The 72,089-nt window shown below is 44.9% G+C and overlaps 1 protein-coding gene across 2 annotated transcripts; it reads right to left on the bottom strand.

The window, feature by feature from the left end:
• Window positions 1-25,092: 25,092 nt before the first annotated feature.
• On the bottom strand, window positions 25,093-71,779 carry LOC139272627 (calcium/manganese antiporter SLC30A10-like). 2 transcript variants are annotated; one of them, XM_070888705.1, is made up of 4 exons: window positions 71,326-71,779; window positions 70,832-70,906; window positions 53,674-53,913; window positions 25,093-25,838 (listed from the first exon to the last, which is right to left on the bottom strand). In XM_070888705.1, exons 1-4 carry the CDS (start codon window positions 71,753-71,755, stop codon window positions 25,345-25,347), a joined length of 1,239 nt encoding a protein of 412 aa, XP_070744806.1. In that variant the 5' UTR covers window positions 71,756-71,779; the 3' UTR covers window positions 25,093-25,344. The 2 variants fall into 2 exon arrangements, with proteins under 2 accessions (XP_070744806.1, XP_070744807.1); XM_070888706.1 differs by lacking the exon at window positions 53,674-53,913.
• Window positions 71,780-72,089: the final 310 nt, after the last annotated feature.

Genomic DNA, 72,089 nt, shown 5'->3' with positions numbered 1-72,089 from the left:
ATTTCAGTTAGGTCCACTGGGCCACCAGGGAGGGTTTCGGCTGGGCCAGTGGCCTGGCACCCAAGAGTGGGTGCCAGACTGCTTGTTGGTGGCCCGGCCAAACCTGGGGGTCATAATTGTCGGGCCAACCTGGCAGTCGGACGACAAAAAAAAATAAAATGTCGGTTGCAGCAGTGGGCCTTTACCTTGAATGGCCGCCACATAGCCATGTCACACACACAGCCAACAAAATGCACCAACAGAAAAAACTGTTGGGAGCACCGCTCAGTGGCCCAAAGATTTTTGTAGCTAAATTTAGATGGAGGTGCGGGAGATCGACGGTGCATGCTTTGATGACGTACTTAGAAGGGTTCGGCTGCAGCGGGGCGGAAGTGGGGACCGCCAGAAAAAGCACCGAGGTGAATTTCGCTGGCGGCAGCCATTCGACTCCAAGTCGGCGGCTCCTCGACTCCGCCGCTTGGCCACCATTTTCCGGCAATAAGACGCCTTTTCGGGAGGTTGAATTTCAGCCCCAATGTTCTTATTTTCTAGTCTTTTGAGTTCTTGCTCAACTTTCTCCTTGAGTACGTATGTTACGGAACGTGGCTTGCAGTAAACTGGTCTAGCGTCCTTCTGCTCTCTGCCACGCGCCTTGAGGTCTTGGATCGAACTGCCTGTTTCGCAGAACACCTTGGGATTCTGCTTGATGACATCTTCGTTCGATGCAAATTTCATTTCCACACGAAAAATATCACTCCAACCAGCTTCAGTGATCCCAATCCATTTCTATCTATTAAGGCAGGCTTGTCTCCTGCCACTACTGTAAGAGACAAGCTCTGAAACTGATCCTTGTATTTCACCGGTATGGTCATACGTCCTACCACAGGGATTTGCTCACCTGAGTAGCCTCGCAGCTCTATCTTCGATTTCTCCAGTGGAAAATCACTCAACTTGTCGCGACATGGCGATCTTGGTACTACACTCACGGATGCACCAGTGTTGATTTCCATGAGTATCCTGGTTCTTGCAATGTCTACTTGGATGACGATACTTCGCGAATCGGTGTTAGGTACCCTCGTGCTCCTGGTGATGTGTTTCTCTAAAACCTCCTCGTCCTGTTGCTTCTCTTCAATGCTATGTAGTATCTGCGATTTCTACTTATAGCTTTGAACATCGGTTTACTCTTCAGTCGGCACGCCTTCGCAAGATGCCCAGTTTTCTTGCAGAAGAAACACTCTGCCTTCATATATGGGCAACTTTGAGCAATGTGTTGTCCCAGACATCGATAGCATGACTTCAATGTGCTGTTACCATGGCCAGTTGCTGAGGCTTTGGGGACCAACTGCCTTTTACTTTTAACCTGCAGGCAATTCACCTCGGTTGTCTGATGACTGAAAGTGGCACAAAATTCTCAGGAGTATTGGTCAGCCATATCCATCGACATAGCTGTCTGACAAGCTAAATCAAAAGTCAAGTTAGGAGCTGTCAACAACTTTCTTCTAATTGCTTCATTTTTCATCCCACAAACAAAGTGGTCACGCAATGTTCGGTCTTGAAAGTTTCCGAAATGACAGTGAATGGATAGTATTTTTAAAGCTATATTGTACTCACTGATACCCTCGTCATTCAATTAATCCCGTATTCCAAAACAATAACTTTCAGCAATTTCCAGGGGCTGAGGACTGTAGTGATGTCTCCGTCAGTGGCGTGTCCTTCGGCTTGACAGGAACAATCACATTTTTCAAGGTTTCATACACCTCAAGGCCTGCTTCAGTCAAGAAAATTGCCCGTTTTTTTTCTAAAACCACCCGGTAACTGTTTTCATTGTCGGGGACTTCGACAATACTAGTTGCAATGAACAACATTTCTAGCCACTCCACATATGATCCGAAAGTCTCGTGGTCACGATGGAACTCACCAAACACCCTATTATTCCCATAGGTGCGGCCATCTGGACTCTGACAGTTCAGCTAATTTACCTTGGATTTTTAGCTGTTCTGCAAAACCAAAGAAGCTCTCAAAGTCTCTCAGTTGGTTGGCAGTAACATCCACCAACAACAATTTCAGCTAGGGAATCCAATTATCCTATTTGAATTGCCAATGTGATATATTCTTTACAACAACACTAACACACACATTACACAAGATGGCTTACTAGAAATTGTCATCGTGTGACCTTGTCACATGACCCTTTTATTATCATACATCAGGAGTTGAATTACCACAGTAGTCCACTGGGTGGAGCAGCAGTCCACTAGAGGGAGCTCTATTACAGTAGTCACTGCAGTAATGTGGGGAAACCCAACAGCCAATTCGGACACAGCAAGTCCCCACACAGCAATGAGATAATTTATTTTTTAGTGTTGATGATTGGGGGATAAATATTGACCAGGACACTGGGAGAACACCCCTGCTCCTCCTGGAACGATGCCATGGGATCTTTTACGTGCACCCGAGAGGGCAGACAGTTTAACGACTTATCTAAAAGAAAAACTCCTGGCAGGAGAGTCTATTACAGCTGATTTCAGATAACACGGTCCAGGCATAATTCTGACTAAGAAAATTCATCTATAGTTTATAAAATTCTTGATCCATATGTAATGGGGCAAATTCAGTGAGGCTGTGCTCCGAACTTGTGTGGGATGGAGAATCAGGGTTGTAGTATAACAGTCCTACAACCAAACCATGTTAGCATTGCTCTGTGCAGTGGGAGTGCAGCCTCATTTAATATGTTCCAATATTTTGACGTGTTACTTGTAGCCACAATCCATAATTTATTTCCCAATAGAATTCATACTTTTATTAGAGCACTGTTATGCTACACTTTCAGGTCAATGTAAAACAATTTCACATGTGCATCGATGCACAAGTGGCCATTTCGCTGAGATGCCACGTCGGCAACCTGACTCCCAAGTGTACTAAAGGAAACTGAGACCATCTTGAACAGAGAGACTCACACCTGTTGGAGTTTGCATTGGTTGCAGTTTTTAACCCTAGCAGGTGCAGAGCTATATTTTAAATATGCATGGCACATGGGAGCTCATGGGAAATTTACACATTTATTTTTCTCTTTTTTTAATGTTAGAATATAGTAAATGGTCCTGTCAGAATGTTCTGCCATTAGAAATTATCCATCCGGGGCAGGGCTCTGTGAATGCTTACAAGGGAAGAGTGAAGTCACGAAGGCAACAACCACAACTGCTGCAACATATATAATTAGACATTGTACTATATAACCAATTTGGAAATTGCAGCTTCAATTTTCTGATCCCTGGTTTCAGCAGCAACAAAAGGACCCCTGCCCCTTACACATATATATCTTAAACTGCTCTATGATCACTGCACAATCATTGCTAATGATCTGCAGTAGTTCTATAAATCACAGTGATTTCATCTGCAGTAGAAAATATGATAGATATGTGACTAAAGAGTTCTCTTACAGAGGGAAGGTATTAGGCCTTAGTTCAAGTGGGACTTAATTGCCCACAAAAATACATTTCCAAAACGTAATGCAAAATCATTACTTTAGCTTAATTTAGTCTATCCTTTCCCTTAAATCAGCTTAATTGCTAATTTTCTACTTAGATGGTAATGCTTAACATCTGTTGTTAATTTACAGAACAAAAATGCAGCTGAGTATAATAATGCCCAGTGTAGATTTATTTATGAAACTATTCTCCATTGAGTGAAATATTACACAAACACTGCTGAAATAATTCAGCTACACAGAACAACGCCACAGACTATTGTTTCTTGTGCAACTCAAGATTTTTTGTCACCTTTCCTCGTTTTCTGAAGGCTCTGTATTTTTGCTGGGGTACAGTTCTATGATGTTTGCAGCACTCTGGTGTCTGACCCAAGTTACCCCTTTTTTTGGTCAGCCAGATGTCTGACATGCAGTAGCACATCATCACATTTAAGAGTTTATGAACAAAGCTACAGAGAAATCCATATAGGTAGCAGTTCCTGTTTGTCCAATATGGAGTGCATAGGCTTCACATTGGAATACAACCCACTTACCTAAGTCCAAAGTACCTCCTGTTAGTGAGTGAAGGCCTACCTGGCAATCGCAGTGTGGGCAGGCCCGTGCTGCCCCTGGGCTCTTGGCTCTTCTGGGCCCCATACCCTAATTCGTCGCACCTCCGCCATGATTTCTCGCCGCTCCTCCACCGCAAACACGATCCCTCACCGCTCCTCCGCCACGATCTCCCACCACACCGTGAATGCAATACTCAGATGTAGATCCTGAGGCTTTTGTTCCTCATCTAAAGTCATTGTTCATGCATGCAGCAGAGCTGGTCTCCAGTCGTCCTGGTTAACCTTTGCCACTGGATAAAGGTCTAGCTATGTCAAGCCCGTGTGGTGGCTGATGTGTAACAGTCACCATACATTAAAAAAATCCATGCACAGGCATCTTCCACCCCCTAGATTGGAGTTCAGGACAGGAACATTGGGTCCCTCATTGAAACATCCGTAAACTCATGTGGAAACGTCATCCTCGTTCGAGGGACCACCTATGATGATTATGACCTGACAATCCAAGCTTTGTGCTTGAGACCAGAGATTTCTTAACACAATGGGTAAGAGGTGTTTACCGATTGCCAAAACAGGCTAACAAATTGTTTATTGTTTATAATGTTTGTGGAAAACAACTTCCACAGAAAAATTAGATTGGTTTTTGTGTAATTGCATACATGTGATAAAAATGAAGGAGAAGAAACAAGTTCAGTCACAGATACACAAAGTCCCACAATACACACATCAAGCAGAATGTTCCATTCGAGTGATGCAAACTTCCCGGTGTAACCGGAATTGATTTTGGTGGAAAAGTGTTTGGGATCCACTGTGCTAGCTCCCTGCTCATTATCACCACTTCCGGATTTGTTTCTGGAAATTACATTGGGTGTTGCTATGAGTGGCGGGTGTAGAATTTAAACTTTAAATGATTTGCAGAGCCTTCGAGGCCTACCATAGACATTATCTTGCCCCCTTTCAGAGGAATTCCCTGATAGAGGTCAGGGAGCCCACTTCAATTATGGAAAATAGCCTGTCCGAAGAAAACCAGCTGTGGTCAGAGGCAGATCCTTGTGGTTGACAGAATTCCTGTCCCACCAAAGATGTGCTGGGTTTCTGTAATAACAGAAAACTCCAGCCATTATATCTGGTCAGGTATTTGAGGGAGGATCTATTTAAATGCAAGCACTGCATTTTGTTGGTATATAAGTTTGATTAGCAGGTCTTTTTGAGTTGAAGAGACTCCTATGCTATGAGGCTGCAGAGTGACTTGGATAGGTTAGGTGAGTGGGCAAATGCATGGCAGATGAAGTATAATGTGGATAAATGTGAGGTTATCCACTTTGGTGGTAAAAACAGAGAGACAGACTATTATCTGAATGGTGACAGATTAGGAAAAGGGAAGGTGCAACGAAACCTGGGTGTCATGGTACATCAGTCATTGAAGGTTGGCATGCAGGTACAGCAGGCGGTTAAGAAAGCAAATGGCATGTTGGCCTTCATAGCGAGGGGATTTGAGTACAGGGGCAGGGAAGTGTTGCTACAATTGTACAGGGCCTTGGTGAGGCCACACCTGGAGTATTGTGTACAATTTTGGTCTCCTAACTTGAGGAAGGACATTCTTGCTATTGAGGGAGTGCAGCGAAGATTCTCCAGACTGATTCCCGGGATGGTGGGACTGACCTATCAAGAAAGACTGGATCAACTGGGCTTGTATTCACTGGAGTTCAGAAGAATGAGAGGGGACCTCATAGAAACGTTTAAAATTCTGACGGGTTTAGACAGGTTAGATGCAGGAAGAATGTTCCCAATGTTGGGGAAGTCCAGAACCAGGGGTCACAGTCTAAGGATAAGGGGTAAGCCATTTAGGACCGAGATGAGGAGAAACTTCTTCACCCAGAGAGTGGTGAACCTGTGGAATTCTCTGCCACAGAAAGTGGTTGGGGCCAATTCACTAAATATATTCAAAAGGGAGTTAGATGAAGTCCTTACTACTCGGGGGATCAAGGGATATGGCGAGAAAGCAGGAAGGGGGTACTGAAGTTTCATGTTCAGCCATGAACTCATTGAATGGCGGTGCAGGCTAGAAGGGCTGAATGGCCTGCTCCTGCACCTATTTTCTATGTTTCTAATTAAATTCCTTTTGCTGCAATCATTTTTTTTACAGTATTTCTCAGTCTGGCTTTACAAGGGTAGTCCATTTGAAATCGTCAGAGAGAGATAGCTGGGCTAGAAAGACTTTGTGTATAATAAACAAGAAATTGCCATGTAAAGGTTAATAGTCAGGGACCTTGGGTTGGAAATTGATCAAAAACCACCACCACCGATTTGCCGCCCAAAAAACCACTATGACTTCTGCTATTAAGAACGGCGTAAAATTCATGAAAAATGGGAAAAAATCCGCCCAGCGGGAAAAATCAACGTTATATGAGGATTCGCGGCAGAAAATGCGATCTTCGTCAACTTTGGTCCGAGGCTGCGAGTTGGGCCTCGGGAGGGGGAAAAACACAAAAAATATTTTTACAAAAATAAAAAAAAAATCGCAAAACATTCACAAGACCCCTTTCTACTGAATCGCTGCAAAATCATTTTTTTTTAAACTTTAACTTATCTTTTTGCAGGGTTTCATACCTACCACCATTCCAAGGGCTGCTCCGACAGGTTTTTCCCCCGGTGTTTTTTTTTCCTTCCATCTACGGGTCACCGCTGTGACCAAACTGGGGCGGAAACAGTTTCTCAAGTATTGCACGCCAGCGGTCCGCTCCCCAGCGGTATTTCCAAACCGGCGGCGGAACACTTTCCATGAATTTCCCACCGGCGGAAGGCTGATGAAATTCCAGCCCATAGTGTCTGAACCACTTTAAATTATAGTTTGGTGCAGCAGATGTGACTATTTATTTTTATATCTGTAACTACTGTAAATCTAGTGTGTCATTGCTTCTGTCCATTTATCCATTTATTGTTTAATAAATCTGTGTGTTAGTTTATAGCCTAAGCCACGGTGCAGTGAAGTATTTATTCAACCGCTTTTACATGAGGACAGGTGATCTAACCACTAAGCCAAAATACAGTGATTTAAGGGCTAGAAATTGGCCAGCCTTGCGTACGTTTTTTTCGGCAATATTTCGCCTTTTTTGACGGTAAAAGGTACTCACCTAAATTGGCCAAAATTGTGCGCGGCGGTTTTGAAATACCGCTGAAAAGCGGACCACCGTTGTGCAAGACGCAGAAAAGCGATATCGCTTTATATTGGCCGTTCGGCGCAGCAGTATTCTGCACGGAAAAAAGACACCGGAGAAAAACCTGTGTTGCAGTCCCAGAAACAGACCTACAAAGAAGGTAAGTTAAAGTTTTTATTTTTAAATTATTTTGCAGTGATCACTTAAGGGCCTTGTAAATGTTTTATGATTTTTAAATTTCAGTTTTTTGCAATTTTTTTTGTGTGTTTTCCCCCCTCCCAGGGCCTGTCTCTTTAGCGGTAATTGGCCTCGAACTAAAGTTGGCGAGGACCATGGTTTCTACCGCGAATCCTCGTGCAATTCTGATTTTTACCATTGGCTGCATTTTGTTGCCAATTTTATGCCTTTAAAAAATAGTGGTATTTTTAACGGTATTTTTGGCGAAAAATGACAAAAAAATACTGCTATCACTAAAAGACCAATTTCTCGCCCTATGTAGAGTTTTCTATTCATTCCCTGGATTCTCTACAAATTATCTAGATACTGGTCAAGTAAAGGTACACTCCCATAGTCTATGACCAGGATGTGCCTTTACCTGTTCAATGTTGACTGAGATCTGAAACTGAGAAAAATATCTGGAATAAAAAAATAAAAATGTAATAGGCCCTTCACTGATAAACACAACCAACTGATCCTGCTCCAAATCCCAAATGGTCCATCAGACTTCACAATTGCTGCTCTAGACTGATCTGAAGAGGTTTTGAGTACCACCTAAGAGCTCTCCTTTGCAGTTATCCTAGCAGGGTTCTGTTTAGTGGATGAGCAGCTAGCAGGCTCCAGCTTCACTTTGTTTATGACTTTAGCTGCTGTGTGGGGATATTATTGGCCATGTTATTTGCTTCAAGTCCACCCTGTTGGCAGTCAAACAAGACATGACCCCCAGCCTTTGATGTGAGCAGTATCCTTCCTGTGACTGTGTGTTTTGGCCCAATCATTCATAGCACAAAGGCAATCAGCCAAATCTGACTTGGCAGTCATTCTTTGTCATGAGGCCAGCATCTTGCCCAAGGCCTCTTGATAAATAAGGTCAGTGATCTGAAGTATCCCTGTGATGTTGAATACTGCAATTGGAAAGCAAAGATACACCATAATTAAATAGTCAATTGCTGTGCCACTTTGATTCCCAAGCCATATCATTGGTGAACCTTGGAAAGGAAGCACAGAATGGACAGCGCAGTGAGGGACTGGAGTGCTTCATCACCCCTGACAATAACATTGTAACTTGATTGATTAAGGTTCCTTTAAAATTTATGTTAATTTACAGTCTTTATTGTGCCTCTTTAAAAAGGTTGACTTTTAATCGGCAATCGGCCAGCATTGAAAGAGTCAGCTCGAATGATTTGCACCACCTTTGAAGCTCCAGCTCTGGCATATTGCAGCCACCTAGAAGAAGCAATTGACACCATTCAGTGAGGTCAGTCGGGAAAGATTTCTTCACTTTATGTCTATAATTAAGACCTCAGCGACCACACTTAAGAAAGCATTTCATTGGCTTTGAAGCGCATTTTTCTTTTTTTCTCAGTGTTCAGAGTAGAGCTTATTTGGCTTACTTTAGGACATGCAATTTTGACACTGGAATATGTACCACAGCTGAATTTCTGGAGTACAAAACATTTTTCTTCTGGTGGTTTTCCAGAACCACTGCTGAAGCCAACTCAAAGATGGATTTCACACCATTCTGAGTAATTAAATAGTTTACTTTTAAATGCTTGGAAACGACTAGAGTCTTACCCCAGCAAAGTGGAATTCTAGCTATTCACATGCACTGGGAACAACCTATATGGCCAGTTCTCAAAAGTCGCTACATTATTGTAGGTGTCAAGTGCTGGTCAGCTACTTTCCCAGATGGAGGAAACCATTATCAGAGAGACAATCACTTTGAACCACTATTGTGGTAGGCATTAGCATTTGAGTGGACCTCAGAGCAGATCTCCTGCCCATGCTGTCCCTCAGGAATTGTCTATATTACAGGGTCATAGATAGCAAGAAACAAAAATCAAAAATCTACTATAACACTGTATATATATTTCTTTACTTATCAAGTGCAGATTATTTCTCAATAAATGTGTAGTAATGAGGAAAGAATTTCCAGTCAATAAAGGTCATGCATGAATGCTCAACGTGCTCGTTCTACTTTCCTGTGTGTGCTGTAAACATGTTAACACCTGCACAATAACGGCACACAGAGGAATGCATTGTGAGTGCGTAATGCATTCATATGTGAACTTTGCCGATTGGAATTTCTACCATATGTTGTTATGGACCGTTAATACCCTCGTGCACATTAAGGACAGTGAGGCACTGACGGACTCTGCTAGCATATAAAACTAAACATACAGGGGGTGAATTTCTGCAGGGTTCTGCCGACTGTCCACCAGTACTTTGGTGCAAGATCCAGTAATTAGCATCATTGGTATTTATGTCATTTCTCCAGGGTTTCGTGACTCATCTGCCAAAGATCTAAGAGCTCTCAAATATTTATTCCCTATGTAGAAATGTTTTGTCTGTGTAGCCCTACTGTTGGGGACCACACTGCACCCTGGTTAGAATGTGGAATTCTCTGCCATAAGCTATTTTTGAAGCAGAAGCCACGGGTCTTTTAACATTACCCAAGGCACAATGACCAGCAATGCAAACCCCAGTCTGCTGAGTGTCTTTTGGGACTAAAGTATATCTCTACCTCGTGGACTTGTATCTTCTTAATCCCCATTTCATCGACAGCTGAACGGGCTGCATGCAAATAGGATCTTTGCTTTTGAATCTAGAGGTACAAAATATAAAAGGAAAGAGGTATTTGTGAACTTGTACAAGATCTTCGGATATAATAAGGGCATTGTGTACAGTTTTGGGCACCAATTATAGGAAGGACACAAAAGTGAAAAGGTGCAACATAGATCAAATCAAATGTTACCAAAGGTGGGTGACAGTAATGAAGAGACTTTGGTAATTCGGATTTTCTCCTTTAGAGCTGAGAAGGTTGAGGGATAATTTGATTGAGGTCTTCAAAATTATGAATGGTTATGATAAGATAAATAGTGATAGATTATTTCCACTTATCAGTAAGATGGTAATGAGAAGTCATAAATTTAAGATAATCGCATCAAGAATTGAAGGGGAGAATTAAATACGTTTATTTATCCAGCAGATAGTTAGAATGTGGAATTCTCTGCCATAAACGGTTGTTGAAGCAGAGTCCATTGATCTTTAACATTACCCAAGGCGTAATGACCTGCATTCAACAGCTCATGGATGCTCTATTCCGCAGGGCATCCGACTATATCAGGTATGACATGTCCCCAGCGTACCAAAGGAAGAAGTCCATCAACTTCTATAGGATTGCTGACTCCCCAGAGTGCAGGGGGCCATTGATAGTCACACGTCCCGCTGAAGGCACCACCCAATGAACCTGTCGCGTTCATTATTGACCATTCATTGAACGTTATAATAGTCTGCGATGCTCAGCTGCGCATTCTACATGTTAATGCAGAGCATCGGGGAAGTGCTCAAGATGCCTTCATTCTTCATCACTCCCAACATCAATGATTTGTTCAGCATAGAGGGAAAAGAGGGTGAATGGATTTTAGGGGACGAGGTGTATCCACTGAAGCCATGGCTGATGTGATGTATTTGGACTTTCAAAAGGCTTTTGACAAGGTCCCACACAAGAGATTGGTGTGCAAAATTAAAGCACATGGTATTGGGGGTAATGTACTGACGTGGATAGAGAACTGGTTGGCAGACAGGAGGAAGCAGAGAGTCGGGATAAACGAGCCCTTTTCAGAATGGCAGGCAGTGACTAGTGGGGTGCCACAGGGCTCAATGCTGGGACCCCAGCTATTTACAATATACATCAATGATTTTGATGAAGGAATTGAGTGTAATATCTCCAAGTTTGCAGATGACACTAAACTGGGTGGCGGTGCGAGCTGTGAGGACGGCACTAAGAGGCTGCAGGGTGACTTGGACAGGTTAGGTGAGTGGGCAAATGCATGGCAGATGCAGTATAATGTGGATAAATGTGAGGTTATCCACTTTGGTGGCAAAAACACGAAGACAGAATATTATCTGAATGGTGGCAGATTAGGAAAAGGGGAGGTGCAACGAGACCTGGGTGTCATGGTACATCAGTCATTGAAAGTTGGCATGCAGGTACAGCAGGCGGTGAAGAAGACAAATGGTATGTTGGCCTTTATAGCTAGGGGATTTGAGTATAGGAGCAGGGAGGTCTTACTGCAGTTGTACAGGGCCTTGGTGAGGCCTCACCTGGAATATTGTGTTCAGTTTTGGTCTCCTAATCTGAGGAAGGACGTTCTTGCTATTGAGGGAGTGCAGCAAAAGTTCACCAGACTGATTCCCGGGATGGCAGGACTGACATATGAGGAGAGACTGGATCGACTGGGCCTGTATTCACTGGAGTTTAGAAGGATGAGAGGGGATCTCATAGAAACATATCAAATTCTGACGCGATTGGACAGGTTAGATGCAGGAAGAATGTTCCCGATGTTGGGGAAGTCCAGAACCAGGGGACACAGTCAGGATAAGGGGTAAGCCATTTAGGACTGAGATGAGGAGAAACTTCTTCACTCAGAGAGTTGTTAACCTGTGGAATTCCCTACCGCAGAGAGTTGTTGATGCCAGTTCATTGGATATATTTAAGAGGGAGTTAGATATGGCCCTCACAGCTAAAGGGATCAAGGGGTATGGAGAGAAAGCAGGAAAGGGGTACTGAGGTGAGTGATCAGCCATGATCTTATTGAATGGTGGTGCATGCTCGAAGGGCCGAATGGCCTACTCCTGCACCTATTTTCTATGTTTCTATGACACCCTCCCACATCACCAACAATGCAGCACAGGAGGTAAGACTGTGCACGTGTGTCCACGTGGCAAGTGGTGGAGAGGACAATCAGGATGTTCAAATCACGCTTCCGGTGCCTGGGCAGGTCAGGGGTGTTTTACAGTATTCACCTAGTAAAATGGCAAAGATTGTGGGTGTTTGCTGCACAATACTGCTCTGCTGACCCTTAACCTGGTAGAAGAGATGCCTGTGGATCTGAAGGATCCCGACCCACATGTTCCTGGGCCAATGGTTGGTGTCACACGCACACCCGGGTAGGGCAGCTACAGAGCAGCTAGTGGCTCAGGTGTTTGTATGATGACAGCCGCCAGAGGAACTGAGCTGGACCAGCAAGTCCTGAATGTGTCCATGGAATCATTCCAGATCATGACGCGAATATAAGGAAGGACAGGTGAGGTTTTTATAAATACTGCAAAAAAGTATGTCACTGGACTTTATTAACAGTGGCAAGCCGTCACTCCACAGTGAACGTGTATGCATCACTGCCTGTGACTGAGCAGCAGTGGTAACACTGGATTGAGATAGTCTATTGAAAAGTAATAGTTTATTTCAAAAGCAGTGCTAGATTTCTCCTGTGACAACAGTTGCAAATGTAGATTTGTTCACGAGGTATAAACTTTTTTGAAGTATCAAAAAGTTTCAAATAACTTCGCATAAGATTATTAACAACACTTGTAAATGTAAACATGTTAAAGATTAGTAAAAATTGTCAAAGTTTCAAAAAAAAAAGACAAGCTTGTCATAGCTGAGGGGAAAATTTTGAAACTCAGGTTTATCTCTCAGCAAAAGTGCCTGAAGTTTTGTGTGCAGCATGATTTTCAGTCCCCTGTCCTCAGCACAGGAAAACTATTCTTTTCATCTTTGTACTCTGTGTGGTGAAGTTGTCAGGTGACAGATCTTAAATTTAATTCTGTACTAGCTCTGTTCTCTTAATAAGATTAACTTGAGTCCAATCCTTTAAGACTAATTTAATGTAGTTCATGCACAATATATACATTATTTAAAAGTTTGAATTCCTGTTGAAATCTTTTCATTACACTTGATGTACTTTGTAATACAATAAACTAGTATATGTACATTCGATGTGCAATAGATATGAAGCATTTGACACTATAGTTTCCATTAACACTCTTCCTTACATCTTTCTTTAAAATTAAAAAAATGCATTAATAAGACAATGAATGAAGTGTAGCATTCTGAAAGATGAAAATACACTGAAAGTGGGTGCTGCATTAGCTCAGGGGATGCATTCACCACCTGGTGTGGCTCAGAGCCATACCGATCATGTAGGCTCCAAGTTAAACCCTTGGGCAGTTACTTGACCTCAGCGAGGCTTGTGGAAGGAGTGTTGAAACTGTACTCAACATTCCAGGGCTTGGAGAGGGTGGGGGCAGGCTAGCAGGGAAAATAACATCAATGAAGGTCCCCATTCCTGGTTGCTCTCCAGTGATCACTGCTGGAACTTTCTGCTGAAAGTGCATGTGTGTGGATGTTCGGTAACAGTACTCATTCTGCAGTGATATTCCCCCACATTTCAGCAACTTGCCAATTTCATTATATTAGTCCACATGAATGACATTTGAACAAGGGACCAGAGAGTAACTGGCAGCTGCAAAACTGTATTCAGGGGAGGAGGAGTGAAGGGAAAGGGAAAGAAATATGTTGAATCATATTAGTCTTCTAACCAAGTTAATAAAGCTGGTTGAGCAGCTACAAGTAAAATGTGAAATTGCAGAACTCAAGTTCCACTGCGTAATTAATTAAACATTGATCAGTAGTGTAAAGTCCAGTCCCCTCAGTACAGATTCACACGAGGCATGTAGTGAAGTCAAGATCACTCTGGACCTGCACCTTTATTTCACAGCTCAGGAATGCTGCACTTGCCTGAGACCTGTCCTTATATACCTGTCTCTTGAAAGTGCACCCCTGGTGGTAAGGTATGCTGGTGGTTACAGGTCATATCTTATTACAGTCATGTATAGCATATTACGATACAGTTATATATAATAATGTAAGATACATGACATCACCCTCCCCCAAGGTCATATTGTCTTTATAGGTTCATTCTCTCAGGTGGTCTACGCTCTCGCGTGGAGCGTCTGAGTTGTGGTTCAGTTGTTTGCCTTGGTTTCTTTGGGTGTGGTTGCTGGTATCTCGCCAGGGCTGTCTGTTTCGATTGGTGTGATTGTTGTTGACTCGCCTGGGCTGTCTGTTGGGATTGCCCTTTCCTCAGGTTGTTCCCTCTGTCTGTCCACCAGGTGTGGTGCAAGTTCCACATTGTAGTCTGCCTCTGGTTCCACACTGTTGTTGGTAAATCTGCTTTTGACTTGGTCTACATGCCTCCGGCAGGTTTTGCCATTGTCCATTTGTACTACCAGTAGCCTGTTTCCTTCCTTGCCCGTTACTGTCCCTGCAAGCCATTTGGGACCCCTGCCATAGTTTAGTACAAACACTTTGTCCCCTATCTCATTTCATCTCCCCCTCGAATTTCTGTCATGGTACTCAGTCAGCTTACGGCACTTTGCCTCAATGATTTCATGCATGTCTGGGAGGATTAATGAGAGCCTTGTTTTTAAAGTCGTTTTCATCAACAGTTGCGCAGGGGGATCCCAGTCAATGAGTGCGGACAAGATCTGTATGCCAGCAGCAGTCGCGACAGGCGACCCTGCAGCGTGGGACCTTGGATTTTAAGCATGCCTTGTTTAATGATTTGCACTGCTCTCTCCGCCTGGCCGTTGGAGGCCGGCTTGAACAGTGCCGTCTTGACGTGATTTATGCCGTGGTCAATTATAAAGTCTTGGAATTCTGCGCTGATGAAGCACAGACCATTGTCACTGACCAATATGTCAGGGATTCCGTGCGTTGCAAACATGGTTGCGAGGCTCTCCACAGTGGTGGAGGTTGTGCTCGAGTTTAAAATGGTAAATTCGATCCACTTTGAAAATGCATCTACAACTACGAGGAACATTTTGCCCATGAATGGGCCCGCATAGTCTACGTGCACCCGCGACCACGGTTTGGTGGGCCAGGGCCAGGGGCTCAGTGGAGCCTCCCTGGCGGCATTGCTGAGTTGGGCACAAATGGTGCACCTTCGGACGCAGAGCTCCAAGTCCGCGTCAATACCAGGCCACCAGATGTGGGATCTGACTATGGCCTTCATGAGAACGATCCCCGGGTGCTCGCGGTGGAGCTCCTGGACAAATGCCTCTCTGCCTCGCAGAGGCATGACTACTCGGCTGCCCCACATCAGGCAGTCTGCTTGTAGTGATAGCTCATGCATGCGCCTGTGAAAGGGTTTTAATTCCTCGGGGCAGGCATCGCGAGCCTCTGCCCAGTCACTGGTTAGGACACATCTTTTTACTAAGGATAACGTGGGGTCGCTGGCCATCCAGGCTCTGATTTGGCGAGCCGTCATGGGTGAATCTGTGGACTCAAAGGCATTGATTGCCATGACTATCTCACAGTCCTGTTCGTCAGACCCTTCCGTGGTTGCCAGGGCTAGCCTGCTGAGCGCGTCGGCATAGTTGTCTGTGCCTGGTCTGTGCCTTATGGTATAGTCGTAGGACGCCAGCATGAGTGCCCACCATTGAGGCGTTGGCGTTTATTGCCTTGCTCTCGGATAGGAGGGACGTGAGGGGCTTGTGGTCGGTTTCTAACGCGAACTTGGCCCCGAAAAGGTATTGATGCATCTTTTTGACACCGTACACGCATGCAATCGCCTCCTTCTCTACCATTCCGTACCCGCGCTCCGCCCGCGAAAGTGACCTGGAGGCATAAGCTATGGGTTGTAATTAGCCCGCACTATTGACAAAATGCACCCAACCCCATACGCTGACGCATCGCATGTGAGAACTAGCTTTTTACCTGGATCAAAGAAAGTCAAAACACTGTTGGAACACAGAAGCGTTCCTGGGCATCCCCCCAAAACCAATCGCACCCCTTCCTGAGTAGCACGTGGAGAGGCTCCAGCAGCGTGCTTAAGTTCTGCATAAAGTTCCCAAAGTAATTGAGTAGCCCGAGAAAGGAGCGCAGTTCTGAGACATTCCGGGGCCTGGGTGCCAGGCGAATTGCTTCGGTTTTGGACTCTGTTGGGTGGATTCCATCAGCGGCAATCCTTCTGCCCAAAAATTCAACCTCGGCTGCGAGAAACAGGCACTTGGATTTCTTGACTCGTAGGCCTACCCGATCCAATTGCTTTAGTACTCCCTCCAAATTACGGAGATGGGAGTCGGTGTCCCTGCCCGTGACAAGTATGTCGTCTTGAAATACCACCATCCCCGGGATGGACTTGAGCAGACTCTCCATGTTGCGCTGGAATATGGCAGCTGCCGACCTGATGCCGAATGGGCATCGATTGTACATGAAAAGGCCTCGATGTGTGTTGATGGTGGTGAGTAGCTTGGATTCCTCGGTCAATTCTTGCATCATATACGCACATGTGAGGTCTAATTTTGAGAAAAGTTTACCTCCAGCCAATGTGGCAAATAAGTCCTCCGCTCTGGGCAGCAGGTACTGCTCCTGTAGGGAGACTCTGTTTATGGTAGATTTGTAGTCCCCACAGATTCGTACGGATCCATCAGGCTTCATGACTGGGACGATGGGACTTGCCCAGTCGCTAAATTCCACAGGTGATATGCCTTCCCGCAGAAGCCTGTCTAGTTCGTGTTCAATCTTTTCCCTCATCACATAGAGTACAGCTCTGGCCTTGTGATGGACCGGTCTAGCATCCTGTGTGATGTAGATTTTGACTTTGGCCCCTTTGAAAGTGCCCACACCTGGCTGAAAGAGATGTTCAAATCGCTTTATAACTGTTGAGCAGGAGGTCCGTTCCTCTAATGACATGGCATGGACATCATCCCATTTCCAGTTTAGTTTTGCCAGCCAGCTTCTCCCCAACAGTGCTAGGGGGTCTCCGGGGACAATACACAGGGGAAGTCGGTTCACTGTCCCTTTGTGTGTGACAGAGAACATGGCGCTGCCGAGGACTGGTACGATTTCTTTGGTATAGGTCCTTAGTTTGGTGTCGACCCTTGTGAGTTTTGGTCTGTCTCTTTTATGTGCCCACAGTTGTTCAAATTGTTGACCGCCCATGAGAGATTGACTCGCTCTCGTATCCAGCTCCATGTTGACAGATATCCCGTTGAGTAGGACCCTCATCATTATAGGAGGCATCCTGTTGTAGGAGCAGCGGCCATTGATCGTGTTGACCCGCTGTACATCGGTGTCCCGGGTACTGTCCCCACCATCTTCTGGTCCGCTTTCCGACCCATCCGATTTGTGTACCAGCCGAGCTGCCGTTTTTTTGCACATGCGGGCCAAATGCCCTGTATTTTCACAATTTCTGCAAACAGCCTGCTGAAATCGACATCCCCTTGACGAGTGCCCACCCCCACACCTCCAGCACAGACCTGTTCCATTGTTCAAAGTGTTCCCAAAGAATGAGCTGCGTCTGGCTGATCTCTCTTGAGCTTCTCTCAGTTTGTAGTTGATTGCTCGCATTGTGGGTTGATGAGGTGTGAACAGCCATTCCTGTGGCGCTTGATGGCGTCTGCCTGCTGCCGAGAGCCTGTACACCCAGTTTTGTCTGTGTGTGGGGGAGCAGCTTGTTTAGTGCTGTGAACTTCTTGTTCCGATATTTCGTTAGTTGTCGTACCTGCATTGTAAATCAACCTCGTTTCTTCTTCCCCTACCAAGAATGACTATGCAACCAGTGCTGCTGCCTCTAAGGTCAGGTTCTTGGTCTCTATGAGCTTTCGGAATATGCCTGCATGGCCTATTCCTTCAATAAAAAAGTCTCTCAGCATTTCTCTCCTCAGTTCATCGGAGAACTCACATAAACTAGCCAACCTCCGAAGTTCTGCCACGAAGTCGGGTATGCTCTGGCCCACACAGCGTCTGTAGTTGTAGAACCTGTGTCTAGCCATGTGTAGGCTGCTCGCTGGCTTCAGGTGGTCTCTTACCAGTGTGCTCAATTCTTCAAACGACTTACTTGCTGGTTTCTCGGGTGCCAACAGATCCTTCATTAAAGCGTATGTTTTCGAGCCACAGCTGGTCAAGAGATGGGCTCTTCTCTTGTCTGCCTTATCGTCACCTAACCAGTCTTTGGTTACAAAGCTTTGCTGGAGCCTTTCTATAAAGTCCTCCCAATTGACTCCCGCATTGTACTTTTCATCTGATCCGTTGTTCGCCATTCTGTGGATTCTGTAATCCCGTAACTCGTCGCCACTGTAAAGTCCTGTCCCCTCAGTACAGATTCACACGAGGCATGTAGTGAAGTCAAGGTCACTCTGGACCTGCACCTTTATTTCACAGCTCTGGAATGCTGCACTTGCCTGAGACCACTCCTTATATACCTCTCTCTTGCAAGTGCACCCCTGGTGGTAAGGTATGCTGGTGGTTACAGGTCATATCTTATTGAATAGCAGAGCAGGCTCGAGGGGCCAAATGGCCTACTCCTGCTCCTATTTCTTATGTTCTTATGAAGCTCACTTTTGCTGTGTAAATGTTAGCATGTTAGGATACAGTTATATATAATGTAAGATACATGACAAGTAGTGTTTAGAATTATTACAGTAATGACCAATGCAAACTTAATGCCTCCAAATAACTTCAGCACTCCTCCAGTTCCAAAAGTTGCTTCATTTTTATCATTGCATTTACACAGCAAAAGTGAGCTTCATAAGAACATAAGAAATAGGAGCAGGAGTCGGCCATTTGGCCCCTCTAGCCTGCTCTGCTATTCAATAAGATCATGGCTGATCTGATCCTGTCCTCAACTCCACTTACCCGCCCGCTTCCCATAACTCTTGACTCCCTTATCATTCAAAATTCTATCTACCTCCACCTTAAATATATTCAGAGACCCAACCTCCACAGCTCTCTGGGGTAGAGAATTCCCAAGATTCATGACCCTCTGAGAGAAGAAATTCCTCATTCTGTTTTAAATGGGCGACCCCTTATTCTGAAACTATGGCTCCTAGTTCTAGATTCCCCCATGAGGGGAAAAAATCCTCTCTGCATCTACCCTGTCAAGCCCCCTCAGAATCTTATATGTTTCGATAAGGTCACTTCTCATTCTTCTAAACTCCAATGAGTATAGGCCCAACCTGCTCAACCTTTCTTCATGTGACAACCCCTTCATCTCAGGAATCAACCTCGTGAACCTTCTCTGAATTGTCTCCAATGTAAGTATATCCTTCCTTAAATGAGAACAAAACTGTACGCACTACTCCAGGTGTGGCCTCACCCAATATCCTGCACAGTTGGAGCAGGACTTCCCTACTTTTATACTCCATCCCCCTTGCAATAAAGGCCAACATTCCATTTGCCTTCCTGATTACTTGCTGCACCTGCATACTAACTTTTTGTGTTTCATGTACAAGAACCTCCAGATCCCTCTGTACTACAGCATTTTGTAATTGCTCCTCACTTAAATAATACTTTGCTTTTTTATTTTTCCTTCCAAAGTGGATAACCTCACATTTTCCCACATTATACTCTGTCTGCAAAATTTTTGCCCACTCACTTAGCCTATCTCTATCACTTTCCAGATTATTTGTGTCCTCTTCACAACTTGCTTTCCCACCTATCAGCAAATTTGGCTACATTACACTCGGTCCCTTCATCCAAATATGTCAAGATCATTTGGGTTGCACAATTGCTTGACTGTGATCATGGAAATACAAGCTACAAAAATGATCCCTGCCTACTTTTACAGGAAATGTTGCTTCCGTTCTTCCTTCCCAGGCCCTCCTCCTCTCCTCTCCCTCCCACTCCACACCCACATTGTTAAATTCTTTCAACAATAACATTGCCTCCAACAAAGGTATATATTTTTTTAATTTTATTGCCTAGGTAAAGAACTCTCAACATTTTACAGCACGAAGCTTTATTCTCCCAGAGCAACATTTCAAAACAAGTACATATGTTTGTAAATATTTATACATTTCAAATATCACTTTTAAACAGACCCAAACTTGTTTATATTCTTGAGGATCGTTTTTCATTAGCAGTGTAGTAACAAACAGTTAAGGCATATCGCTACCATTAGCATTGATGGAGAATAACCATTGTCACAGTGTACAGTACAGCACCATGTTTTATTGCAGCATATTAACTACAAACAGAAGTCACAGAAAACAGAAGGAATACATTGCCATCACAAGAATTGTAAACTAGAATTGACAGAATGATTCATTTTGAGAATAGCTACAAATCACAAGATTTGTTGAAAGGCAGCTCAAAACAGTAATTTGAAATTTGATTAAGTTTTTGCCCCTTAAAAAGGAACTGCATCCCCACGAGCATTTCTAAATCACCAGCAGATTAAGTGACCGTTTTCTGACTGGATACTGTATGTATTATACATGTGTATGTAGGCTGAAACAAATATATTTCTACCACATTCTTTCATGTTTAAAGTTATTGAAAAAACAAAGAACACAATCCCAGGCTCGTTTAATTTCAGGGAGATAAAGTTGTCTTTCCTACATTTGTTTTCCTAACCTTTTTGTATGTTACACTTTGGCAGCAGGTAACAAATGATTTCTGAGCAGTGTAAAACCAAGTACAGTACAATTAACAGAGGAGGTGAAAAAGAAAAACTGCAACAAGATTTTAGGAATTGTTTCCAGAACTTAAAAAAATCATTTTAAGCTAGATTACATATCCAAACAAAACTAAAATATAAAGCAAAGCACAGAATGAGATAAAAATTACATTCAGCCCACCAAACCTGTTCCTTCCATATACCATCATCATATTCCATATACCATTTACCCTAATACAAACTATACCTGACGTTTGTAATCACTTGAGTGAAGATTGTGCAAATATCTCTCTCCATCTCTCTCCCAAAAAGGTAATCAAGCAAAATTTCATAATGTCTATTTAAACTTACAACTCAGCTCTCTTTTGAAGTTTATTGATATAGTAAATGCTTTTGCTGGAGTCTGTTACAAATATGCATTACTTTCAGGAGGAAAAACTAAAATTTCAAGTCTCACTTTAGGCTTGTTCACTTTATAATTGTGTCCTCTAGTTTTGTTTTTGCAGGATTAAAAAAATCTTAGCACAGGAACTAAATCTATGACTCTTATAAGGACAATTTTCCAACCGCGTGCTCCTGGCATGGCATCTTGCCCAGTAGGAGCAGATATTTAGAAATCGCAGACATGATTTCCTGACGTATGTTTCCGGTGCCAAAGCTGTCATATCCAATACATATAAAAAGAATTCACAAGCACTGGAGTAAATGTGACTTCTGTGCTCTTTTCATAATAACAGGTAAAAATAAATCAGAAATTATTAAATAAAATCAATTTTGAAATATTGATGAAACATTTAATGCAAGTATTAGAGCTCCTGCACTTTGTTAAATATTCTTGGCAGGCTTAAATATGGAAGAAATCTCCTTTCAATATTCCCCAACGTGACAGCAATACGCATTATACAGTATATACCACCATCTGCATTAATTACTACCCTTATACAAAAGTAGCTGAATTTGAAGCTGATTGGGATAAATATTACAAATCCAGATGCTGTAGGGGACATAGCTTTGTATCGTAGAACAATAATTTAGACTGGCTAATATTAGTAAGAAATTATTACAAAGCATTGCACTACCAGATAATCTACACCAAATAGCATGGCTATGCTATATAATCATTACTGAGTAAAAAATAATTTGTTTATTAAAGGAGTCCATTACTCATTATAGTGATGTCTAAAATCCTGAATATTACATAGAGATCATTTCTGGGTGGGATAATTAAACACTGAGTCACCTTTGCCCCACTCATCTATTTTATGTACATGCACACACACACAAAAACACACCTTTACAATCTCCCCCTTTGGTCCAAACTCAGACTTAAATAATTGAAATAACTTCACATATCAAAAGTCCTCGATCAATTTTCCACTTTAAAACCACATGGATAAGATATAAGTAAATGACTCTAAAGCCATCAAACCACTTTCCTATATACTACTCCCTATCTGAGAGGGTAGGCAGACAAACTGTGTAGGGCTCTGTTGATAGTACTCTTCAGCTGGCCATGAGCACAAGAATGAGAGCAGCCTATGGTAACCTACTGATTTTCTCCTCCCTTTATATTATAAAACACTTAGGGTTGGATTGTCATTTCGATTGCGCCTCTGTTCGCACCTCGGAAGTCTGGAATCGCCTCCCTTAGCACTCCACTCCACTCTCAGGGTGCAGTACAGGGTATCCGAATTTGTTGGCTGCCATCACAAACCATTTCCTGGCGCAAAATTTACTGTCCTATCGCCATTAGTGCCCTAAGAAGCCTCCAAATGAAAATCCAGCCTTTACTTCCTGAAATTCCGGGGATTCTGTTTTGCCACCACAAATCTGTCAGTATGGAATCCCCATCCACACAAATCCATTGTCGCTGACCCCTACCCAAATCTCTAGGATAAAGTAATTTAAATTGTTGGGGCAGGCCGCAAGCATCTGTAAGGATGCTTCAACAGTGCCTGCCTCGAACCGCTGGCAGGAACATCAGAGTGGCATCCATCAAGGAAGCAGGCCTCTTGCAGAAAATAATCAATCCCTCTGGAGATTTGTAAGCCACTCCGTAGAACTCACATCAGCCCTTAGCTAGCAAGAGTTACCTTCAGGCTATATAAGGATGTACTAGGCAGAATTCCCAGGGTGCCCTCGACTCCCAAGACATGTCCCGTTGACATAGGGGTGGATGAATAACTTGTCTTCTTCCCCTCATTTTCCCCACCCCCACACCACTCCCCCCACTCCCACAAACACCACTGGAATTTAAAGGGATACTTTGGACAGAGCAGAAACCTGGTGGAACTGTGTTCCATGCCTCCAGATGAAAACTCCTTTTCTGCCCTCCCCCAATCTGGGGATTTTGATCCCCCAGGGTCTACTCAGTATCGAATCGATATTACCTCAATGTCAGGAATTCACTGGATAAGAATCATGGTAATGTACGAACCCGAGTCTCACCAGTCAATTACACCACTGTAACATAATGTAAATAATGAAATATATTCTGCAATGAAAAGTGCAATTTCGCACTATATTTCTTTTAAATAATGAAGAACAGAGAAAAGCAATCAGATTGTTGCACTCCAGACAAGCAGGCCAGGTAGATAAGGTGGTTAAGAAGGCATACAGAATGCTTGCCTTTATTAGCCAAGGCACAGAATACAAGAGCGGGGGGGGGGGGGTATGCTTGAACTGTATAAAACACTGGTTAGGCCACAGCTGGAGTACTGTGTGCAGTTCTGGTCACCACATTACAGGAAGGACATGATTGCACTGGAGAGCGTACAGAGGAGATTTACGAGATGGTGCCAGGAGTGGAGAATCTAAGCTATGAGGACAAATTAGATAGGCTGGATTTGTTTCGTTGGAACAGAGGAGGCTGAGGGGAGACCTCATTGAGGTGTATAAAATTATGAGGGGCCTAGATATAGTGAATAGAAAGGGCCTGTTTCCCTTAACAGAGGAGTCAACAACTAGGGGGCATAAATTTAAAGTAATTGGTAGAAGGTTTAGAGGGGATTTCAGGGGAAATTAATCACGCAGAGGGTTAGGGGGGTCTGGAAACATAGAAATATAGAAAATAGGTGCAGGAGTAGGCCACTCGGCCCTTCGAGCCGCACCACCATTCAATATGATCATGGCTGATCATGCAACTTCAGTACCCCATTCCTGTTTTCTCTCCATACCCCTTAATCCCTTTAGCCGTTATGATCACATCTAACTCCCTTTTGAATATATCTAACGAACTCGCCTCAACAACTTTCTGTGGTAGAGAATTCCACAAGTTCACAATTCTCTGAGTGAAGAAGTTTCTCCTCATCTCGGTCCTAAATGGCTTACCCCTTATCTTCAGACTGTGATGCCTGGTTCTGGACTTCCCCAACATCGGGAACATTCTTCCTGCATCTAACCTGTCCAATCCCATCAGAATTTTACATGTTTCTATGAGATCCTCTCTCATTCTTCTAAATTCCAATGAATATAAGCCTAGTCGATCCAGACTTTCTTCATATGTCAGTCCTGCCATCCCGGGAATCAGTCTGGTGAACCTTCGTTGCATTCCATCAATAGCAAGAATGTCCTTCCTCAGATTAGGAGGCCAAAACTGTACACAATATTCAAGGTGTGGCCTCACTAAGGCCCTGTACAACTGCAATAAGACCTCCCTACTCCTATACTCAAATCCTCTCGCTATGAAGGCCAACATGCCATTTGCCTTTTTCACCACCTGCTGTACCTGCATGCCAACTTTCAATGACCGATGTACCATAACACCCAGGTCTCGTTGCACCTCCCCTTTTCCTAATCTGTCACCATTCAGATAATATTCTGCCTTCCTGTTTTTGCCACCAAAGTGGATAACCTCACATTCATCTACATTGGAACTCACCGCCTGAAAGGGTGGTAGAGGCAGAAACCCTCACCACATTTAAAAAGTAAAAAGTACTTGGATGTGCACCTGAAGTGCCATAACTTGCAGGGTTATGGATCTAGAGCTGGAAAGTGGGATTAGGTTGGATAGCCTCTTGTTGGCCGGCATGGACAATGGGCCAAAATGGCCTCCTTCCGTGCTGTAAACTTCGATGATTCTATGATTCTAAATGCATTTGAACGAGCGGCTCGTATACAAATAGCACCGCTGAACAATTGTGTCAAAAAGCAATAACCTTGTACTTGATCATCCCAAGATACAATATTTTGTAAAAAAAAAAGAAATTAAATTACTATGGTTTGTTCAACCTGGAACAATTCAAATGAATTGTTTTTCCTGTTTTGAAAGCAACGGTCAATGCAGGACATTTGACACAAGCAAGAAGTTCAACTTCTTGCAATTCAAATTAAATACAGCTGAGGATTTCCCTCAGGGTTGATGTGCAATTTAGATATTTTGCAAGAGATAAAACTTAGCTCATCATCTTTAGTCAATTTAACAATCAAATGGCAATTTGCCACTTAATCTCAAAGTTTACAAGAACACAAATAAGGTCACTTTCTGTGAACTGTATTTAGTTCTGCAAGCTCATTTCAAACTGGTTATAATGAGGAAGTTGAACTTTAGCTAAGCACATCTCAAACACATTAACAGAATGAGACCTTTTTGATCTGTACTCTTCTGTAGCAGGCTTTTGCTTTTTATAACAAGGATAAACTGAAATCACCAGTCCTAGATTCAACTTCAGTGTGAAATCTGATTTTTTTTTACATATAAAATAAACTTATTATAGTGATGTACTCTGCAAACTCAATAGTCTATTTGAGTGTTCCTTTTCTTCACTCGTGTCATTTGTTGCTGACAAACCGAAAGATGGAAGAGTGGATGCTTCTTCCGCATTATCTTCCTCTGCCCTGTTACTGGTGTGGCCGTTACACGAGGTCCCTGGAGGATTGTTACTCATCTCTATGTAACCCTCAACATCAAGGTCAGAATCTTTCTGTGGGCTGCAGCACATTTTATTCTCACATTCCCTTGAGATACAGGGGTAGTTGCACATTAAAACGAAGTCAGTCACTCTATCAAAAAACTCTGCCTGAATGGTGACAGAGTGAACTCCTGCATGGTGGAAGAGCTCACGTATTTGTAATGCTGCTGTTTTGTAGATGGAAGAATCCAGGCATTTCACATGAAGTGAAGCAATATTCTTCCCTCCGGCCAGCTCCCATATATGGAGTTCATGAATCCCGTGCACGCCATCAATTCTACACAATTTTTCCTCTGTAAAGCATAGGAGATGACACTTTAGAATTTGTTCAATTAATAAAAAATAGCATATAATTCAAAATAAGGTTATTGGAACTTTACACTTCTGAACTTAATGTTTAGAGATATGTTGATTGCCTGGTTATTGGCTCGCCTGGTAGCTATAGAGCCAGAATCCTGGATATCCAGCAGCAGAGGGAGCAACAAACTTCAGGTTAAATATTCATGACACTGATATTTCAATTCACCTGTCTGCATTGCGTGAGTCATCAGGTTTTCACCAGTTTGCTCAAAAGAACATGAATTTCTTAGAAAGGAGTAAAACTAGTTGGGCATGTCCTGTTGGGTCAACCTGGAGGGACATCATTAAAAGTATTGGTGAAACTCAGACTGTTGCACCCTCCTGATGGAAGGAATGTGTACAAGTTGAAAAGCAGCGAGCGGAGAGCCTGAAACAAGTATGTGGAAATTAGCTCATGGGTATTATGAAAAGATTAGTTGCAATAAACATATTAGCTTTGTAACCTTTGCACTTTCGGTGAGGCTATAAAAAGTTTAATCACAAGCTTGAACCAAGAACAGAACCAGATCACTTCCTGTACCAACTGTGTGAGATTTCTGATAATCCAATACCAATGAATGAAATATTAAGCTGCATTCACTCCTGCTTTTTTTTAGAACTGGTTATTAAAGTGTGCTTCAATTAATTTGATTTAAAATAAGTCCATCATATTCTCTCACTATGTTTCACATATTGACCATACAATCTAACTGTAATTATAATTAATATTTCAAATTTTTATGTTAAAACGGGAGTTGCTTAAATTGCTATACTCACAACCATTAGCTAATAGCAAATGTTCTTTTCTCCCATCTCTTCTGAAAATGTCAACATTTGTACTGCCCCAAATCTGCTGGCATCACTCCTCTTCTCAAAAAAACCCTTGACCCCCTCCGTCATAGCCAGAGAATTACCAGCAATAGCTTTTCTTTCCACTACCGCACTGTTACCTCTGGTGTCCCCCAAGAATCTAACCTTGTCCCCCTCTTATTGCTCATCTACATGCTGCCCCTCGGCGACATCATCCGAAAAAGCTGCATTAGTTTCCACATGTACCCACAACACCCAGCTCTACCTCACCACCACCTTTCTTGACCCCTCCGCTGTCTCTAAATTGTCACACTGCTTATCTAACATCCAGTGCTGGATGAACAGAAATTTCCTCCAACTAAATATTGGGAAGACCGAAGCCATTGTCTTTGGTCCCCACCATTAACTCCCTTCCCTAGTCACTGACTCCATCCCTCTCCCTGGCCACTGTCTGAGGCTGAAACAGACTGTTCGCTACCTTGATGTCATATCTGACCCCGAGATGAGCTTCCGACCATATATCCACGCCATCCTTAAGACCACCTATTTCCACCTCCGTAACATCTCCCAACTCCGCCCCTGCTTCAGCTCATCTGCTGTTGTAACCTTCATCCATTCCTTTGATATCTCTAGACTTGACTATTCCTACGCACTCCTGGCCAGCCTCCCACGTTCTACACTACGTAAACTTGAGGTCATCCAAAATTCTGCTACCCGTGCCCTAACTCCCGTTCACCCATCCCATCTGGGCTCGCTGACCTACATTGACTCCCGGTTAAGCAACACCTTGATTTTAAAATACTCATCCTTGTTTTCAAATCCCTCTATGGACCCACCCCTCTCTAACTCTGTAATCTCCTCCAGCCCTACAACAATCCGAGATAGCTGCACTCCTCCAATTCAGGAGTATCCCTGATTTTAATCGCTCCACCATTGACGGCCATGCCTGCAGCTGCCAAGGCCCCAAGCTTTGGCATTCCCTATCAAAACCTCTCCTTTATTCACTCCTTAAAACCTACCTCTTTGTTCAAGCTTTTGGTCATCTGCCGATCTCCTTATCATAGAATCATAGAATTCTTCTATTCTATCTTCTTATGTGGCTCGGTGTCAAAATTTGTTTTATAATTTTCCTGGGAAGCACTTTAGGATGCTTTACCACGTTAAAGGCGCTATAAAAATACAATTTGTTGTTTTGTTTGGCTACAATTCTATAGCACCAGCAGCCCTCCATTACCTTGCCCTAGTAGCAATCCTTCACATGAAAGACTAGATATGGGTGCCCACAGAGATGGAGAGGCTTGCATGGTTTATTGACTTAACTTGAATACTGAGATTAAGCAATATTATACACCAATGTTCCCTTGGTGATTTTTGAATAGGCCGTGGAGCCCGTTAAAGGAGTCGCGTGACCCAAAAAAAGATTAGAGTGAACATTAATAATCACCCTCTAATATTGACTTTTAATATTAGAATATATCCACATACAGGTATACTACAATGAAATAATCCTAGCAGCAATTAAAGAGCTCAAATGACTTAAGTTGTAGGGTAAGCAGGCTCTTGCGATGGAATCACTTTAGAATATGGGTTGATGTTAACTGGGGATGCGCTCGAATAGCTGGGGGTGCGGGGCAGGAGGGAAACACCCTCCGGGAGCGGAGAGCTCAATGTGAAACACAGCCTATTTTAACTACCGGGCCTAATTTGAATAATCCGTCACTGTCTCCCACTCGAAACCGACGAATTCACATTAGGGCTGGAAGAGGAAGACGCAGAAGAGGAGGAAGCAGAAGGAAGGATGCAACCCAGACCGCTCCTTTCTGGCCGGGATATCCATGATGGAATCATCTGCCTGCAGTACCAGTGAACAAAATCTCAATTCCCCTTTCAACATTAGTCCCACACCTTGCCTCCCCTCTGTTACTGACCATCACAACATTCTCTGGGCCACGATGCTGAAATAAAAGCCACCACAAAGCAACTTTATACATCTACCCATGTAATATAGCATCCAGAAAGCAATGAATCAGCATTTAGTGACTTGTGTACCTTCGTCTATCCTACTGAGGTCATGCAGTGTTACCCCAGTGGATCTAGCATGGCTGGTGGAAGGCTGCTGACCTTCAGTGGTGGTCAATGCAGATTACCTTGCAGGATGACCTCGAGGAGCTGGTGGCTGGGAGTGTGAAATCGAGTGACGGTGTTTCTTCATCTTCATTCTCCTCTGTCAACCACTGGCTGCGCAGGCTGGATTTCTTGGGTGTGTGAAATGAGGAAGGCACAAGGGTAGAATTGTGGTGAGGAAAGCAAGAGGTGCATGCTTACACCGTGCACACCTTGTAAATCAGAAGGTTTTGTGGGATGAAGGGGAAGTGGGATGGGAGAAGGAGGATAACGTACGAGGATACTGTTATATATGTAAACTTGTATTTACTCTGTACAGCCACCAGAGGGCTCATCCCCTGGAGTCCCAAGAGAACCCATAATCCCTTGGGAGCACAGGTATTTAAGGAGGCTTCACAGGTTGCAGAGGCACTCTGGAAACCTGCAATAAAAGACCACGGTCACACTTTACTTTGAGTTCACAGTGTTCAGTCTGACTCTTTCTCCATACACTACAACTGGCGACGAGATAGATAGCGAACCCAAAGATGCAGAGAACAGTGAGCATCCTGGAGAAATTCTCGGAGGGAGATGATTGGGAAACTTTTGTGGAGCTACTCGACCAATACTTCGTGGCCAACGAGCCAGATGGGGAAGAGAGCGCTGCCAAATGAAGGGCGACCCTCCTCACCATCTGTGGGGCACCTCATGAAGAATCTGCTCACTCTAGCGAAACCCACGGAGAAATCGTACGACGATTTGTGCACACTGGACCGAGAGCATTTGAACCCGAAGGAAAGCGTTCTGATGGCGAGGTACCGGTTCTACACCTACAAAAGGTCTGATGGCCAGGAAGTGGCGAGTTATGTCGCCGAGCTAAGATGCCTTGCAGGACACTGCGTACTTGAAGGACATTTGGAGCACATGCTCAGAGACTTTGTCGTACTTGGCATTGGCCACGAATCCATACTTCGCAAACTTTTGACGATAGAGACCCCAACCTTGAGTAGGGCCATAGCGATAGCCCAGGCGTTCATTGCCACCAGTGACAATACTAAGCAAATCTCTCAGCACACAAGTGCTGCTACAAGTACTGTGAACAAAGTGAAGTTGTTTTAGAATTGTAGCGTACAGGGCAGGTCACACATACCTGCAGCTACATGTCCGCAGATGTCTCAGAGTCCACCATCAAGAGTGATGAATGCAAGGCCATTAACACCTTGTTGGCGCTGCGGGGGTGATCATCGTTTCCAAATTTCCTTCGCTGTTCGAACTAGGCATTGGGAAATTCTAAGGAGCAAAAGTGCAGATCCATCTAATTCCGGGGGCACGACCCATCCATTACAAGGCCAGAGCAGTACCGTACATGATGAGGGAAAGGGTAGAGATCGAGCTAAATCGGCTGCAAAAAGAGGGCATCATTTCCCCGATCAAGTTCAATGAGTGGGCCAGTCCTATCGTCCCAGTCCTCAAGGGAGACGGCACCGTCAGAATCTGTGGCGATTACAAAGTAACTATCAATTGTTTCTCCCTGCAGGACCAATACCCACTACCAAAGGCCGACGAACTCTTCGCAACGTTGGCGGGAGGAAAGATGTTCACGAAGCTGGATCTGACTTCAGCCTACATGACGCAGGAACTGGAGGAATCATCGAAGGCCCTCATCTGCATCAACACGAACAAAGGTCTTTTTGTTTATAACAGATGCCCGTTTGGAATCCGATCGGCGACGGCGATATTTCAGAGAAACATGCAAAGTTTACTGAAGTCGGTCCCGCACACCGTGGTCTTCCAGGACGACATCTTGGTCACAGGTCAGAACACAGTCGAGCATCTGCAGAACCTGGAGGAGGTTCTTAGTCGACTCAACCACATGGGGCTCAGGTTAAAACGCTCGAAGTGCGTTTTCCTGGCGCCTGAAGTGGAGTTCCTGGGAAGGAGGTTTGCGGCGGATGGCATCAGGCCCACCAACGCGAAGACGGAGGCAATCGAGAACGCACCGAGGCCACAGAACATGACAGAGCTGCGGTCGTTTCTGGGACTCCTGAACTACTTTGGTGACTTCTTACCGGGTCTCAGCACACTGTTAGAACCACTGCATGTCTTACTACGAAAAGGGCCCGAATGGGTTTGGGGCAAAAGACAAGAAAATGCCTTTGTAAAAGTGAGAAAATTGTTATGCTCAAACAAATTGCTTGTGTTGTATGATCCATGTAAGCGTTTGGTACTAGCATGTGATGCGTCGTCATATGGCGTCGGGTGTGTATTGCAACAAGCTAATGATTTCGGGAAACTGCAACCAGTTGCTTATGCATCCAGGAGTCTGTCTAAGGCTGAGAGAGCCTACAGCATGATTGAGAAAGAAGCGTTAGCATGTATCTATGGGGTAAAGAAAATGCATCAATACCTGTTTGGGCTAAATTTCGAATTGGAAACTGACCATAAGCCTCTTAGATCCCTGCTCGCCAAGAGTAAAGGGATAAATACCAACGCATTGGCCTGCATCCAGAGATGGGCGCTCACGTTGTCCGCATACAACTACACCATCCGCCACAGGCCAAGCACAGAAAACTGCGCCGATGCTCTCAGTAGGCAGCAATTGCCCAGCATGGGGGTGGAAATGGTGCAGCCCGCATATCTAGCCATGGTTATGGAAGCATTTGGGAGTGAGCAATCACCCGTCACTGCCCGGCAGATCAAAACCTGGACAAGACAGGACCCCTTATTATCTCTAGTCAAAAGCTGTGTGCTTCACGGGAGCTGGTCCAGTGTCCCAGTGGAAATGCAGGAAGAGATAAAGCCGTTCCAGCAACGGAAAGATGAAAGATGAATTGTCTATACGGGCAGACTGCCTTCTGTGGGGCAATCGAGTAGTGGTCCCCAAGAAGGGCAGAGACACCTTCATCAATGACCTCCACAGTACCCACCCAGGAATCGTAATGATGAAAGTGATAGCCAGATCCTACGTGTGGTGGCCCGGTATCGATGCGTTCACAGATGTAATACATGCTCGCAGTTAAGCAATGCACCCAGGGAGGCGCCGCTAAGTTTATGGTCTTGTCCCTCCAAACCGTGGTCGAGGGTACACGTCGACTATGCAGGCCCGTTCTTGAGTAAAATGTTCCTTGTGGTTGTAGACGCGTATTCCAAGTGGATTGAATGTGAGATAATGTCGGCGAGCACATCCGCTTCCACTACTGAAAGCCTGCGGGCCATGTTTGCCACACATGACCTACCCGATGTCCTGGTGAGTGACAATGGGCCATGTTTTACCAGTGCTGAGTTCAAAGAATTCATGATCTGTAACAGGATCAAACATGTCACATCTGCCCCATTTAAATCAGCGTCCAATGGTCAGGCAGAGAGAGCAGTGCAAACCATCAAGCAAGGCTTGAAGAGCTTGCTTGAAGAGAGTAACTGAAGGCTCACTGCAGACTTGCCTAGCCCGAGTCCTGCTTAGCTACCGCACGAGACCCCACTCACTCACAGGGATCCCACCTGCTGAACTGCTCATGAAAGAGCTGAAGATTCCCGTTGGAAATTCTTTTTAATGTTAATTTTTTTTCAGAAGGCGGTTGAGCTCTAAGGGCAAAAAAACTGCCTATTTTTTAAAAATGTTTTCATTTTAGATGGCCGTTCCCCTTTAAGGGACCGACACTGCTTTCTAAAATGACAGCCTTGCTTTAAGACAACGCTGCTCTTGCTTCAGGGATGCTACGGCCACACTACATTGGGCTTGCTGCTGATAGTGCTGGAAAACTGGTCTTGCACGGTAGGTTTAGCGCTGCACTAATTTACTACTGCAAATCTCTAGGCCCTTATCTGTGAATAAACCTAGTTGATAATTCCATCTGACATGAAGAGTTTGACTGATCTTAATTGCCTCTGATGTAATGTAAACATATAGGGCCCAAGTTTCCACATGATTTGCACCTGATTTTTAGGAGCAACTGGTGGAGAACGGACTATCTTAGAAATCGCAATTCTCCACATTTTTTTTTCTGCAGTTCTAGTCAGGTAGAACAGTTCTACTTTGGAACAGAATTTTTTCTTCAAAAGGGGGCGTGTCTGGCCACTGACGCCTGATTTCAAAGTTTCCACAGTGAAAACATACTTCAAACTAAAGTAGAATGGAGCAAGTGAAGATTTTTGTAGAACTGAAAAAACCTGTTCTACACATTAAAAAATCAGGCGCAGGTTACAAATTAGGCGTCCAGAACGAGGTGGGGGGGAAGGGAAGGGAAGTCATTAAATTCTATAATAAATCCTTATTTATACTTATACAAATATTATACAAATAAATCCAACCTGAATAAACATTTATAAGCAAAGAAAAGATTAAATAAACCATCTTCCTACCTGTGTGAAAGTGCTTCAGGCAGGCCCTTTCGGACCGAAGGCTGCCGGCCAGTCCCCAGAACCAGATTTACAGGTAGGTGGCGTTGGGTTGGGTCGGGTCGGGGGGGGGGGGGAGGGAGAGAGAGGGGGGGGAGAGAGAGAGAGAGGGAGAGAGAGAGAGAGGGAGAAGGGGGGGAGTGGGAGAGTGGGGGGGGAGAGGGAGAGGGAGGGGAGGTCAGGTCGGATCCAGTCCGGGAGCGGGAGTCGGGTCGGGTCCAGTGGGGGGGGGGGGGTCGGGGGGCGGGAGCGCGGGCCGGGTCGGGTCCAGTCGGGGGGGCGGGGAGCGTGAACAGGAGCGCGGGTCGGGTCGAGTCGGGTAGGCGGGGAGCGGGAACAGGAGCGCGGGTCGGGTCGGGTCAGTCGGGGGGGGGGGGGGCGCGGGTGTCGGGTCTGGTCCGGAGGCAGGGGGGGGGGGGAGCGGGTGTCGGGTCTGGTCCGGAGGCAGGGTGAGGGGGGGAGCGGGTGTCGGGTTTGGTCCGGAGGCAGGGTGGGGGGGGGAGCGGGTGTCGGGTTTGGTCCGGAGGCAGGGGGGGGGTGGGAGCGGGTGTCGGGTTTGGTCCGGAGGCAGGGTGGAGGGGGGAGCGGGTGTCGGGTTTGGTCGGGGGGAGGAGCAGGAGCTGGCCGTGGGAGGAGCCTTATTCACGCAGCCCCAGTGAGGCCATTCAGCCAGGGCTAGGGGCTGCGTGCTTCGGGCCCCTCCCACACAGTTCGGCGCCTGGAGCTACTGCACTTGCGTGCCCACTGTGGCGCGCATGTGCAGAGGTCCCGGCACTGTTTTCAGCGCAGGGACCTGGCTCCGCCCCCCCACAGCTCGTGCTGGCTGCGCCGAGGGCCAGAGGACCTGCAAGTAGGTGGAGAATACCGAGGATTTTTTTAGGTGCACTTTGTGGCACAAAAAACGGGCGTCCAGGTCGGGACTGCGCCGTTCTAGGCGCGTATGGAAACTTGGGCCCATAAGTTCAGAGAAAAAGAGATCGGTCTATTGTTTGCATGTTATTCCAGATTACTTTGCACACGAGGTCATGCTTCATATCATGTAGTAGGCAAGATTAAAGCCTCTGGGGTGTGCTCATATTGTAAAATAAAAGTTGCAAATGACAGACTATTCCACCCCCCTTTAGTCAGTCGTCCCTTCCTATCATGGAATCACGATCTTACCCAGAAGTCCATTGCACTCGATCTGTGAAATCAGTCTTAAATTTGGCTTTTACTGATTTGAACCTGTGTTGCTTTGTCCTACTGTCAGTTTACTTTGAAGTAGTATTCCAGTTCGATCTTTTCTATAGCAGTTGCTGTCTCATAGACTACTGTAAGGTTACCGTTCAACCACCTCCTTTCAAGGCTGAAAAGCCCAAGACTTGGGAGTAGGTTTCCATCTTTCCCAGTTGGGCATTAAGCATTGCCTGGGAGGAAGGCAGAGAGGAAAATCTGTCGGGGGGGGGGTTTGCAGGGTGATAGGGAACCCGGCGGATTTTACTTCCATTGAAATGAATTTTATTCAATGCCATTTTGTAGTTCCCAAGCTGCCTCCTCAGATTCAACTGCTGCTTGTGGTTTGGTTTAAATCAATGAATTTCATTTTTTTTAAATTAAGCTTCTGAATTTAATTCATTAATGTAAATTAGAAACATTAGGAATTTCAACACAGATCCCTAGGGCACCACACTCATTATTTCCCTCTACTCCAACATAATCTTCCAACAAGCTGCTGTTCCCTAGTACCCTTCACCCAATTTCTTAACATTTCACAGATTTAATCCTGAATTTCCGAAGCTGTAAGTTTGAATAGTTGTCTTTTGTGTGTAACTTTCTCATAAGCTTTCTGGAAGTCAATGTACACCATGTCATTAGGGCTTTCCTTAATCCACTTGGGATATACTGTAAATCAGAATCAAATATACCCCATTGTATAATATGCATGCCAATTCAGCCTTTGATTAAGAAAAATGTTAGTATTGTTGATATATTAGTATCCATGTATAATACGCTATCCCACTTTCAGAAAAATAGTTTTGAAATAAATACACATTGGCAGCCTCTGATTTAACCTGGTTTGCAGTTTTAACCCTGGCCGTCCAGTTTTCCCAGGCCTCTGGAAACCCAACAGCTGAAGGAAGGCGAGGACAGCTTCATGGAGAAGGTAAGTGCTTCCCCCTTGTGCACCAAGCTCCCCCCAAAAAAATCCTCCTTCCCCCCCCCCCCCAACCCATATACCCCACCTGGGGTCGGGAATCTGACCCCCCAGGGTTGGGGACCAGACCCCTCCTACCGGGATGAGGATCGGATCCCGCCAGGGTTGGGGATTAGACTCCCCCCCCCGCCCCAGGTCACACCCTATCTCGGGAATGAGGATCAGACGCCCCCAGCCTCCGAAGGTCAGGGATTGGACCCCCTCACCAGGGTCAGAGATCGGACCCCCCCCCCCACCCCATTCTCCCACTAGTAGTAGCAGGCTCTTTACCTGCGGCTTCCTCCCGAGAGTTCCCCATCCAGCTGGAAGCCAAGCCTGTCAATTAGGCTGACTTCTGAGCAGCGAATCTGTCAACACACAACTGTACATGTGACGGATGAAAAACTCAACAGCATGCGGGGAAACCTGAAATTCCGCATTTCTCGACAGGAGCTCCGACCACCTGCCAATGCAGCCCGCCCCTGTCAAATTTCAACCCATTATTTCCAAAGATATATGGTACACAAAAACAGTGTACTGGCACAAAGAATGTTAGTAAGCATGCAGCACATAATGGAATGGAAGTGAAAATAGGGTTATGCAAAATACATAATATATGCCACGGCTGTAGTAATGTATGTCTATGGACCAAAGCGGTGACTCAAAACACTGCTTCTTTTGGGCCGGATTTTTGGTTTTGATGATTTCGGGGCGGTAACGGCAGTGGGGCGGTAAAGTTTGCGCCCATGAACAGTTTGCGCCCCAGTAAGTAAAACTGGGCAGCTGGGCCCCAAGTCTGGGGTGCAGCGCTAAGAGAGGCATTGTACACCTCTCTTGGGCGTTAGCATGGGAAAATCCCGAGCTAAAGATCCGCGCCAGGAGAGCGCTCCAAGAGACGCCTGGGGAGAAAATAAAACCTAAAAAAACTCACAAAAACATTCCTAAATCATTGCCCAGACTACCACAACATAAATCGCAAAAAAAATTAAAAGAAAAAACAATCACACTTACCTTAGGAGTCCATTATTTACCTCTCTGCAGTCGGTATCGTTGGACCGCCTGATTTCCCAGACATTCACTGCCAGGCGCGTTGCAAGGTGTACAGGTCGGGCTGAAGTCAAAACTTACGGCGGTGTTGCAATCTGGGGCGATGCACACCGGCGCAGCTCTTCCGGGCGGTGCTGCTCCATGCTGCCGCAAAACCGAACCCGAGGATCCCTGCGGGGCGCTGGAGGCTGACCGCCCGCCCAGAAGACCTCACTGCTGCCATTACTGCCACTCCGGGGCGAAAAACGGAGCACAAAAGACCCGAAGATCCGCCCCTTTGTATTTAATGCCAAAACTGTCATATTGTAAGATGATGCAGTGGGCAACAGGTATGTTTCCCACACCTGAAAACACTCACACCATATGAGAAAAAAATGAATTCCTTTGGCCAGGAGTGTCTGAAAGGGATTGAGTCGATACAAATTAAACTACATAACACAAGAAAAAGGCAAAGATGAGAAAAAGCTATTACTGACTACGAAAATGATTTGTGCTCTATCCATCTGGCAAGAAATCCAATAGGGAATTCAGAAGAAACTTCTTTACCTAGAGAGAGTGGTGAGAATGTTGAACTCGCTACCACAGGAAATAGTTGAGGTGAGTAGTATAGATGCATTTAAGGGGAAACTAGATAAGCATATGAGGGAGATGGGAATAGAAGGTTATACTGATAAGAGTTAGAGAGGGGGTGACAGGATAGATGTTGAGAGGCTGTTTCCCCGGGTTGGACAGCCTGGAATTAGTGGTTATAGTCTCAGGGTAAGGGATCGGCCATTTAAGACTGAGATGAGAAGAAATTTCTTCACTCAGAGGATTGTGAATCCTTGGAATTCTCTACCCCAGAGGGCCATGGAAGCGCAGTCGTTGAGTATATTAAAGATGGTGGTCGATAGATTTTTGAACATGAAGGAAATCAAGGAATATGGATATAGAAACATAGAAACTTACAGCACAGAAGGAGGCCATTTCGGCCCATCGTGTCAGCGCTGGCCGACAAAGAGCCGCGCGGCCCTTGGTCAGCAGCCCTAAAGGTTGGATATAAACCTATGAACAATGACGGAAAGGCAAAGAGCACCTAGCCCAACCAGTCCGCCTCACACAACTGCGACACCCTTTATACTGAAAACCTCTACACTCCACCCCAACCGGAGCCATGTGATCTCCTGGGAGAGGCAAAACCCAGATAAAAACCCAGGCCAAATTAGGGAGAAAAAAATCTGGGAAAATTCCTCACGACCCATCCAGGCGATTGGAACTATCCAGGAGATCACCCTGGCCGTATTCGATTCCATGCAGTACTTACCATTATATCTGCGCTGTCCAACAAAAGGTCATCCAGTCTAATCCCAATTACCAGTTCTAGGTCCGTAACCTTGCAGGTTACTGCACATTAAGTGCCCATCCAACCATCTCTTAAAAGTGCTGAGGGTTTCTGCATCCATCACTCTTCAAGGCAGCAAGTTCCAGATCCCCACAACCCTCTGCGTAAAGAAGCCCCCCCTCAAATCCCCTCTAAACCTTCCACCAACCGAATTAAAACTATGGCCCCTCGTAATAGACCCCTCCACCAATGGAAATAGACCCTTTCTATCCACTATGTCCAGGCACCTCAATATTTTGTACACCTCGATGAGATCACCTCTCAACCTCCTCTGTTCCAATGAGAACAAACCCAGCCTATCCAATCTGTCATCATAACTAAGATTCTCCATTCCAGGCAGCATCCTAGTAAATCTCCTCTGCACATTCTCTAGTGCAATCACGTCCTTCCTATAATATGGCGACCAGAACTGCATGCAGTACTCCAGCTGTGGCCTAACCAAAGTATTATACAATTTAAGCATAACCTCCCTGCTCTTATATTCTATGCCTCGGCCAATAAAGGCAAGCATTCCGTATGCCTTCTTAACCACCTAATCCACCTGGCCTGCTACTTTCAGGGATCTGTGGACAAGCAATCCAAGGTCCCTTTGTTCATCTACACTATTAAGTGGTCTACCACTTAATGTAATAGGGTGGGAAAGTGGATTTGAGGTGCTATATTCCTGCTCCTATTTCTTATATTCTTAAACAACTAATGCTTCAGCACTGATCCTTGCAGCATCCAGTTAGTCACCCCTTGCCATTTCAATGCCATTCTATTTACAACCATCTTCATTTTCACCGGTTAGCAAATTCTCAGCACACCTCAGAAGCTTGCCGCCTATTACAGCTTCTTAGCTTGTGGACTTAGCACTTGTGTGGCACAGTATTAAAGCCTTTATGAAATCTAAATACATCATGTCCACATAAATTCCTTTGTCACTAATGCTCTTTCCACAAATCTATGCTGACTCCCTCTTACTATACTGTACCATACCTATCTAGGTATTCCCTCATTCAGGATGCTTTCTAATACTTCACCTACAATGGATATTAGGCCTATAGTGTCCTGGGTCATCCCTATGCCCCTTTTTAAAGACTGATGTTATGCTAGCTACTTTCCAACCTTTACGCACTGTTCCTTTTTTAATAATTCTTTAAAGACTGCAGCAAAGAAGTGCCATTAGTAGCACGGAAAGTGAATTTTTGGGGAGGTCGAGTAGGGGAAATGGCAAGACAATGGAAAGGAAAATTGGCAGGACGTATAAGAGGCGTACAATCCAATATTGCCCATTTTGAAGTTAAACATTCCACCCCCTGTTACTGACGCAGATCCTTACGGTTAATCATAAATACAAGTAGCAAGACTTCTGTATCTGCCTCAGCTCTGTGGTAAGCTTTGTAGCGATCCACGTAGGGCAAATCATGGAGAAGCTCACAACACACAAGGGGAAAACATGGCAGAAAAGTATGTTTAACATGTACATCACTAGCAATACACAACTTAAAATTAATTCACTAATACTTGTGTTTATATAGCATCTTATCATGTTGAAGTGCCTCAAAGCACAGTGCAATTGATTACTTTTGGAATGTAGAGACTAAATATACAGGCAAACACAGCAGCCATTTGCTTCCGCAAACAACAAGATTAATTTTTTTTTTAGTTTCACTGAACGAGGGAGAAGTGTTGGTCAGCACAGTGAGAGAACCCCCTGTTCCCCTTTTAAATTTGTACCACAAGATCATGATAATCAATCAAATCATTGGATACCATCCCATCCAAAGTATGACAGTTCCAACAAGTCGGCACACTCTCAGTACTGCACAGAATTGTCAGTCTAAAACATGAGCTCAAACCTACAATCTTCTGACCCAGAGGCAAGAGGGCTACTAACTGATCCAAACTAACACACAATAGCAGTACAGACATTGGACTCAATATTCCCCAGTGATTTGCGCCATTTTTCTGGCCCAAGTTAAAAATCCACAGTTTCCCCAATCGATTTGCACCAGCGTAACTCAGATGGTTACGATTTTTTTAGGTAAGTTTTTTTTCAGCCAAAGGAGGCGTAACCTGCCACCTGCGCCAATTCTGGCCATTTAGGCAAGTTTGGCCAGCGAAGTGTTCAGTTCGTATATGGCCTCTGCAGAAAAACCTTCCGGAGAATTAACAAAATCGGCGCAGGTAAGGAAATTGGAGGAGGCCATTCGGCCTGGGCTAGGGACGGGGAGTGGACTGTGAGGGCACTCGGGGCCAGGATCGAGCGGGGGAATGGATCGGCAAGCCTTTCGGCCTGGGCTAGGGGCGGGGAGCGGACCGGGAGGGCACTCGGGGCCAGGATCGAGCGGGGGAATGGATCGGCGAGCCCTTCGGCCTGGGCTAGGGGCGGGGAGCGGACCGGGAGGGCACCCGGGGCCAGGATCGAGCGGGGGAATGGATCGGCAAGCCTTTCGGCCTGGGCTAGGGGCGGGGAGCGGACTGTGAGGGCACCCGGGGCCAGGATCGAGCGGGGGAATGGATCGGCAAGTCCTTCGGCCTGGGCTAGGGGCGGGGAGCGGACTGTGAGGGCACCCGGGGCCAGGATCGAGCGGGGGAATGGATCGGCAAGCCTTTCGGCCTGGGCTAGGGGCGGGGAGCGGACTGGGAGGGCACTCGGGGCCAGGACACTCGGGGCCAGGATCGAGCGGAGGAATGGATCGGCAAGCCCTTCGGCCTGGGCTAGGGGCGGACCGGGACTGACTCTTTAAAAATGGCCGATTGCCAAATCCGAGCTGTACTGAGCATGCGTGTCCATTGGAGCGATGTCAAAAACGTAACTTTTTTTTGCTGCACATGCGCAGAAGGCGTGGCTTCGTTTTTCGGCGCAGACAGCAGGCTCCACCCCCCGAGGCGACTGGACACGCTGCGCGGCTCCAAATTCGATTTATAGATCGGGGAAAGTTTGGAAAAATATTTATGGTGCATTTCTGGCCTAGAAAACCCGGCGTAACTCTGGCAATATGCCAGAAAACGAGCTTGGGGAAAATTGTACCCATAGCAAGGTTAACTAGTGTAAAGTGTCAATGACATGCTTTTCTATCACTTGAAAAGAACATATTTTTCAATCTGTCATTTTTTCCCACAGTGCAGAAAATAAAGTATTAGCTTTCCAAAGCCAAATACATGCAGGAAGCAACAATAAAATAATAAACAGACAGGAAATAGTAATTCCGTGATTGTATGCCCAGAAGAAAATAATACCTTTTGCAGAGCTCACTGGAAGAACTGTGAAATGAGGCCCTGGTGATATGTCTCCCTGACTGCAGCAGCTGGTCTACTGATGTTTCACGATGAGGTGTATGGTGCAACAAAGTTTCAGTTATCTCCTAATGGAGTGATATATGGTAAAGCAGCTGGCACTTGACATATCGTCAGTAGGTGCCTAGAAGGCCCACCTACTTAAATGTGTAGATCAGTAATAAGAACATAAGAATTAGGAGCAGGAGTAGGCCATTCGGCCCTTCAAGCCTGCTCCGCCATTCAGTAAGATCATGGCTGATCTTTTACATCAACTCCACTTTCCAGCCCTATCCCCATATCCCTTGATTCCCTTACTGGCCAAAAATCTAGTGATCTCAATTGAAAATGTCAAAACTGAGATTGTTAAGATTTTTGTTAGACAAGGGTATTAAGGCGGGTAAATGGAGTTAAGATACAGATTAGCCATCATCTAATTGAATGATGGTGCAGGCTCGAGGAGCTGAATGGCCTATTCCTGCTCCTATTTCTATATTCTTACCTTTACTATCACTGCATTGCAAATGGTTGACTCTTTATGAAAAAAACAGGTATTTAATATCATTAATTGTCGCACAAAGTACCCATGGGGAAAATACATTAATAACAATACAATAATTAATATCTAATGGGAACAATTTCAATTACAAAGAAATTTTCTGTTGAAGATTTTTACTTATTCTTTAGAAGGATTTGACAATATTTATATACTTTTATTGTTTTGTGGATACAAGCGGTGACTCCTTAGACAAAACCTCAGGCAGATCCTAATCTAGATCTAATTACGTTATTAATGTAAGTTAATTGGTACTGAAGACAGGAGTCAATTTAGGTCATCACAGCACAGTCTGCAAAAGAATTCATATGTCCTTGTAGAATAATTTTTATGTTTATTGTAGGATAATGATGTGACGGCTGCAACTGTGTGTCAACTGCAGCATTCCCATTATCACGAGGGATTGAGAACATGTTGAAATTGTAACGTGCAGTCTTGGATTGTTTTTTAGATGAAAAGTGATGACGGACAAGTCACTGAATCAGTACCCCAGTAAGAGCCAGAGGGGCTGAAATTGTCCCTTTCTATAAGAGGCGGCCATGGTCGGTAAGGAATGACCGCTTGACCGGCGTGGAGGGGCCGCCATTTTGTATATTGTCCTCCTTTAGTTTTGGAGCGGTGTACGGGACCACCCCGCCCATTTTCTCGGCGAGTCATGCACGCGCCGAACCCTTACCGACCTGCGGCGACCCCGTTTCAGAAATTGCCCCGTGCGGAATTGCCCTGCGGGAGCGACACTACTGCCAGTCGGTGTCCCCGACAGCTTTTTCTGTTGGTACCCTTTATGTGGCTGAGCGGCACAGCTGCCCTTAAAGGAGAGGTCACACTGCCGGGTACGCCATTTTATTTTTTAGTCTCGGCTGACTGCCAGGTCGGGCCAACAATTATGCCCACGGATATGTGGTCGAAAGCTCATTTCATATGACACCAAGGTTGCGAACAGTCTGGTTCAGCCTCAGAAAGAAGTTGGGGAGTCAGTGGCTAGGGTACGGAGTTTGTGGCGGGGACCGAAAACAATGGCTTCGGTCTTCACAATATTCAATTGGAGAACATTTCAACTCATCCAGAGTTGGATGTTGGACAAGCAGTCTGACAATTTAGAGAACGTGGAGGGGTGGAGAGAATTGGTAGTGAGATAGTGAGCAAATGAGGAAGTAACAATCACTGATTATCACTCACTTTTTAATCATTTTATCGAGAGCGGAATAAGGATTGGGACATACACATAGGATTAAGGTAGAAACTGAAATATCATAAACACATTTTTTAAAGTAATTTTTATCATTTTAAAAATCAATGGAATTTTTATAATGGAATGGAGAGAATGACAATCCACATTTGTAAAGTTAATTTTTCAGGGTCGGGGAGGTTGTTCTCAACATCCAGGGGTATTCAACATTTAGGAAGGATAGACAGAAAGGAAAAGAAGGTGGCATTGCTGGTTAAAGAGGAAATTAATGCAATAGTAAGAAAGGACATTAGCTTGGATGATGTGGAATCGGTATGGGTGGAGCTACGGAATACCAAAGGGCAGAAAACATAAGAACATAAGAACATAAGAATTAGGAACAGGAGTAGGCCATCTAGCCCCTCGAGCCTGCTCCGCCATTCAATAAGATCATGGCTGATCTGGCCGTGGACTCAGCTCCACTTACCCGCCCGCTCCCCGTAACCCTTAATTTCCTTATTGGTTAAAAATCTATCGATCTGTGACTTGAATACATTCAATGAGATAGCCTCAACTGCTTCGTTGGGCAGAGAATTCCACAGATTCACAACCCTCTGGGAGGAGAAATTCCTTCTCAACTCGGTTTTAAATTGTCTCCCCCGTATTTTGAGGCTGTGCCCCCTAGTTCTAGTCTCCCCGACCAGTGGAAACAACCTCTCCGCCTCTATCTTGTCTATCCCTTTCATTATTTTAAATGTTTCTATAAGATCACCCCTCATCCTTCTGAACTCCAACGAGTAAAGACCCAGTCTACTCAATCTATCATCACAAGGAAACCTCCTCATCTCCGGAATCAGCCTAGTGAATCGTCTCTGTACCTCCAAAGCCAGTATATCCTTCCTTAAGTAAGGTGACCAAAACTGCACGCAGTACTCCAGGTGCGGCCTTACCAATACCCTATACAGTTGCAGCAGGACCTCCCTGCTTTTGTACTCCATCCCTCTCGCAATGAAGGCAAACATTCCATTTGCCTTCCTGATTACCTGCTGCACCTGCAAACTAACTTTTTGGGATTCATGCACAAGGACCCACAGGTCCCTCTGCACCTCAGCATGTTATAATTTCTCCCCATTCAAATAATATTCCTTTTTACTGTTTTTTTTCCCCAAGGTGGATGACCTCACACTTTCCGACATTGTTTTCCATCTGCCAAACCTGAGCCCATTCGCTTAACCTATCTAAATCTCTTTGCTAGTGGGATTGGGTACAGACCACCAAACAGTAGTAGTAAGATTGGGGACAGCATCAAACAAGAAATTAGGGATGCATGCAACAAAGGTACAGCATATTGATTGGACTAACCAAACTGGTAGCAATGCGGTGGAGGAGGATTTCTTGGAGTGTATTAGGGATGGTTTTCTAGACCAATATATTGAGGAACCAACTAGGGAGCTAGCCATCCTAGACTGGGTGATGTGTAATGAGAAAGGAGTAATTAGCAATCTTGTTGTGCGAGGCCTCTTGGGGAAGAGTGACCATAATATGGTAGAATTCTTTATTAAGATGGAGAGTAACAGTTAATTCAGAAACTAGGTTCCTGAACTTAAGGAAAGGTAACTTTGATGGTTTGAGGCATGAATTGGCTAGAATAGACTGGCAAATGAAACTTAAAGGGTTGACGGTGGATAGGCAATGGCAAACATTTAAAGATTACATGGATGAACTTCAGCAATTGTACATCCCTGTCTGGAGTAAAAATAAAATGGGGAAGGTGGCTCAACCGTGGCTAACAAGGAAAATTAAGGATAGTGTTAAATCCAAGGAAGAGGCATATAAATTGGCCAGAAAAAGCAACAAACCTGAGGACTGGGAGAAATTTAGAATTCAGCAGAGGAGGACAAAGGGTTTAATTAAGAGGGGGAAAATAGAGTATAGGAGAAGCTTGCCGGGAGCATAAAAACTGACTGCAAAAGCTTCCATAGATATGTGAAGAGAAAAAACTTAGTGAAGACAAGCGTAGGTCCCTTGCGGTCGGACTCAGGTGAATTTATAATGGGGAACAAAGAAATGGCAGACCAATTGAACAAATATTTTGGTTCTGTCTTCACGAAGGAAGACACAAATAACCTTCTGGAAGTACAAAGGGACCAAGGGGCTAGTGAGAAGGAGGAACTGAAGGATATCCTTATTAGGCGGGAAATTGTGATAGGGAAATTGATGGGACTGAAGGCCGATAAATCCCCAGGGCCTGATAGTCTGCATCCCGGAGTACTTAAGGAAGTGGCCATAGAAATAGTGGATGCATTGGTGATCATTTTCCAACAGTCTATCGACTCTGGATCAGTTCCTATGGACTGGAGGGTAGCTAATGTAACACCACTTTTTAAAAAGGGAGGGAGAAAGCGGGTAATTATAGACCGGTTAGCCTGACATCAGTAGTGGGGAAAATGTTGGAATCAATTATTAAGGATGAAATAGCAGCGCATTTGGAAAGCAGTGACAGGATCGGTTCAAGTCAGCATGGATTTATGAAGCGGAAACCATGCTTGACAAATCTTCTGGAATTTTTTGAGGATGTAACTAATAGTGGACAACGGAGAACCAGTGGATGTGGTGTATTTGGACTTTCAAAAGGCTTCTGACAAGGTCCCACACAAGAGATTGGTGTGCAAAATCAAAGTACATGGTATTGGGGGTAATATACTGATGTGAATAGAGAACTGGTTGGCAGACAGGAAGCAGAGAGTCGGGATAAACGGGTCCTTTTCAGAATGGCAGGCAGTGACTAGTGGAGTGCTGCAGGGTTCAGTGCTGGGACCCCAGCTCTTCACAATATACATCAATGATTTGGATGAAGGAATTGAGTGTAATATCTCCAAGTTTGCAGATGACACTAAACTGGGTGGCGGTGTGAGCTGTGAGGGGGATGCTAGGAGGCTGCAGGTTGACTTGGACAGGTTAGGTGAGTGGGCAAATGCATGACAGATGCAGTATAATGTGGATAAATGTGAGGTTATCCACTTTGGGGGCAAAAACGCGAAGACAGAATATTATCTGAATGGTGGCAAATTAGGAAAAGGGGAGGTGCAACGAGACCTGGGTGTCATGGTTCATCAGTCATTGAAAGTTGGCATACAGGTACAGCAGGCGGTGAAGGCGGCAAATGGTATGTTGGCCTTCATAGCTCAGGGATTTGAGTATAGGAGCAGGGAGGTCTTACTGCAGTTGTACATGGCCTTAGTGAGGCCTTACCTGGAATATTGTGTTCAGTTTTGGTTTCCTAATCTGAGGAAGGACGTTCTTGCTATTGAGGGAGTGCAACGAAGGTTCACCAGACTGATTCCAGGGATGGCAGGATTGACATATGAGGAGAGACTGGATCAACTGGGCCTTTATACATTGGAGTTTAGAAGGGTGAGAGGGGATCTCATAGAAACATATAAAATTCTGACGGGACGGGGCAGGTTAGATGCGGGTAAAATGTTTCCGATGTTGGGGAAGTCCAGAACCAGGGGACACAGGGGTAGGCCATTTAGGACTGAGATGAGGAGAAACTTCTTCACTCAGAGAGTTGTTAACCTGTGGAATTCCCTGCCGCAGAGTTGTTGATGCCAGTTCATTGGATATATTCAAGCGGAATTAAATATGGCCCTTATGGCTAAAGGGATCAAGGGGTATGGAGAGAAAGCAGGAAAGGGGTACTGAGGGAATGATCAGCCATAATCTTATTGAATGGTGGTGCAGGCTCGAAGTGCCGAATGGCCTACTCCTGCACCTATTTTCTATGTTTCTATGTTTCAGCAGTAATTAGGCCACCTGAAGACATCCGTGCTCTTCAAATAGTGGCATGAAATCGTTTATATCCATCTGAACAGACAGGCGAGGTTTCCATTTAATGTCTCATCCAAAAAACAGCACCTCCAAGGAGGCAGCAGTCCTTCAGTCCTGCATAAAGCGCCACCCAAATTTGCATGTTCAACTCCTGTAGTGGGCCTTATATCACAAGCTTTTCACTCAGAGGCAAAAGTGCTCCCAACTGAGTCAAATTGACCTGGAAAATTGGAAGGAAGCAAAGCACTTTACCACTTCTCACACTTCCAACTGTTACAGCTACTATAAGCCAGCCAATGGTGAATTTCCCTGTTTACTCTCACTCAAATAGACTGTTGCTCAATGGTACATTTTCAAGAGTTTTTAATCCCCATTGGAATTATGTATAAACCTCCCTGTGACGTTTCATGCCAACACTTTTGCAGCCTTTGTCAGGCATGCTGGTGGCTTAAAAAGTTATTGAACTTCTGAACAAAGAAAGGGGCGAAATTCATTTTTTCTATAAAAAATGAGAGAATGACGTCTTCTGAGTACTAAACAGAACACTAACAAAATTGCATTCGGAGAAATAATTCACCTTAAAGCTCTATGCACCCACAATATTTTCAATTACAGAAAAATAGGCATTATTTGTTAAAAGAGAAGCATCACCCCTGAAATACCTACACATAGTTCTTACAGGAAATGCTAATATCATCGCCCTTGCTGTCACACTTAAGATTACACTTAGGTTCTGAGCTCATCTTGGAGAGTGAAATCTACATATAATTCATCATCTGCATTGTAAGAGCAATCACAGAACCTAGTGTCATTTTTGAAGGTGAATAAGAAGTACTTTCAATGGATCATTGTCGCTCCAGATACCTTAATCAAATAACTGCATGTTTCATTGTGACATTAAGTCATGCATACTAGCAAGGTTCACCAGCAAAAAATGGGATAAAAGGCATTATGCTACTGACACAATTATAGGTAAAATAGGACCAAATCCAACAACATAACATAGTGCTATGGATTTGATGAGCAGAATACTGTTTCTATAGTTAGAATGCTGATGCTGGAAAGCCAGATGGCTCAGACTCAAGAGGCCGTGGCAGTATATTACATTTCCTGTGTTTACGAACCTTTATGCCATTATAGCATCCAATTTTGATGTCAGTTCCTAATAAAACCTTTTGACAGCTGATAATCAAAGCATGAGACAACCCTTTAGGCTCTAAAAGCCCTTAGGATTGACAAATTTTCAGGATGGAACCAGCCAACTGTAATTTGGACATGTTATCCATTGTCAACACTGGTGCAGTTGTTTGATACCGTGAAAATGATCAATAACATGTCCAAGACTGAAAAGAGTCTTTCCAAGTGAAGATTACAAAGTAAAGCCCAGACATGGAGGCAGAGCTACAAGATAAACCACTTTTCTTTGGCTTGCTTTGTTGTTCAGGTATAAAAGAAAATAGCTTTATCCCAGTTTTCCCACATTGGAGGAAGACAATAGACTAAGTAGAGAATAAATCAAGAAACAGACTAAGAATAAGAAAGATGTTTGTGCAGGAGGAAAAGATGCGAGATGAAGTCAAGTTGGTACAGAAAGAAATTTAGCAAATGTGATAACCTAGATGCACGTTGCAGAAAGAGACAAAACCAGCTCACTGCATTGGAGCATTCAACTTTGACCCAACAGTACGACCACTTCTGAAATGTAGATGTTGGATGCCAATTTATTAATAGTTTGGACTTAAATGGAGACAATATAATTGCATTTGGTTATGCTGTTATGAAGACCACAAAATATTAGAGATAATGTCTGGAATTTTGCCTACCTAGACAGGTCTGGTGCAGGCGATGTCCGTGGGGGTCGCGACCCTGCAGCTGGCTCCATCCCGCTGTTGAAAATGAACTTACCTTAATGGGGCCTCTTAAGCCCATCCAGAGTGTTACCTGGCCCAATTGATGGAGCGGCTCTGGTGACGTCGTTCATGACGTCTTTTCAATCGGGATATTTAAAGGGTCCATGGCCACATTAGATTTGAAGTTTAATCTAACATAGTGCTGTCAGTGCACTACAGCATTGGACTGCAGCAAACACTGACAATGACTTATGGAGAAAGTCAGAGCACGCAGGGAGGTCCTCTTTCCTTCCGGGGCAGAAGAGACCTCACCAGAAGACCAAGACAGGCTGGTTGCAGATTGCAGAGGAGGTCACCAGCAGGGATGTGGTCAGGAGGACCTGGCTGCAGTACCACAAATGTTTCAACGATCTCAGTACATCACGAAACATTAGTACAAAGCCACACTCAACCTCATCCTGCTGTGCCTCTCATCACATCCCCATCACTCTGCCTTCCCTGCCTTACTCCTGCACATCCTTACTCACACCAACTTACCATGCACCTCCGCCCATCCCTTTCTTGCTATCTACATTATCACATCCCCATCTCACTAACCACCCCTCACACTCAGCCTCATCTTAGTGCAATCATGCCAATTAACACACAAGGGTAGCCACTTGGGTGTTTTATCCATTGCTTATGTAAAATTTATGTTAATGTAACGTCAAACATAAAAATCTTTACTTTCAACACTTTCTGGTCTTGGACAGATTTGTGTGCCCCTTTGGAGTGGCTTAGTGAGTTGCAGTGAATGGTGAGAGATAACGGTTTTCCCCTGCAATGAAGATGAGTATGAAAGGAATGGCTTGGTCATTGTATGGATGCTTTATGGTGTTGGTGTGGGGTGATGCCAACCTGGCACATCATGTGGCAGACATATGGGTCTACAGCGTAAAGTTAAGTAAATGTGGCCATGGCTTCCCGGGCAGCAATGTGCTCGGGTGCTGATGCCCTGTGTCCTGTGTAGCATCAGATGATTGCAGAAGTTGGTGTTGTTGTTGGTACTGGTGGTGTTGGAGCTCATCCGATTCTGAGGACCAAGGTGAGACATTGTAAACAGGATCCATATTGATGAAATAGATGACAGGTTAAGTACAGATGACAGAAGCATTCTGTCAATAATGAGAGAGTTCTTTCAATGAGGCGAGACTGGATGGAGACATTACTGGAAAGACTTGCAGCCTGCAGAATTTGTGCTGGAAATGGACTGAGCAACAGCTTCTGTCTGAGGAAAGTGATCATCTGTCAGGTGGAGCTTTTATTGTACATTTGATGCTGTTCAAGTAATCAGCTGGTGCAATGGCCACAGAACTCCCGCCTCAGGTTGACAGACGTGGTTCCCGAGCTGCATGAATTTCGTGGCCATGTAGGGAAATTTTACAAGAAAGTGAATTAAGGCTTCCAGGCACTTAATTGCCTGGACTAAAGGTGGACAAGTTCCCTGGACCTGATGGCTTGCATCCTAGGGTCTTAAAAGAAGTGGCTGCACAGATAGTGGATGCATTGGCTGTAATCTACCAAAATTCCCTGGATTCTGGGGAGGTCCCAGCATATTGGAAAACCGCAAATGTAACGCCCCTATTTAAAAAAGGAGGCACACAGAAAGCATGAAACTATAGACCGGTTAGCCTAACATCTGTCGTTGGGAAAATGCTGGAGTCCATTATTAAGGAAGCAGTAGCAGGACATTTGGAAAAGCATAATTCAGTCAAGCAGAGTCAGCATGGTTTTATGAAAGGGAGATCATGTTTGACAAATTTGTTGGAGTTCTTTGAGGATGTAACAAGCAGGGTGAATAAGGGGAAACCAGTCAGTGAATGTGGAGTATTTGGATTTCCAGAAGGCATTCGATAAGATGCCACATAAAAGGTTACTGCACAGGATAAAAGTTCACGGGGTTGGGGGCAATATATCAACATGGATAGAGGAATACCTAACAGAAAACAGAGAGTCGGGATAAATGGGTAATTTTCCAGTTGACAAACAGTAACTAGTGGGGTGCCACATGGATCGGTGCTGGGGCCTCAACTATTTACAATCTATATTAATGACTTGGATGAAGGGACCGAGTGTCATGTAGCCAAGTTTGCTGATGATAGAAAGATGAGTGGGAAAGCAAATCTGCAAAGGGATATAGACAGGCTAAGCAAGTGGGCAAAAATTTGGCAGATGGAGTATAATGTGGGAAAATGTGAGGTTATCCACTTTGGCAGAAAAAATAGAAAAGCAAATTCTTATTTAAATGGAGAAAAATTGCAAAGTGCTGCAGTACAGAGGGACCTGGATGTCCTTTGCATGAAACACAAAAAGTTAGTACACAGGTACAGCAAGTAATCAGAAAGGCAAATTGAATGTTGGCTTTCATTGCAAGGGGGATGGAATATAAAAACAGAGAAGTCCTACTACAACTGTGCAGGGTATTGATGAGGCCACACCTAGAGTACTGCATACAGTTTTGGTCTCTGTATTTAAGGAAGGATATACTTGCATTGGAGGCTGTTCAGAGAAGGTTCACTAGGTTGATTCCGGAGATGAGGGGGTTAACCTATGAAGATAGGTTGAGTAGATTGGGTCTATACTCATTGGAGTTCAGAAGAATGAGAGGTGATCTTATTGAAACATGTAAGATAATGAGGGGTCTTGACAAGATGGATGCAGAGAGGATATTTCCACTCATTGGGGAAACTAGAACTAGGATGCATAGTCTCAGAATAAGGGGCTACCCATTTAAAACTAAGATGAGGAGGAATTTCTTCTCTCAGAGGGTTGTAAATCTGTGGAATTCTCTGCCCCAGAGAGCTGTGGAGGCTGAGTCATTGAATATATTTAAGGCGGAGATAGACAGATTTTTGAGCAATAAGGGAAAAGTTTTATGGGGAGTGGGCAGGGAAGTGGAGCTGAGTCTAAGATCAGATCAGCCATGATCTTATTAAATGGCAGAGCAGGCTCGAGGGGCCAAATGGCCTACTCCTGCTCCTATTCCTTATGTTCTTATGTACCTGATAATCATCTCAATTGGGTCGTCGGGCCAGCTCCGGGATGAGCTGGGGGATAGGTGCGTAGGAGCGAGATGACCTTCTGTCAAAAATAACAACGTTCCCACCTGACCCACCACCGATCGTGCCCGCTACCACCCCGGAGTGTAATCCTCTAAAGCGACTGCTGAGTGGAAAGATATTATATTAATTTGAATCCAGCTAAGGCTGTACAGGTTGAACCTCCCTTATCCGGAACCCTCGGGACGTGGCCTGTTCTGGATAAGGGATTTTTCCGGACGAGGGGTGGTCACGTTAAATTGGATGGTACAGGTACTGAGCAAGAGGATATCTGGGCTGGCTGGCTTGGGTCTGGGAGTGCGGCAGAGAGATCATGGGGGCGGGGCGGTGGATCACGGGGTCAGGTCAGCGATTGCGGGAGTCGGCAGAGAGGAAGGACTTCAATTTGTTCATGTCGGAGTTCTGCGAATATGCCTCTCGGTGGCCGGGAATGGTTCTGGACAAGGAGTGGTTCCGAATAAGGGAGTTCTGGATAAGGGAGCTTCAACCTGCATTCTTGTAATTCAGTAACAAAGTTATTGTACTATTTGTGGTGATCACTCTGATAACCATGTTATATTAGCATACAGAGAATTAGGAAAATAAAGTGGTGTTAGACATACAACTTTATGTTCCTGTACATTTATTCATCTCTGGTGAGACAAGAATCAAAGGGTGAACAATTCTGGGGTTTAGCCCTATCCATTATCGCTAGATTTGGTGAACAAAATGACGGCCAGCACATTATCGCCCACTGCTAGTGGGTCCGGCAGCAGCCGCCATTTTTGGCAGGTCGGCAGCACTGCACTCGCCGAAAGTATTGTAATGAGTAGGAGAGTGACATCAAATGCCATACAACACCGAGTTGACGTCCGCTTATCCATTTTGGAGTTCACTGCTCCTATTGCTGCTCTCTCGAAAGCACGCTTGTCCATGCAGCCACAGAAAGCGTTTCAGCAGCATTAAGGGCCATGAGGAGTCTGGCAGGATTTAGCAGATTGTATACAAGGATGGAGGCTGACAAATGGAAAACATCTCAGATGGATGCCAGAACTTCAAATGCGTCCTTTGCCAAGGTTCTTCTTTTATAATATCATTTTTTGTTCATTAGTGGTTGTGGGGGCAGGGGGCGAAGTTGTATTTTCTGGCGGCTTTCCAGGAGGCCTACAGTGTTTGTGGGTCAGTAAATCAATGGGTGAAATCTTGTGGAACAAGCCTTTACTTCAGAACTGAAGACCTATACAAAACTACAAATCCCTCGGCAGATTCCCAGCAAACAAAAAAAAAATTCCTAAGGAGTATCAGATTGGTTAGAACTCCACTGCAACATTTGACGATCATCTCTGATAAGATCTCTTTTATCTTTATGATAGCTTCACCAGAACATCACTAGCAAATCTGGACTCAACTGCTTAAGATTTTAAGGAATTATAATTAATTTATTCAAAATTCCATAACCAATTATCAAATAATTATTTTGTGTTGAGTATGCAAGACCCACTAAAAGCTGGCACGATTACTACACATTTAAACACTTTTGCGAGTAACCATTGGAGAACGATTAGTGTTACAGAGAAGGCAGGTGCATTCATTTCAATTAATTAAATAATCAACAAACATCTGGCAAGTACGGCAATGTTCTGTATATGGCTGACAGGTTCATTCTGGTCTTCCCCATTCCCCTTCACTACAGGCAGGAGACAGACATGACCGTCGGCCTCCTGCTGAGCTTAGCGCTGGAAAGAGCGCGTTACACCACAAAATCAATGCACTACTAATATTAATTAGCAGGCAGCACTAAAATACCAGGGCTGCCTACGCTCTCTCGGTGGGCAGCCATTAGCCTTGGCCGACACTGATACCGGCAGGTTTTCAGTGTACTCGAATTTTTAGCCAAAATAGTTTCCAATCAATGCTGAACTTTACTCAGATTATTGGCAGAATATTTTCTTAATGTTTTTTGAGCTGGTTCAATGTCAGCTAACTTGAAGCAGGCTAAATATGGCATGAAATATTAAACCCTAGGCACACAAAATTCCAATCTTTTTCCTCATGTTTGGGATGTGGATTTCCAATTTTAACGAGAGCTCGAGTCCATGACACACATTAATCTTACTCAGTAAACAGATTAGCTTACCCAAATCATGCAATTTGATCCCTTTGGGTACCATCTGGAGCAGAATAATTGTTGTTTCTTTTACGAGTGGGAAAGCGGATGATAGAACTATTATAACCATGATGACTGTCAGGCTTGGATCAACATAGCATTCCCAGTTACAGATTTCATCTTTATCAAGTGGAAATATGTAGAATATAGTAGCAGCGACTACCACCACCACCGATCCCAATGCATCGCCCATTACATGTAGAAGGACACCTAGAAAATAAGTATTTATCAGTGATTATAAAGTACAAAAACAGTCAGTGTACAATACTAGCCAGTGATAACTGTTAATCTAAACTGGCTCCCAGTAATGTAATTGTAATCTGGAACAGTTTCACCCTAATACTGTGCATATGAAAAAGGGTACGGAGACTATTTGACTGTTTGAAGCTTGTTCCTCTGGTACACCAAATCACCCAGTCTACCATCCAATTTCATTTTGAACTCAAAGGGGGGAGTTTTAACATGAGCAGGCACGTGGGTTTGGATGTGGGTTGGTGTGAAATCCCGGAAAAATGTGAGTGGGTCGGGAAGTCGGCTCCAATCTACCGATTTCCACATTTAACGCAGCATTAGGCTGCATGCGGGTAACTTCTTTGGGAGAACCGGGTTGACAATTTCAATATGTTAATCACTTAATTACAGCGATATTGGGGCATAGGTTTTGTAATTTAACTTTGGCGCCATGGGTTTTCAGGGCTTCCTGGAACTCGCCAGTGAAAGCAAGGTGAGAAGAAAGCGACAATTGAGGGGGCTGAAGGCATGACAGGGAAATATGCCAATAACTAGTGAGTACTCACAGCTGCTTTCTTACCTGCTTGTGTGAAAGGGTTTGTTCACAGTATTTGTGCTGAGAGGTTACTTTGCACATTTTGGAGGGGTCATCTACACTTTGGAAGTTTGGAGCTCTGATCTGTACTTTGGAGCTCTGATCTATCATGGGTGCCGCTTACGCTGTGTTACTTTGGCCATTGGAAGGAGCAGCATGCGGTGGCCCAGCCCGGAAATCAGCGTGGTCCCGGCCTGCATAGCTTTGGCACTTAAACTCCCCAGCACCCTGAGCACCCAGCAGGCTGAACTGTCAGCAGTGATGTAGGTGGTGACACACCACGAGGAATTCCCTACCCCGTACACGATTTGTTCGGACAGTATGTTTACTTGCAATTCGTGTATAGAGTATCTGGCTATTTGGTCACACGGGGGTACACATCCGCAGATGGGAAGCCCCTGGTAACCAAACCCCTGCTAGTAAGGATAGTGGCAGCCCTAGGGAACAATAGGGATGTCTACATCCACAAGGTTAAGGCATATTTTAAGACAGAGCCCAGGGCAGAGGGTAACCAGCGGGCGGATCTCCTGGCCAGAGAAGGAGCCAAGACAGGTCGCTTCTGGGACCATCAGCAGGCCGGGGCCATTGGAGGGAGCAGCGTGCGGCGGCAAACCACTGTAGGGAGCAGCACGTGCTGCTGCAGGAGGGCGACGGCTGCGAAGCCAGGTCGCTGATTGCAGTGTGGGCAGGCACAACAGGAGGGGCGAAGGAGCGGCAAGGGTTTGTAGAGGGAAGTGACCAGGGCCCAGGAGAGGCGTGAGTTTGGGGCCCAGAAGAGGCGAGGGCCCAGGGGCAGCACGGGCCAGTCCACACTGCGATATGTGTGCACGCTAGGTCTGTGCAGCAGAACTGGTCTCCAGTCATCTTGGGTAATCCTTGCCATTGGACCAAGACCTAGCTCTGTCAAGCTGGTGTGCAACGGCCACCACACGTTAAAAAAATCCACGCACAGGCACCTTCCACCCTTCAAGGTGTAGTTCGGGATCTGGAATATTAGGTCCTTCATTGAAACACCTGTGAACTCATCCATTTTTGGCGTAGAAACAAGTCATCCTCGCTTCGAGGGACTGCCTGTGATGTTACTTTGGACTTCAGATGATGACCAACAGCAGGAGCTGCACCGTCCCAGTCTGCTGCTCACTGACCTCCACAGGAGAGAGGGAATCAGCAGAGAGGTGCAGCTCGTTGGAGACCATACCCAGAACACAGGGTGTACAGGCAGAGGATAAACTTCTGTGTCTCACCTGTGTCTAAGGAGGCTCAGGATGTCGTGTCAGTTGGCGGCAGATACTTGCAGCCAGTGGCTGTCAAAGTCACCACCGCCCTCAACTTGTCTGCATCTGGATCCCTCCAGGGCTTTACCAGAAACATTTGCAGGAGCCCACAGTCAGCGGCAGACAAATGCATCAGACAGGTACCTAATGGTTTGTTTTCCAGGGCTGTCACGTCAACTTTGCCTGCGATGATGCCAGTCAGAGTGAGCGGGCGCTCAGCTTTGCGGCTCTGGCTGGCTTCCCACAGGTGCAGGGCGTCATCGGCTGCACACCTGTGGCAATTAAAGTACTGATTGATCACCCAGAATATTCATCAACTGCAAGGGCTTCCGCTCCATCAATGTGCAGCTAGTGTGTAACCACAAAAACATCTTTATGCAGATGTGTGCAAGATTCACGGACAGCTGCCATGATGCTTTCTTCCTGCTGCAGTTCACCCTCCCAATCATCTTTGCACCTGGAAGCAGAGTTACCGGCTGGCTGCTCGGAGACGAGGGATACTCACGTAAAAAGTGGCTGATAACACCTCTCAGAAACCCAAGAAATGAGGCGCAGGAGCGCCACAATGAACACCAGAAGTGTCATCGAACAAGCCATTGCCATGCTGAAGATGCGCTTATAGCACAGAGCTTCATCAGACGATTCCGAGGAGGTGGAGGAAGACGAGAAAGAAAGGGAGGAGGAGAAGGCAGAAGGTGATGCGGGCAATGCACCACCAGCGGTGCACATTGTTGCCCGGGGTGCTCTCATTATTGCCCATTGCTCAGCATCAATTCATGTCTTCCAATTCATCATCACACAGCTGAAAAGGCCATTTATCAGCCAGCAACCAAGAATAGACAAGACATGATAGCGGTACAGAACAATATTTATCTGGTTCACATATAAAACAGAAACTTAACATCCTAACAATGTGTAACACACCCATGTACATACTCCTGCGCAACTCTAAATGTTTACTCTTCGTTTGCCTACCACAAGGTGCAACCCCTGTCGTTTCAGCAGGGGTAGAGGCAGGCTGCTCAGATCCTTCCCCTGTGAGCTGAGATGCTCTTGGCCGACGTCCTGGTGCCCATACGGGCAGGGGCAGACTAGTCCATCGGGACATGAGGCAGCATGTTGGGTACTGACTAGCGGTGAGCGAGGGCGGACAACTGGTGAAAAGTGGAAGTGCTTTGAGTTGAGTCCCCACTTCCATGTTCCCTTTCATCATCATCCCTCTCGTGGCCCAGTCATGAATTGGAAGAAATAACTTAAGGCCAAAAAGTCTCTTCAGACTGGTGTTAGACTTACTGATTCATGCCATGGTACCATAGCTAAAGCAACTTGAACAGCGTGAACATAAATAACTGACAACGGGCTGCTCCAAACATCTGAAGGCCAAAAATGGCATGTCTGATTCCAACCTTGGGAGGATATGAAGAGGAGAGTTTCACCCAAGAGTTGAGACAAAGAACCTGACATATCATAGGTTAAATGGTCCTGCCAATATCCTACACCAGGCCCACCACTAAAAAGAGAATAAAAGAAAGACCCAGAAGGCGTTTCAGGGCAGACGGTCGGATCGGGATTACTAACAGCTACTTGTCACAGTCGTATGTCTACTATGTCTATCCTGATTGTGTGGTGTTTGACTATATTTGAACTATTGCTCCCTTAATGCCTTATAACTCCCAAGACCCTTTGGGCATCTCTGTGTGATCTGTGATCCTAAATCTTATAGCACTTCCCTGCTAGCAACGAACTGGAGAACACTTTGCTGCACATCAGTGGGGTGATGAACGGCCAAGGCTAGGGTATCAGTCATTCTATTTAAAGTGGCATTCATAGTGTGCAAGCCATTGGTGAATGTTGGCATGCACTCGTGTGATTGCCACATTTGATGCTCCGAGCACGGGGCCACTCTTTCCATCGACGAAGACATCATCGCAAAAGCCTGCAACATCACACCACTCATGCTTGAGATGGACTCCTCCAATCTCTCTGCAAGCCTGCAGTGTGGCTTGAACGCCTGCCAGTACATCACACATTCTCTGCTGCTGCTCCATAAGTATCCTGTTCATCAATGGCCCGAGGTACAGGATCTGCATCCAACTGAGCAGACCTTGGAGCCACCTGCGACCTCCAATGCGGACTCCCCACTGCTGTCCCTGACTCCAACGTCTGCTCTTGCTCACTTGTGATATGTGAGTCACCAGTAGAAAACCCAATTATCTGGTCCCACCGAAGTGTGAGTATCTGAGCTGGTGCATGGTCTGCATGAGGCCTGTGATGGTGCACCCTCAGAGGGAGTGACCTCCTCTGAGGAGTCGTCATAATCATCGGTCAGCTGGACCAACTGCTGCGGGATGCGCAAAGGCCCTGTGGGAGAGAAAAAACATGAATGAGTACTGTCAAGGTAATAAAGTTTGACGTTATCATTATGCACATGACCATATTTCACTCACAGTTGACATCATTAACATAGGTGAGTGTTGTATGCTATGTGGCTGTCTGATATTTAATTCTGTCACCAGGTAGCTGGGACCCCCATCTCCAATGGCTAGGTATGCCGAGACTCCACTGATCTCCGACGCCTCTTCCACTGCTCTCGCTAGCTGCGAGATCTGTGGAGGGCCACTGCCAGTTCTCTGCCTCTCCTTTGTGTTCTGTGCTCTCTCCTCCTGTAAGAAGGGAAAGAAGGGACCTATGAGTGAGATATATGGCATGTATTGAACAGATGGATGGAAAGCATTTGTTGTTGGCCAATATGGAGGAGAGTGTCAGTGGTGGATGGATAGATGGGGATGTGAGGAAGTGCATAGTAGAATTCTTCATTAAGATGGAGAGTGACACGATTAATTCAGAGACTAGGGTCCTGAACTTAAAGAAAGGAAACTTCGACGGTATGAGACGTGAATTGGCTAGGATAGACTGGAGAATGATACTTAAAGGGTTGACGGTGGATAGGCAATGGCAAACATTTAAAGATCACATGGATGAACTTCAACAATTGTACATCCCTGTCTGGAGTAAAAATAAAACGGGGAAGCTGGCTCAACCGTGGCTAACAAGGGAAATTAGGGATAGTGTTAAATCCAAGGAAGAGGCATATAAAAGGCCAGAAAAAGCAGCAAACCTGAGGACTGGGAGAAATTTGGAATTTAGCAGAGGAGGACAAAGGGTTTAATTAAGAGGGGGAAAATAGAGTATGAGTGTAAGCTTGCAGGGAACATAAAAACTGACTGCAAAAGCTTCTATAGATATGTGAAGAGAAAAAGATTAGTGAAGACAAATGTAGGTCCCTTGCAGTCAGAATCAGGTGAATTTATAATGGGGAACAAAGAAATGGCAGACCAATTGAACAAATACTTTGATTCTGTCTTCACTAAGGAAGACACAAATAACCTTCCGGAAATACTAGGGGACCGAGGGTCTCGCAAGAAGGAGGAACTGAAGGAAATCCTTATTAGTCAGGAAATTGTGTTAGGGAAATTGATGGGATTGAAGGCCGATAAATCCCCAGGGCCCGATAGTCTGCATCCCAGAGTACTTAAGGAAGTGGCCCTAGAAATAGTGATGCATTGGTGGTCATTTTCCAACATTCTATAGACTCTGGAACAGTTCCTATGGATTGGAGGGTAGCCAATGTAACCCCACTTTTTAAAAAAGGAGGGAGAGAGAAAACAGGGAATTATAAAGCGGTTAGCCTGACATTGGTAGTGGGGAAAATGTTGGAATCAATTATTGAAGATGTAATAGCAGCGCACTTGGAAAGCAGTGACAGGGTCGGTCTAAGACAGCATAGATTTATGAAAGGGAAATCATGCTTGACAAATCTTCTAGAATTTTTTGAGGATGTAACTAGTAGAGTGGACAAGGGAGAACCAGTGGATGTGGTGTATTTGGACTTTCAAAAGGCTTTTGACAAGATCCCACACAAGAGATTAGTGTGCAAAATTAAAGCAAATGGTATTGGGGGTAATGTATTGATGTGGATAGAGAACTGGTTGGCAGACAGGAAGCAAAGAGTAGGAATAAACAGGTCCTTTTCAGGATGGCAGGCAGTGACCAGTGGGGTAGCGCAAGGTTCAGTGCTGGATCCCCAGCTACATACATTAATGATTTAGATGAAGGAATTGAATGCAATATCTCCAAGTTTGCAGATGACACTAAGCTGGGTGGCAGTGTGAGCTGTGAGGAGGATGCTAAGAGGCTGCAGGGTGACTTGGACAGGTTAGGTGAGTGGGCAAAAGCATGGCAGATGCAGTATAATGTAGATAAATGTGAGGTTATCCACTTTGGTGGCAAAAACAGGAAGGCAAAATATTATCTGAATGGTAACAGATTAGGAACAGGGGACGTGCAATGAGACCTGGGTGTCATGGTACATCAGTCATTGAAAGTTGGCATGCAGGTACAGCAGGTGGTGAAGAAGGCAAATGGCATGCTGGCCTTATAGCGTGAGGATTTGAGTATAGGAGCAGGTAGGTCTTACTGCAGTTGTACAAGGCCTTGGCGAGGCCACGCCTTAAATATTGTGTACAGTTTTGGTCTCCTAATCTGAGGAAGGACATTCTTGCTTTGAGGGAGTGCAGCGAAGATTCACCAGGCTGATTCCCAGGATGGCAGGACTGACATATGAAGAAAGATTGAATCAACCAGGCTAAAATTCACTGGAATTTAGAAGAATGAGAGGGGATCGCATAGAAACATATAAAATTGGACATTGGACAGATTAGATGCAGGAAGAATGTTCCCGCTGTTGGGGAAGTCCAGAACCAGGGGTCACAGTCTATGGATAAGGGGTATGTCTTCACTCAGAGAATTATGAACCTGTGGAATTCTCTACCACAGAAAGTTGTTGCGGACAGTTCGTTAGATATATTCAAAAGGGAGTTAGATGTGGCCCTTACAGCTAAAGGGATCAAGGGGTATGGAGAGAAAGCAGGAATGGGGTACTGAAGTTGCTTGATCAGCCATGATCTTATTGAATGGTGGTGCAGGCTCAAAGGGCCGAATGACCTACTCCTGCACCTATTTTCTATGTTCCTATGCATAGACAAAGAGGAATGGGTGTACCGTTGTTGTGAGCACTGATGTGCTGGAGTAGGCGTGAGAAGACAGAGTGAGGGGGTTGGGGTGATACACAGTGACTACACTCCAAAAGTACTTCATTGGCTGTAAAGCGCTTTCAGACATCCAGTGGTCATGAAAGGCGCTATATAAATGCAAGTCTTTCTTTCTTTTTACACACATCAGGATGTAGGGAAGGAAATCTGCCGTCCTTTCATGGTCTGGCCTATATGTGGTTGATTCTCAATTGCCCTATGAAATGGCCGAGCAAGCCAATCAGCTGTAAAAAAACGCTACAAGAAACAATAAGAAGAGTAAAACCAGACGGACCACGCAGCATCGACCTCGGCAGTGGCACAGCCAGCCCTGTCTTCCCTGCAAAGTCCTCCTCACCAACACCTGGGGACCGGTACCAACATTAAGAGAGCTGTCCCACAGACTAGTCAAGCAACAGACTGACATAGTCATACTCAGAGAATCATACCTTTCAGCCAATATCCCAAACTCCTCCATCACCATGCCTGGGTATGTCCTGTACCACCAGCAGGACAGACCTAACAGGGGTGGCGACACAGTGGTATATAGTTGGGAGGGAGTGGCCCTGGGAGGCCTTAACATTGACTCCGGACCCCATGACTTCTCATGGCTTCAGGTCAAGGATGGGCAAGGAAACCTCCTGCTGATTACCACCTACCACCCTCCCTCAGCTGATGAATCCATACTCCTCCATGTTGAACATCACTTGGAAGAAGCACTGAAGGTAGCAAGGACACAGAATATACTCGAGGTGGGGGACTTCAATGTCCATCACCAAGAGTGGCTCGCTAGCACCACTACTAACCAAGCTGGTCAAGTCCTGAGGGACATAGCTGCCAGACTGGGCCTGCGACAGGTGGTGAGAGAACCAACATGAGGGAAAAACTTACTTGACCTCGCTCTCGCCAATCTAACTGTCACAGACGCATCTATCCATGACAGCATTGGTAGCAGTGACCACTGCACAATTATTGCAGAGATGAAGACCTGTCTTCACACTGAGGATACCCTCCATCGTGATGTGTGGCTAAATGGGATAAATTCAGAACAGATCTAGCAGCTCTTTGGGTCATCAGTAGCAACAGAATTGTATTCCACCACAATCTGTAACCTCATGGTCCTGCATATCCCTCACTACCATTACCATCAAGCCAGGGGACCAACCCTGGTTCAATGAGGAGTGTAGAAGAGCATGCCAAGAGCAGCACCAAGTTTGCAGATGACACGAAACTGGGTGGCGGTGAGAGCTGTGAGGAGGACACTGAAAGGCTGCAGGGTGACTTGGACAGGTTAGGTGAGTGGGCAAATGCATGGCAGATGCAGTATAATGTGGATAAATGTGAGGTTATCCACTTTGATGGCAAAAACACGAAGGCAGAATATTATCTGAATGGAGGCAGATTAGGAAAGGGGGAAGTGCAACGAGGCCTGGGTGTCATGGTTCATCAGTCATTGAAAGTTGGCATGCAGGTACAGCAGGCGATGAAGAAGGCAAATGGTATGTTGGGCTTCATAGCTAGGGGATTTGAGTATAGGAGCAGGGAGGTCTTACTGCAGTTGTACAGGGCCTTGGTGAAGCCTCACCTGGAATATTGTGTTCAGTTTTGGTCTCCTAATCTGAGGAAGGACGTTCTTGCTATTGAGGGAGTTCAGCGAAGGTTCATCAGACTGATTCTTGGGATGGCGGGACTGACATATGAGGAGAGACTGGATCAACTGGGCCTTTATACACTGGAGCTTAGAAGGATGAGAGGGAATCTCATAGAAACTTACAAGATTCTGACGGGACTGGACAGGTTAGATGCGGGAAGAATGTTCCCGATGGTGGGGAAGTCCAGAACCAGGGGACACAGTCTTACGATAAGGGGTAGGCCATTTAGGACTGAGATGAGGAGAAACTTCTTCACTCAGACAGTTGTTAACCTGTGGAATTCCCTACCGCAGAGAGTTGTTTATGCCAGTTCATTGGATATATTCAAGAGGGAGTTAGATATGGCCTAGGGATCAAGGGGTATGGAGAGAAAGCAGGAAAGGGGTACTGAGGGAATGATCAGCCATGATCTTATTGAATGGTGGTGCAGGCTCGAAGGGCCGAATGGCCTACTCCTGCACCCATTTTCTATGTTTCGATGTTTACCTAAAAATGAGGTGCCAACCTGGGGAAGCTGCAACACAGGCCTACATGCATGCTAAAAAGCAGAAGCAGCATGCTATAAAAAGGGCTAGGTGATCCCACATAGCAACGGATCAGATCAAAACTCTGCAGTCCTGCCACATCCAGTCATGAATGGTGGTGGACCATTAAACAACTAATGGAAGAGGAGGCTCCATGAATATTCCCATCCTCAATGATAGTGGAGCTCAGCACGTGAGTGCAAAAGACAAGGCTGAAGCGTTTACAGCCATCTTCAGCCAGAAGTGTCGAGTGGATGATCCATATTGGCATCCTCCTGAAGTCCCCACCATCACAGAAGTCAGTTTTCAGCCAATTAGATTCAAGAAGTGGATGAACGCACTGGATACAGCAAAAGCTATGGGCCCCGACAACATCCTGGCTGTCGTGCTGAAACTTGTGCTCCAGAACTAGCCGTGCCTCTAGCCAAGTTGTTCCAGTACAGCTACAACACTGGCATCTACCTGACAATGTGGAAAACTGCCCAGGTATGGCCTGTCCACAAAAAGCAGGACAAATCCAATCCAGGCAATTACCGCTCCATTAGTCTACTCTCAATCATCAGCAAAGTGATGGAAGTTGCCATCGACATTGCTATCAAGCGCACTTACTCACCAATAACCTACTCACCGATGCCCAGTTTGGGTTCTGCCAGGACCACTCGGCTCCAGATCTCATTACAGCCTTGGCCCAAACATGGACAAAACAGCTGAATTCCAGAGATGAGGTGAGAGTGATTGCCCTTAACATCAAGGCAGCATTTGACCGGGTGTGGCATCAAGTAGTCCTAGTAAAACTGAGGTCAATGGGAAACAGGGGCAAAACGCTCCACTGGCTGGAGTCATACCTAGCACAACGGGAGAGAGTTGTGGTGGTTGGTGGTCAATCATTACAACCCCAGGACATCACTGCAGGAGTTCCTCTGGACAGTGTCCTAGGCCCAACCATCTTCAGCTGCTTCATCAATGACCTTCCCTCCATCATAAGATTGGAAGTGGGGATGTTCAGTGCCATTCACAGCCTCTCAGATAATGAAGCCGTCCATGCCCAAGAAGTCCCGGTCCAAGTCAGCATGGATTTATGAAAGGGAAATCATGCTTGACAAATCTTCTGGAATTTTTTGAGGATGTAACTAGTAGAGTGGATAAGGGAGAACCAGTGGATGTGGTGTATTTGGACTTTCAAAAGGCTTTTGACAAGATCCCACACAAGAGATTAGTGTGCAAAATTAAAGCACATGGTATTGGGGGTAATGTATTGATGTGGATAGAGAACTGGTTGGCAGACAGGAAGCAAAGAGTAGGAATAAACGGGTCCTTTTCAGAATGGCAGGCAGTGACTAGTGGAATACCGCAAGGTTCAGTGCTGGGACCCCAGCTATTTACAATATACATTAATGATTTGGATGAAGGAATTGAATGTAATATCTCCAAGTTTGCAGATGACACTAAGCTGAGTGGCAGTGTGAGCTGTGAAGAGGATGCTAAGACGCTGCAGGGTGACAGAGTGACTTGGACAGGTTAGGTGAGTGGACAAATGCATGGCAGATGCAGTATAATGTAGATAAATGTGAGGTTATCCACTTTGGTGGCAAAAACAAGGAGGCAGAATATTATCTGAATGGTGACAGATTAGGAAAAGGGGAGGTGCAACGAGACCTGGGTGTCATGGTATATCAGTCATTGAAAGGTGGCATGCAGGTACAGCAGGTGGTGAAGAAGGCAAATGGCATGTTGGCCTTCATAGCGAGAGGATTTGAGTATAGGAGTGGGGAGGTCTTACTGCAGTTGAACAAGGCCTTGGTGAGGCCACGCCTTGAATATTGTGTACAGTTTTGGTCCCCTAATCTGAGGAAGGACATTCTTGCTATTGAGGGAGTGCAGCAAAGGTTCACCAGACTGATTCCCAGGCTGGCAGGACTGACATATGATGAAAGAGTGGATCAACTAGGCTTATATTCATTGGAATTTAGAAGAATGAGAGGGGATCTCATAGAAACATATAAAATTCTGATGGGATTAGATAGGTTAGAGGCAGAAAGAATGTTCCCGTTGTCCAGAACCAGGGGTCACAGTCTAAGGATAAGGGGTAAGCCATTTAGGACTGAGATGAGGAGAAACTTCTTCACTCAGAGAATTGTGAACCTGTGGAATTCTCTACCACAGAAAGTTGTTAAGATATATTCAAAAGGGAGTTAGATGTGGCCCTTATGGCTAAAGGGATCAGGGGGTATGGATAGAAAGCAGGAATGGGGTACTGAAGTTGGATGATCAGCCATGATCATATTGAATGGTGGTGCAGGCTCAAAGGGCCAAATGGCCTACTCCTGCACCTATTTTCTATGTTTCTATGCCCGCATGCAGCTAGACCTGGACAACATTCAGGCTCGGGCTGATAAGTGGCAAGTAACATTTGCGCCACACAAGTGCCAGGCAATGATTATCTCCAACAAGCAAGAATCTAACCACCTCCCCTTGATAGTCAATGGCATTACCATCACTGAATCCGTCACCATTAACATCCTGGGGGGTCACCATATACCAGAAACTTAACTGGGCCAGCCACATAAATACTGTAGCAACAAGAGCAGGTCAGAGGTTGGATATTCTGCGGTGAGCGTCTCACCTCCTGACTCCCCAAAGCCTTTCCACTATCTACAAGGCACAAGTCAAGAGTGATGTTATACTCTCAACTTGCCTGGATAAGTGCAGCTCCAACAACATTCAAGAAGCTCGACATCATCCAAAACAAACCAGCCCACTTGATTGGCACCCCATCCACCACCTTAAACATTCACTCCCTCCACCACCGGTGTACCATGGCTGCAGAGGGTACCATCTACAAGATGCACTGCAGCATCTCGCCAAGGCTTCTTCGGCAGCACCTCCCAAACTGATGACCTCTACCACCTAGAAGGACAAAGGCAGCAGAAACATGGGAACACTCATCACCTCCAAGTTCCTTTCCAAGTCACACACTATCCTGATTTGGAAGTATATTACTGTTCTTTCATTGTCGCTGGGTCAAAATCCTGGAACTCCCTCCCTAACAGCACTGTGGAGGTATCTTCACCACACGGACTGCAGCGGTTCAAGAAGGTGGCTCACCACCATCTTCTCAAGGGCAAAGGAATGGGCAATAAATGCTGCCCTTGCCAGCGACACCCACATCCCACAAACGAATAAAAATAAAGTTGCAATTGTGTCTTGCGGGTTGTCATCATGCCCGTTTATGATAATTGGTCGGAAATTCCGGAATTATATGGTAATGCAGTGGCTGGGTTAAAAAGCCACTGACTGACGCGCTGCAGTGACTTCTGCATTTCTCACGCACTTCCGGATCAGCCGTGCCGCCCCCACCCCCTCACCCCTGCTCCCCGTGCACTTAAAATCCAGCCTAAAGTCTTTGACTTCAATAATTCACCCTGGGAGATTATTCACTCTTTGAGTAAAGTAATTTTCAACTTAAGTTTTAAAATTACCTTTCACTCATTTAAATATATCTCCTCTGGTTCTATTCCCTATCCTGCCTTGAAATATTATAGATCCCCATCTTTACGCCATTAAATATTTTATATAACTCAATGAGGTCTTCTCTTAAAAGAGCTCAAACATATCTGAATCTTGTAACTGATCCTTTTTTATACTTTGGATCATTTTTGTTGGTCTTCTCCGTGCCCTCTTCCATGCATGTACCACTATTTCAAAGTTAGCATCAATGAGACATCACAAGAACAAATCATGAAATGTGAATATCGCACTGGCTCAATAGGGGTTGTCATTCTAGGGTTGCAATTTTAAAAGAAAAGGAAGTAAATATATATTTATATAGTGCCTTTCACAAGGTCGGGAAATCCCAAAGTGCTTTATAGACAATAAAGTACTTTTGAAGTATAGTCACTGTTGTAATATAATGTGGCAGCTAATTTACACACAGCAAGGTCCCACAAACAGCAATGAGATCAATGATCAAATAATTTGTTTTAGTGATGCTGATTTAAGAGATAAATGTTAGCCATGACACAGGGAAAACTCTCCTGCTCTTCTTCTAATAGAGCCATGGGATTTTGATGTCCACTTGTGAGGGGCAGACGAGGCCTTGGTTTAACATAATATCTGAAGGATGGCACTGCCATCAGTGCAGCGCTCCCTCAGTATTTCACTGAAGTGTTAGCCTAGATGATATGCTCAAGTCTCTGGAGTCATATTGACAGGGAACACAATTTATTTGTTTCCTGCACTGAAGAAATGTTCCATTCTTCTGTCAATGTTATCCCTTACTCTAATAAATAGGAAATGCACAATACAAATTCTATGTAGATGGAAATACAGAGAAGAAGGAATACTGTTTTCTTATTCCTACATGATTGTAACTATTATTGACATTTAAGAAGGCCCAAAAATAGCAGAGAAAGCATTGCACCCAAATGCTACAGTGGATACACATCTTCAGATGTGGTATTAATCTTAATCACCTCAAAAGGATAAAAGATCATGCTAACTGATCCTGGGATTTTAACCTAGACCTTCCTAGTCCCTGTCAAATGTTCAATCAAACAAACTAACGAACTTACTGAGAAAAAATGGAAGGGGAAAATAAGTAAGTTTTGATTTCATATACTTTAAATTATTATATGAAATCCATACCTACTAATTTTTTCCTTCTCCATTTATAATGAAATATAGTACAAGGTGCATTTCACAAATAATAAATGTTTCAATAAGCTATTACAAAATATCAACTTGTTAATTAGTGTCAACTTTAACATGGCTTAAAGTAGCAAAACATCAATCTATAATACATAAAAACGTATTAACTTTTATTACCTTAGTAGCTTGGAAGGAAAACTGCTCAGCACATTATTACAACAGAATTTCTCGGATTCCTTTCTTTTAACACTACCATGAAGTCGCTTTTACTTGAGCTATTTATCTCACTCGTGTCACTGGAAAAGATACATGGAGACACCGGAAGCACCTCCATTCAGTCTAAGACAAATGAATTACATTGCTAGTGCACAAGGGAGTCCATATGAAAACTCCCCACAGAGTTTCACAGCTCACTTTTAAAATGAGAGATTACAAGGAAGCACCATAGCAACCTCGCTGGGAATGTCAATAGTTCAGTCTGCCACTAACTTTTTCTTTATGTTTTCTCAAGCCAAAAATGCTAAGACTTCTTGTCATTTTAATCTTAAAGTGTCATCGCATCTTTGAAAGGAGTTTGAAAAATCTTTACTCACTTCTTTACTAACACAATAATGTGAGATGTATTGAAACCAGTCATGCAACAAATACATGTTGCATGATCACAATGAAACTGACAATTGCGTTTCTGGTTCTTCTTGTTCTCCAAGCTTAAAAAAATATATACTTCTCTGTAACACTGCATAGAAAAGCAATAATTGCACCCCCATTGGTCAGCGAGTTTAATCCAGTGAGTAGCTGACCCATACAGACCAGGAGGATCCAGAGTACAATCCTTGGTCTGTGCTAAGTTAGCTGTTCTCATCTGGGACAGTGGTAGGGGTGCTACAATTGCTCTCTGCCCCTGAAAAACTATCCAAGGTTCTAACTCCTGATTGTTATCCAGTGATTCCTGTTGGAGAACATGGCTATCAGCTAGAGAGAGAATCAGGCTCAGCTGTGATGCCCCTATCATAGGGCCCTATGGTAAATTAACTGATTGATACTGTCAATGTTCAGCTGTGAATAAAGGCTGCATGGACGAGGTATTGCAGCCTAACTGATGCTTGTAGAAACATATTCCAATGAGAAGTTACTGACTTCAAAAGAGGTTGGAAGGGGAGAAAAAAATTGCAGAAAAACCAGTAACATTTAATGCTTATATAAAAAGAAAAGTCGGGCAGAATCCACAAAAGCGTAATTGTACACCAATACAGAAATGGAAATGTACAGGCAACTCTCGATTATCCGTACACAGATCCAACGGGAAACCGTTGTAAAAGGATTTAAAGTTCTGTTGCTAACAAGTGAAAAGACAGCCCCAAATAATTTGGAAAAATCGCCTTCTAAACACTGTGCTCATTTGTATTGGTTCATTCTCTCTCTCACACACTCTCACACTCTCTCTCTCTCAGTCACCGTAAAAATCCCCCTCCTCTGCCCTTGCTTTGCTGGTGTGTGTGTGCCGCTGTCTCTCGTTGCCGCCACTGACGTTGGGAACGGGGACAGTGCCGGCACCAGTTCCAGGCACAGAACCTGTACATGCATGCTGGTAATATCCATCTTTTGCTACTGTTTGTAGCTGATTGTATTTTTTCATTAAAGTTTTAACTTTAAAATGTAGACTCACCCTAACGGAAAAATTGTTTACCCGGAATAGCCCAATCCCCGAGGGACCTGGTTAATCGAGAGTTGCTGTAGTTGTTTTGCAGTAAGGGGTCCTTCTCCAAGATTGGGTTGAGGCACATTATTTGGCAGCGAGACCTCTACACCACATCTAACGAAGGAGCTCCTTGATGCTTGTAGAGAGTGCAATGAGAAAAAAAACAAACATGGTCACTCCTTACACCAATGTAATGGCCCTGAAATTTCGGTTTGGCCTTCCTGCGGGCATTTTAGAGAAAAAATACGCACCTACCTTAAGCTGGTGCCCACATTGGACCTTCCGATACTGTGGCCTCCTTCGACTGCTAGTCGCACGTCGACGCGTGCGCAGGCCTCGAGCTGGACTCACATGGCTCTGGGCAGCCAATCAGGTAAGGTATCATAGTAATAGGAGTTACCCAGTGTCCTAAACTCCTATTACTATGATTGTGATAGAGCCCGAAACTCCCAAAACACAGCCCCAAACACCCAAAATACTAATAAAAAATAGAAAATAATTATACTACATTCATTTAAATTAAAGTTATTAATGTCTTAAAAAAATAATTTCCCGTTTTTTAAAGTTTTTTAAAATAAACTTACCGCTGTGGGGAGGGTTTTTAATACTATGTTTTAATAACTTTTATTTTTAGATGTTTTTGTGTTTTTTAAAACACTTGCGCCTGTAAAAGTAGGCTATGCACCTGCTTTTTCAGTCGCAAGATTTTTGAGACATTTGTAAGCATAAATATTGGAAATTTCCACTTCCAAGTGTCCTCGCTCCCAATCTGGCTACGATCTGTCAAGCCAGAAACTTGACAGGTTGGAAATGCCCGTTTCCAGCGCATTGCATATTGCGCGCTGGAAACCAGCTTTTCCGATGCCTTCCCGGGTCCGTAGGAATTCCGTATGCACCCGGGGAGGCCGGAATTTCAGGGCCATTGTTACCGTGAGCAATGCCACAGGAGATTCACTCGTTTTTTTTTAAATGCTGTGTAAAATGCGGTGCTAAATTGGAGGCTTTTGTTTTTAATATCGAGCATTTAAAACTGTTTAAAAGATGTTTATTTTGCTACAGCTGAGTCTCCTAACCAATCCCTCCAGTTTATAGTACTGAATGTCCTGTGGTTATTGTACTTTGAAAGATGTTCGGTGTTGTGTTCTAGATGTCTAATATTAAATATCCTACAAGAGGATTAGGAGAATGTGGGAAATCATGCAATTGTTCTTAATTCACATTAGTCGCCAACTCAATATTGCCACCGAGGATGAGTAGCAAACTGGATGTCCAAATATCAAGCTACATTCTCAGTGAGTTTGGGTAAACTACGAACAGACATTGGAATAAAGATGCGCGCTGGTGTTTAGTGCAGGACCTCCAGCCATCCTCAGAGCGACTGTCACATTGCTCCGCCTTTCCATCCCATTGTATTACCTCGAATATTCAAGGCCGACGCGGTTCCAGACTCTCGGTTTTCTCTTTGTTCTCTGGTGCCGGTTGCCAAGTTACCTAAAAGAAAACCACAAGAATCGATGAGCAGACAGAACCCTGGTGGAGCGGCGGGCAGCTGCCCAGACACACTGGTGGATGATCTATCACACCGAGCATTACTCACACTAAATAAAGCAACCTGCTCCGGGCAAGGGCACGTCCGGTCATCATTATACAAAAACACATCGCAAAAATAAATACAAAATCACAATCGGGTGATTAAAAAAAATATTAAATGCCGGTGGTATTAAATGCGTATACTTTGGTCGCTATTGGTGGCTTTCCCCTCCAAGTGTGATTTATTTCGCAGACATTGTTCCTGCAGCTTGTGGTGTGTACCGTGCGCTCAATGCAGTCTGGAGCCAGACTCTAACAAACAAACAGGGCACTGAGCCCCGCCGGCGCGACCCCCACAGGGCGCGGTTATTGTCAGTCACCTGTTGGACTGATGCCGATTGTTGTCTTGCAGCAACAGTTCTGGAAGAGGATCAGACCCAGGATGTTCACCGCCAGCCCCAGGGATCCCACCATCAGCACTAGCTCGACGTCGTCGATTTTCTGCGGTTTGATCAGCCTTATGATCGCCTCGACGAAAATGGTGAAAGTCAGGGCTGCGAGGAAGACGGCGTTGGCCAGGGCGCCGACCACCTCAGCCCGGACAAAGCCGTAGGTGTTCCTGCGGTGCCTCGTGATCCTCGACACGTTGCCCGCCGTCAGCCCGATGAGCAGAGAAATCAGATCAGACAGCATGTTGAAGGAATCCGAGACCAGCGCAATGGAGTTGCCCATGTGCCCCGACACCAGTTCCACCACGAAGAAGCCGGCGGTTATCACCAACATGAAGATCAGGCGGCAATTCTTGCCCATGGTGGTGGCTGCAAGTGACGGCGATGTGTGTGGCGTCTTGTGCAGCCAAAACTAACATCACCCCTGTACGGCAAGTCAAGTGTTACTCGGTTATTGATTGTGTTTGTATCTGTTTAGCATTTTGCATTTCATCTATACCCTGCCCTGATCCAGTGGAGCAACTTATGTCACACATGGTTGAAATAATGCAGAGCATGGGGAAATCGACCTCAAACCGCATTCCACAAGACCATCATGCTCTTTAAAAACAAATCTTCTGGTGATTTTTTTGTATTTGTCAAGTTATAGTTGTACTTTCCCCTAAAACTTTTTTGGCAAAAAGACTCTAAGAAGA

This window comes from Pristiophorus japonicus, chromosome 9 (assembly GCF_044704955.1).
Source record: "Pristiophorus japonicus isolate sPriJap1 chromosome 9, sPriJap1.hap1, whole genome shotgun sequence".
NCBI lineage: Eukaryota > Metazoa > Chordata > Chondrichthyes > Pristiophoridae > Pristiophorus > Pristiophorus japonicus.
The sequence above is the reverse complement of the archived record's forward strand: the minus strand, read 5'-3'. Positions and strand labels throughout refer to the sequence as shown.

Coding starts and splice junctions, on each gene's coding strand:
- LOC139272627 (XM_070888705.1), bottom strand. CDS start 71,755: ATGGGCAAGAATTGCCGCCTGATCTTCATGTTGGTGATAACCGCCGGC. Junction 70,907..71,325: donor AATCGGCATCAGTCCAACAG/GTGACTGACAAT, acceptor GTTTTCTTTTAG/GTAACTTGGCAACCGGCACC. Junction 53,914..70,831: donor GTCGGCCTTGAATATTCGAG/GTAATACAATGG, acceptor CTTATTTTCTAG/GTGTCCTTCTACATGTAATG.